The 72,089-nt window shown below is 45.6% G+C and overlaps 1 protein-coding gene across 2 annotated transcripts; it reads left to right on the top strand.

The window, feature by feature from the left end:
- Window positions 1-46,771: 46,771 nt before the first annotated feature.
- On the top strand, window positions 46,772-69,673 carry LOC143806063 (G-patch domain and KOW motifs-containing protein-like). Of its 2 annotated transcripts, XM_077286001.1 has the most exons (8): window positions 46,772-47,120; window positions 50,229-50,380; window positions 52,331-52,464; window positions 61,337-61,443; window positions 62,320-62,527; window positions 62,610-62,742; window positions 68,570-68,657; window positions 69,466-69,673. In XM_077286001.1, the coding sequence occupies exons 1-7, from the start codon at window positions 46,969-46,971 to the stop codon at window positions 68,626-68,628; spliced, it is 945 nt and encodes a 314-aa protein (XP_077142116.1). In that variant the 5' UTR covers window positions 46,772-46,968; the 3' UTR covers window positions 68,629-68,657; window positions 69,466-69,673. The 2 variants fall into 2 exon arrangements, with proteins under 2 accessions (XP_077142116.1, XP_077142117.1); XM_077286002.1 differs by lacking the exon at window positions 68,570-68,657 and having other exon boundaries at window positions 46,962-47,120.
- Window positions 69,674-72,089: the final 2,416 nt, after the last annotated feature.

Genomic DNA, 72,089 nt, shown 5'->3' with positions numbered 1-72,089 from the left:
GTGTGCAAAAGTAAGTGCGCCCCCGGCCCCGTGTGCAAAAGTAAGTGCGCCCCCGGCCCCGTGTGCGAAAGTAAGTGCGCCCCCGGCCCCGTGTGCGAAAGTAAGTGCGCCCCCGGCCCCGTGTGCGAAAGTAAGTGCGCCCCCGGCCCCGTGTGTGAAAGTAAGTGCGCCCCCGGCCCCGTGTGCAAAAGTAAGTGCGCCCCCGGCCCCGTGTGCAAAAGTAAGTGCGCCCCCGGCCCCGTGTGCAAAAGTAAGTGCGCCCCCGGCCCCGTGTGCAAAAGTAAGTGCGCCCCCGGCCCCGTGTGCAAAAGTAAGTGCGCCCCCGGCCCCGTGTGCAAAAGTAAGTGCGCCCCCGGCCCCGTGTGCAAAAGTAAGTGCGCCCCCGGCCCCGTGTGCAAAAGTAAGTGCGCCCCCGGCCACGTGTGCAAAAGTAAGTGCGCCCCGGTCCCGGGTGTGCAAAAGTAAGTGCGCCCCGGTCCCGGGTGTGGAAAAGTAAGTGCGTCCCGGTCCCGGGTGTGGAAAAGTAAGTGCGCCCCGGTCCCGGGTGTGGAAAAGTAAGTGCCCCCCTGGTCCCGGGTGTGGAAAAGTAAGTGGCCCCCCTGGTCCCGTGTGTGAAAAGTGCTGCTGTAAAGCTGGCAGCGCTGTTCAAGCACCATGTATTTCCTTCAGGAAATGCCCATCTAGTTATTATTCTTCTCCGCGTTTTCCGCAATTAATGCGGCCCGAACCGATCGGCGCAGAGACCCCGTTCAGGCGGCGTTTCGAAGGCCTCGGTGGCGACAGGTGTGCTATGACTTTTATAGTCGATCCGATATGTAGTTTTTTTTTTAAATCGCATTTAAAAAAAAAAATTCCCATAGGAAATAATGGCGAACTTTCCATTACCCCCAACTTGACCTTCCAAAGATGGCAGCTATGCAAATGTACGGTGTCCATTTTAGGACATGATCATTTATCAAAGTCAAACATCAGAATAAAGTGATTATGACACCTTCTCGTCCCGTGTGTGAAAAGTAAGTGCCCCCCCGGCCCCGTGTGTGAAAAGTAAGTGCCCCCCCGGCCCCGTGTGTGAAAAATAAGTGCCCCCCGGCCCCGTGTGTGAAAAGTAAGTGCCCCCCCCGGCCCCGTGTGTGAAAAGTAAGTGCCCCCCCGGCCCGGTGTGTGAAAATTAAGTGCCCCCCGGCCCCGTGTGTGAAAAGTAAGTGCCCCCGGCCCCGTGTGTGAAAAGTAAGTGCCCCCCCGGCCCCGTGTGTGAAAAGTAAGTGCCCCCCGGCCCCGTGTGTGAAAAGTAAGTGCCCCCCCGGCCCCGTGTGTGAAAAGTAAGTGCCCCCCCGGCCCCGTGTGTGAAAAGTAAGTGCCCCCCCGGCCCCGTGTGTGAAAAGTAAGTGCCCCCCGGCCCCGTGTGTGAAAAGTAAGTGCCCCCCCCCGGCCCCGTGTGTGAAAAGTAAGTGCCCCCCCCGGCCCTGTGTGTGAAAAGTAAGTGCCCCCCGGCCCCGTGTGTGAAAAGTAAGTGCCCCCCCCCCGGCCCCGTGTGTGAAAAGTAAGTGACCCACAACTCTGACCTGTATATAGGAGTCTGTATATAGGGGGATGTCTGTATATAGCAGTGGTGTCTGTATTTAGAGGGATGTCTGTATATAGGAGTGGTGTCTGTATATAGGGGGATGTCTGTATATAGGAGTGGTGTCTGTGTATAGGGGGATGTCTGTATATAGGAGTGGTGTCTCTATATAGGGGGATGTCTGAATATAGGAGATATGTCTGTATATAGAGGGATGTCTGTATATAGGAGTGGTGTCTGTATATAGAGGGATGCCTGTATATAGGAGTGGTGTCTGTATACAGAGGGATGTCTGTTTATAGGAGTGGTGTCTGTATACAGAGGGATGTCTGTATATAGGAGTAATGTCTGTATGTAGAGGGATGTCTGTATATAGGAGTGGTGTCTGTATATAGGGGGATGTCTGTATATAGGAGTGGTGTCTGTATATAGAGGGATGTCTGTATATAGGAGAGATGTCTGTATATAGAGGGATGTCTGTATATAGGAGTGGTGTCTGTATATAGAGGGATGTCTGTACATAGGAGTGGTGTATGTATATAGAGGGATGTCTGTATATAGGAGTGGTGTCTGTATACAGAGGGATGTCTGTATATAGGAGTGGTGTCTGTATATAGAGGGATGTCTGTATATAGAAGTGGTGTCTGTATATAGAGGGATGTCTGTATATAGCAGTGGTGTCTGTATATAGAGGGATGTCTGTATATAGGAGAGATGTCTGTAGAGGGATGACTGTATATAGGAGTGGTGTCTGTATATAGAGGGATGTCTGTATATAGGAGTGGTGTCTGTATATAGAGGGATGTCTGTATATAGGAGTGGTGTCTGTATACAGTGGGATATCTGTATATACGAGTGGTGTCTGTATACAGAGGGATGTCTGTATATAGGAGTGGTGTCTGTATATAGGGGGATGTCTGTATATAGGAGTGGTGTCTGTATATAGAGGGATGTCTGTATATAGGAGTGGTGTCTGTATATAGAGGGATGTCTGTATATAGGAGTGGTGTCTGTATATAGAGGGTTGTCTGTATATAGGAGTGGTGTCTGTATATAGAGGGATGTCTGTATATAGGAGTGGTGTCTATATAGAGGGATGTTTGAATATAGGAGATATGTCTGTATATAGAGGGATGTCTGTATACAGGAGTGGTGTCTGTATATATAGGGATGTCTGTATATAGGAGTGTTGTCTGTATATAGAGTGATGTCTGTATATAGGAGTGGTGTCTGTATACAGAGGGATGTCTGTATATAGGAGTGGTGTCTGTATATAGGGGGATGTCTGTATATAGCAGTGGTGTCTGTATATAGGGGGATGTCTGCATATAGGAGTGGTGTATGTATATAGATGGATGTCTCTATATAGGAGTGGTGTCTGTATATAGAGGGATGTCTGTATATAGGAGTGGTGCCTGTATATAGAGGGATGTCTGTATATAGGAGTGGTGTCTGTATATAGAGGGATGTCTGTATGTAGGAGTGGTGTCTGTATATAGGGGGATGTCTGTATATAGGAGTGGTGTCTGTATATAGAGGGATGTCTGTATATAGGAGTGGTGTCTCTATATTGGGGGATATCTGAATATAGGAGATATGTCTGTATATAGAGGGATGTCTGTATATAGGAGTGGTGTCTGTATATAGAGGGATGTCTGTATATAGGAGTGGTGTCTGTATATAGAGGGATGTCTGTATATAGGAGTGGTGTCTGTATACAGAGGGATGTCTGTATAAAGGAGTGGTGTCTGTATATAGGGGGATGTCTGTATATAGGAGTGGTGTTTGTATATAGGGGGATGTCTGTATATAGGAGTGGTGTCTGTATATAGAGGGATGTCTGTGTATAGGAGTGGTGTCTGTATATAGAGGGATGTCTGTATATAAGAGTGGTGTCTGTATATAGAGGGATGTCTGTATATAGGACTGGTGTCTGTATATAGAGGGATGTCTGTATATAGGAGTGGTGTCTGTATATAGAGGGATGTCTGTATATAGGAGTGGTGTCTGTATATAGGGGGATGTCTGTATATAGGAGTGGTGTCTGTATATAGAGGGATGTCTGTATATAGGAGAGATGTCTGTATATAGAGGGATGTCTGTATATAGGAGTGGTGTCTGTATATAGAGGGATGTCTGTATATAGGAGTGATGTCTGTATATAGAGGGATGTCTGTATATAGGAGTGGTGTCTGTATATAGAGGGATGTCTGTATATAGGAGAGATGTCTGTATATAGAGGGATGTCTGTATATAGGAGTGGTGTCTGTATACAGAGGGATGTCTGTATATAGGAGAGATGTCTGTATATAGAGGGATGTCTGTATTTAGGAGTGGTGTCTGTATATAGAGGGATGTCTGTAAATAGGAGTGGTGTCTGTATACAGAGGGATGTCTGTATATAGGAGTGGTGTCTGTATATAGGGGGATGTCCGTATATAGCTGTGGTGTCTGTATATAGGGGGATGTCTGTATATAGGAGTGGTGTCTGTATATAGAGGGATGTCTGTATATAGGAGAGATGTCTGTATATAGAGGGATGTCTGTATACAGGAGTGGTGTCTGTATATAGAGGGATGTCTGTATATAGGAGTGGTGTCTGTATAAAGGGGGATGTCTGAATATAGGAGAGATGTCTGTATATAGAGGGATGTCTGTATATAGGAGTGGTGTCTGTATATAGGGGGATGTCTGTATATAGGAGTGGTGTCTGTATATAGGGGGATGTCTGTATATAGGAGAGATGTCTGTATATAGGGGGATGTTTGTATATAGGAGAGATGTCTGAATATAGGATTGGTGTCTGTATATAGAGGGATGTCTGTATATCGGAGTGGTGTCTGTATATCAAGGGATGTCTGTATATAGGAGTGGTGTCTGTATATAGAGGGATGTCTGTATATAGGAGTGGTGTCTGTATATAGGGGGAGGTCTGTATATAGGAGTGGTGTCTGTATATAGAGGGATGTCTGTATATAGGAGTGGTGTCTCTTTATAGAGGGATGTCTGAATATAGGAGATATGTCTGTATATAGAGGGATGTCTGTATATAGGAGTGGTGTCTGTATATAGAGGGATGTCTGTATATAGGAGTGGTGTCTGTATGTAGAGGGATGTCTGTATATAGAAGTGGTGTCTGTATATAGGGGGATGTCTGTATATAGGAGTGGTGTCTGTATATAGAGGGATGTCTGTATATAGGTGAGATGTCTGTATATAGAGGGATGTCTGTATATAGGAGTGGTGTCTGTATATAGAGGGATGTCTGTATATAGGAGAGATGTCTGTAGAGGGATGACTGTATATAGGAGTGGTGTCTGTATATAGAGGGATGTCTGTATATAGGAGTGGTGTCTGTATATAGAGGGATGTCTGTATATAGGAGTGGTGTCTGTATACAGTGGGATATCTGTATATACGAGTGGTGTCTGTATACAGAGGGATGTCTGTATATAGGAGTGGTGTCTGTATATAGGGGGATGTCTGTATATAGGAGTGGTGTCTGTATATAGAGGGATGTCTGTATATAGGAGTGGTGTCTGTATATAGAGGGATGTCTGTATATAGGAGTGGTGTCTGTATATAGAGGGTTGTCTGTATATAGGAGTGGTGTCTGTATATAGAGGGATGTCTGTATATAGGAGTGGTGTCTATATAGGGGGATGTTTGAATATAGGAGATATGTCTGTATATAGAGGGATGTCTGTATACAGGAGTGGTGTCTGTATACATAGGAATGTCTGTATATAGGAGTGGTGTCTGTATATAGAGTCATGTCTGTATATAGGAGTGGTGTCTGTATACAGAGGGATGTCTGTATATAGGAGTGGTGTCTGTATATAGGGGGATGTCTGTATATAGGAGTGGTGTCTGTATATAGGGGGATGTCTGCATATAGGAGTGGTGTATGTATATAGATGGATGTCTCTATATAGGAGTGGTGTCTGTATATAGAGGGATGTGTGTATATAAGAGTGGTGTCTGTATATAGAGGGATGTCTGTATATAGGAGTGGTGCCTGTATATAGAGGGATGTCTGTATATAGGAGTGGTGTCTGTATATAGAGGGATGTCTGTATATAGGAGTGGTGTCTGTATATAGGGGGATGTCTGTATATAGGAGTGGTGTCTGTATATAGAGGGATGTCTGTATATAGGAGTGGTGTCTCTGTATAGGGGGATATCTGAATATAGGAGATATGTCTGTATATAGAGGGATGTCTGTATATAGGAGTGGTGTCTGTATATAGAGGGATGTCTGTATATAGGAGTGGTGTCTGTATATAGAGGGATGTCTGTATATAGGAGTGGTGTCAGGTATACAGAGGGATGTCTGTATAAAGGAGTGGTGTCTGTATATAGGGGGATGTCTGTATATAGGAGTGGTGTCTGTATATAGGGGGATGTCTGTATATAGGAGTGGTGTCTGTATTTAGAGGGATGTCTGTGTATAGTAGTGGTGTCTGTATATAGAGGGATGTCTGTATATAAGAGTGGTGTCTGTATATAGAGGGATGTCTGTATATAGGACTGGTGTCTGTATATAGAGGGATGTCTGTATATAGGAGTGGTGTCTGTATATAGAGGGATGTCTGTATATAGGAGTGGTGTCTGTATATAGGGGGATGTCTGTATATAGGAGTGGTGTCTGTATATAGAGGGATGTCTGTATATAGGAGAGATGTCTGTATATAGAGGGATGTCTGTATATAGGAGTGGTGTCTGTATATAGAGGGATGTCTGTATATAGGAGTGATGTCTGTATATAGAGGGATGTCTGTATATAGGAGTGGTGTCTGTATATAGAGGGATGTCTGTATATAGGAGAGATGTCTGTATATAGAGGGATGTCTGTATATAGGAGTGGTGTCTGTATACAGAGGGATGTCTGTATATAGGAGAGATGTCTGTATATAGAGGGATGTCTGTATTTAGGAGTGGTGTCTGTATATAGAGGGATGTCTGTATATAGGAGTGGTGTCTGTATACAGAGGGATGTCTGTATATAAGAGTGGTGTCTGTATATAGGGGGATGTCCGTATATAGCTGTGGTGTCTGTATATAGGGGGATGTCTGTATATAGGAGTGGTGTCTGTATATAGAGGGATGTCTGTATATAGGAGAGATGTCTGTATATAGAGGGATGTCTGTATACGGGAGTGGTGTCTGTATATAGAGGGATGTCTGTATATAGGAGTGGTGTCTGTATAAAGGGGGATGTCTGAATATAGGAGAGATGTCTGTATATAGAGGGATGTCTGTATATAGGAGTGGTGTCTGTATATAGGGGGATGTCTGTATATAGGAGTGGTGTCTGTATATAGGGGGATGTCTGTATATAGGAGAGATGTCTGTATATAGAGGGATGTCTGTATATAGGAGTGGTGTCTGTATATAGAGGGATGTCTGTATATAAGTGTGGTGTCTGTATATAGAGGGATGTCTGTATATAGGAGTGGTGTCTGTATATAGAGGAATGTCTGTATATAGGAGAGATGTCTGTACATAGAGGGATGTCTGTATATAGGAGTGGTGTCTGTTTATAGAGGGATGTCTGTATATAGGAGAGATGTCTGTATATAGAGGGATGTCTGTATATAGGAGTGGTGTCTGTATATAGAGGGATGTCTGTATATAGGAGTGGTGTCTGTATACAGAGGGATGTCTGTATATAGGAGTGGTGTCTGTTCATAGGGGGATGTCCGTATATAGCTGTGGTGTCTGTATATAGGGGGATGTCTGTATATAGGAGTGGTGTCTGTATATAGAGGGATGTCTGTATATAGGAGTGGTGTCTGTATATAGAGGGATGTCTGTATATAGGAGTGGTGTCTCTAAATAGGGGGATATCTGAATATAGGAGATATGTCTGTATATAGAGGGATGTCTGTATATAGGAGTGGTGTCTGTATATAGAGGGATGTCTGTATATAGGAGTGGTGTCTGTATATAGAGGGATGTCTGTATATAGGAGTGGTGTCTGTATACAGAGGGATGTCTGTATATAGGAGTGGTGTCTGTATATAGGGGGATGTCTGTATATAGGAGTGGTGTCTGTATATAGGGGGATGTCTGTATATAGGAGTGGTGTCTGTATATAGAGGGATGTCTGTATATAGGAGTGGTGTCTGTATATAGAGGGATGTCTGTATATAAGAGTGGTGTCTGTATATAGAGGGATGTCTGTATATAGGACTGGTGTCTGTATATAGAGGGATGTCTGTATATAGGAGTGGTGTCTGTATATAGAGGGATGTCTGTATATAGGAGTGTTGTCTGTATATAGGGGGATGTCTGTATATTGGAGTGGTGTCTGTATATAGAGGGATGTCTGTATATAGGAGAGATGTCTGTATATAGAGGGATGTCTGTATATAGGAGTGGTGTCTGTATATAGAGGGATGTCTGTATATAGGAGTGATGTCTGTATATAGAGGGATGTCTGTATATAGGAGTGGTGTCTGTATATAGAGGGATGTCTGTATATAGGAGAGATGTCTGTATATAGAGGGATGTCTGTATATAGGAGTGGTGTCTGTTTATAGAGGGATGTCTGTATATAGGAGAGATGTCTGTTTATAGAGGGATGTCTGTATATAGGAGTGGTGTCTGTATAAAGGGGGATGTCTGAATATAGGAGAGATGTCTGTATATAGAGGGATGTCTGTATATAGGAGTGGTGTCTGTATATAGGGGGATGTCTGTATATAGGAGTGGTGTCTGTATATAGGGGGATGTCTGTATATAGGAGAGATGTCTGTATATAGGGGGATGTTTGTATATAGGAGAGATGTCTGAATATAGGATTGGTGTCTGTATATAGAGGGATGTCTGTATATCGTAGTGGTGTCTGTATATCAAGGGATGTCTGTATATAGGAGTGGTGTCTGTATATAGAGGGATGTCTGTATATAGGAGTGGTGTCTGTATATAGAGGGATGTCTGTATTTAGGAGTGGTGTCTGTATATAGAGGGATGTCTGTAAATAGGAGTGGTGTCTGTATACAGAGGGATGTCTGTATATAGGAGTGGTGTCTGTATATAGGGGGATGTCCGTATATAGCTGTGGTGTCTGTATATAGGGGGATGTCTGTATATAGGAGTGGTGTCTGTATATAGAGGGATGTCTGTATATAGGAGAGATGTCTGTATATAGAGGGATGTCTGTATACAGGAGTGGTGTCTGTATATAGAGGGATGTCTGTATATAGGAGTGGTGTCTTTATAAAGGGGGATGTCTGAATATAGGAGAGATGTCTGTATATAGAGGGATGTCTGTATATAGGAGTGGTGTCTGTATATAGGGGGATGTCTGTATATAGGAGTGGTGTCTGTATATAGGGGGATGTCTGTATATAGGAGAGATGTCTGTATATAGGGGGATGTTTGTATATAGGAGAGATGTCTGAATATAGGATTGTTGTCTGTATATAGAGGGATGTCTGTATATCGGAGTGGTGTCTGTATATCAAGGGATGTCTGTATATAGGAGTGGTGTCTGTATATAGAGGGATGTCTGTATATAGGAGTGGTGTCTGTATATAGGGGGATGTCTGTATATAGGAGTGGTGTCTGTATATAGAGGGATGTCTGTATATAGGAGTGGTGTCTCTTTATAGAGGGATGTCTGAATATAGGAGATATGTCTGTATATAGAGGGATGTCTGTATATAGGAGTGGTGTCTGTATATAGAGGGATGTCTGTATATAGGAGTGGTGTCTGTATATAGAGGGATGTCTGTATATAGAAGTGGTGTCTGTATATAGGGGGATGTCTGTATATAGGAGTGGTGTCTGTATATAGAGGGATGTCTGTATATAGGTGAGATGTCTGTATATAGAGGGATGTCTGTATATAGGAGTGGTGTCTGTATATAGAGGGATGTCTGTATATAGGAGAGATGTCTGTAGAGGGATGACTGTATATAGGAGTGGTGTCTGTATATAGAGGGATGTCTGTATATAGGAGTGGTGTCTGTATATAGAGGGATGTCTGTATATAGGAGTGGTGTCTGTATACAGTGGGATATCTGTATATACGAGTGGTGTCTGTATACAAAGGGATGTCTGTATATAGGAGTGGTGTCTGTATATAGGGGGATGTCTGTATATAGGAGTGGTGTCTGTATATAGAGGGATGTCTGTATATAGGAGTGGTGTCTGTATATAGAGGGATGTCTGTATATAGGAGTGGTGTCTGTATATAGAGGGTTGTCTGTATATAGGAGTGGTGTCTGTATATAGAGGGATGTCTGTATATAGGAGTGGTGTCTATATAGGGGGATGTTTGAATATAGGAGATATGTCTGTATATAGAGGGATGTCTGTATACAGGAGTGGTGTCTGTATATATAGGGATGTCTGTATATAGGAGTGGTGTCTGTATATAGAGTGATGTCTGTATATAGGAGTGGTGTCTGTATACAGAGGGATGTCTGTATATAGGAGTGGTGTCTTTATATAGGGGGATGTCTGTATATAGGAGTGGTGTCTGTATATAGGGGGATGTCTGCATATAGGAGTGGTGTATGTATATAGATGGATGTCTCTATATAGGAGTGGTGTCTGTATATAGAGGGATGTGTGTATATAAGAGTGGTGTCTGTATATAGAGGGATGTCTGTATATAGGAGTGGTGCCTGTATATAGAGGGATGTCTGTATATAGGAGTGGTGTCTGTATATAGAGGGATGTCTGTATATAGGAGTAGTGTCTGTATATAGGGGGATGTCTGTATATAGGAGTGGTGTCTGTATATAGAGGGATGTCTGTATATAGGAGTGGTGTCTCTATATAGGGGGATATCTGAATATAGGAGATATGTCTGTATATAGAGGGATGTCTGTATATAGGAGTGGTGTCTGTATATAGAGGAATGTCTGTATATAGGAGTGGTGTCTGTATATAGAGGGATGTCTGTATATAGGAGTGGTGTCAGGTATACAGAGGGATGTCTGTATAAAGGAGTGGTGTCTGTATATAGGGGGATGTCTGTATATAGGAGTGGTGTCTGTATATAGGGGGATGTCTGTATATAGGAGTGGTGTCTGTATTTAGAGGGATGTCTGTGTATAGTAGTGGTGTCTGTATATAGAGGGATGTCTGTATATAAGAGTGGTGTCTGTATATAGAGGGATGTCTGTATATAGGACTGGTGTCTGTATATAGAGGGATGTCTGTATATAGGAGTGGTGTCTGTATATAGAGGGATGTCTGTATATAGGAGTGGTGTCTGTATATAGGGGGATGTCTGTATATAGGAGTGGTGTCTGTATATAGAGGGATGTCTGTATATAGGAGAGATGTCTGTATATAGAGGGATGTCTGTATATAGGAGTGGTGTCTGTATATAGAGGGATGTCTGTATATAGGAGTGATGTCTGTATATAGAGGGATGTCTGTATATAGGAGTGGTGTCTGTATATAGAGGGATGTCTGTATATAGGAGAGATGTCTGTATATAGAGGGATGTCTGTATATAGGAGTGGTGTCTGTATATAGAGGGATGTCTGTATATAGGAGTGGTGTCTGTATACAGAGGGATGTCTGTATATAGGAGTGGTGTCTGTATATAGGGGGATGTTTGTATATAGCTGTGGTGTCTGTATATAGGGGGATGTCTGTATATAGGAGTGGTGTCTGTATATAGAGGGATGTCTGTATATAGGAGAGATATCTGTATATAGAGGGATGTCTGTATACAGGAGTGGTGTCTGTATATAGAGGGATGTCTGTATATAGGAGTGGTGTCTGTATAAAGGGGGATGTCTGAATATAGGAGAGATGTCTGTATATAGAGGGATGTCTGTATATAGGAGTGGTGTCTGTATATAGGGGGATGTCTGTATATAGGAGTGGTGTCTGTATATGGGGGATGTCTGTATATAGGAGAGATGTCTGTAAATAGGGGGATGTTTGTATATAGGAGAGATGTCTGTATATAGGATTGGTGTCTGTATATAGAGGGATGTCTGTATATCGGAGTGGTGTCTGTATATCAAGGGATGTCTGTATATAGGAGTGGTGTCTGTATATAGAGGGATGTCTGTATATAGGAGTGGTGTCTGTATATAGGGGGATGTCTGTATATAGGAGTGGTGTCTGTATATAGAGGGATGTCTGTATATAGGAGTGGTGTCTCTATATATGGGGATGTCTGAATATAGGAGATATGTCTGTATATAGAGGGATGTCTGTATATAGGAGTGGTGTCTGTATATAGAGGGATGTCTGTATATAGGAGTGGTGTCTGTATACAGAGGGATGTCTATATAGGAGTGGTGTCTGTATATAGGGGGAAGTCTGTATATAGGAGTGGTGTATGTATATAGGGGGATGTCTGTATATAGGAGGGGTGTCTGTATATAGAGGGATGCCTGTATATAGGAGTGGTGTCTGTATATAGAGGGATGTCTGTATATAAGTGTGGTGTCTGTATATAGAGGGATGTCTGTATATAGGAGTTGTGTCTGTATATAGAGGGATGTCTGTATATAGGAGAGATGTCTGTATATAGAGGGATGTCTGTATATAGGAGTGGTGTCTGTATATAGAGGGATGTCTGTATATAGGAGAGATGTCTGTATATAGAGGGATGTCTGTATATAGGAGTGGTGTCTGTATATAGAGGGATGTCTGTATATAGGAGTGGTGTCTGTATACAGAGGGATGTCTGTATATAGGAGTGGTGTCTGTATATAGGGGGATGTCCGTATATAGCTGTGGTGTCTGTATATAGGGGGATGTCTGTATATAGGAGTGGTGTCTGTATATAGAGGGATGTCTGTATATAGGAGAGATGTCTGTATATAGAGGGATGTCTGTATACAGGAGTGGTGTCTGTATATAGAGGGATGTCTGTATATAGGAGTGGTGTCTGTATATAGAGGGATGTCTGTATATAAGAGTGGTGTCTGTATATAGAGGGATGTCTGTATATAGGACTGGTGTCTGTATATAGAGGGATGTCTGTATATAGGAGTGGTGTCTGTATATAGAGGGATGTCTGTATATAGGAGTGGTGTCTGTATATAGGGGGATGTCTGTATATAGGAGTGGTGTCTGTATATAGAGGGATGTCTGTATATAGGAGAGATGTCTGTATATAGAGGGATGTCTGTATATAGGAGTGGTGTCTGTATATAGAGGGATGTCTGTATATAGGAGTGATGTCTGTATATAGAGGGATGTCTGTATATAGGAGTGGTGTCTGTATATAGAGGGATGTCTGTATATAGGAGAGATATCTGTATATAGAGGGATGTCTGTATATAGGAGTGGTGTCTGTATATAGAGGGATGTCTGTATATAGGAGTGGTGTCTGTATACAGAGGGATGTCTGTATATAGGAGTGGTGTCTGTATATAGGGGGATGTTTGTATATAGCTGTGGTGTCTGTATATAGGGGGATGTCTGTATATAGGAGTGGTGTCTGTATATAGAGGGATGTCTGTATATAGGAGAGATATCTGTATATAGAGGGATGTCTGTATACAGGAGTGGTGTCTGTATATAGAGGGATGTCTGTATATAGGAGTGGTGTCTGTATAAAGGGGGATGTCTGAATATAGGAGAGATGTCTGTATATAGAGGGATGTCTGTATATAGGAGTGGTGTCTGTATATAGGGGGATGTCTGTATATAGGAGTGGTGTCTGTATATAGGGGGATGTCTGTATATAGGAGAGATGTCTGTATATAGGGGGATGTTTGTATATAGGAGAGATGTCTGTATATAGGATTGGTGTCTGTATATAGAGGGATGTCTGTATATCGGAGTGGTGTCTGTATATCAAGGGATGTCTGTATATAGGAGTGGTGTCTGTATATAGAGGGATGTCTGTATATAGGAGTGGTGTCTGTATATAGGGGGATGTCTGTATATAGGAGTGGTGTCTGTATATAGAGGGATGTCTGTATATAGGAGTGGTGTCTCTATATATGGGGATGTCTGAATATAGGAGATATGTCTGTATATAGAGGGATGTCTGTATATAGGAGTGGTGTCTGTATATAGAGGGATGTCTGTATATAGGAGTGGTGTCTGTATACAGAGGGATGTCTATATAGGAGTGGTGTCTGTATATAGGGGGAAGTCTGTATATAGGAGTGGTGTATGTATATAGGGGGATGTCTGTATATAGGAGGGGTGTCTGTATATAGAGGGATGCCTGTATATAGGAGTGGTGTCTGTATATAGAGGGATGTCTGTATATAAGTGTGGTGTCTGTATATAGAGGGATGTCTGTATATAGGAGTTGTGTCTGTATATAGAGGGATGTCTGTATATAGGAGAGATGTCTGTATATAGAGGGATGTCTGTATATAGGAGTGGTGTCTGTATATAGAGGGATGTCTGTATATAGGAGAGATGTCTGTATATAGAGGGATGTCTGTATATAGGAGTGGTGTCTGTATATAGAGGGATGTCTGTATATAGGAGTGGTGTCTGTATACAGAGGGATGTCTGTATATAGGAGTGGTGTCTGTATATAGGGGGATGTCCGTATATAGCTGTGGTGTCTGTATATAGGGGGATGTCTGTATATAGGAGTGGTGTCTGTATATAGAGGGATGTCTGTATATAGGAGAGATGTCTGTATATAGAGGGATGTCTGTATACAGGAGTGGTGTCTGTATATAGAGGGATGTCTGTATATAGGAGTGGTGTCTGTATAAAGGGGGATGTCTGAATATAGGAGAGATGTCTGTATATAGAGGGATGTCTGTATATAGGAGTGGTGTCTGTATATAGGGGGATGTCTGTATATAGGAGTGGTGTCTGTACATAGGGGGATGTCTGTATATAGGAGAGATGTCTGTATATAGGGGGATGTTTGTATATAGGAGAGATGTCTTTATATAGGATTGGTGTCTGTATATAGAGGGATGTCTGTATATCGAAGTGGTGTCTGTATATCAAGGGATGTCTGTATATAGGATTGGTGTCTGTATATAGGGGGATGTCTGTATATAGGAGTGGTGTCTGTATATAGAGGGATGTCTGTATATAGGAGTGGTGTCTCTATATAGGGGGATGTCTGAATATAAGAGATATGTCTGTATATAGAGGGATGTCTGTATATAGGAGTGGTGTCTGTATATAGAGGGATGTCTGTATATAGGAGTGGTGTCTGTATATAGAGGGATGTCTGTATATAGGAGTGGTGTCTGTATACACAGGGATGTCTATATAGGAGTGGTGTCTGAATATAGGGGGATGTCTGTATATGAGTGGTGTCTGTATATAGGGGGATGTCTGTATATAGGAGAGATGTCTGTATATAGAGGGATGTGTTATGACCCCAATGGCGAGGGTCTCAGAGGAACGTGGAAGTCTGCAGAATACAAAAATCCAGCTCATGGGGCAGTGGTAACTGGGTTGACCATATATCTACTCCTAACGCCAACACTAGAAGTAGCCGGGGATCATTCCTACGTTGATTCTAGATGACACGCGCCAGCCGGAGAATCTAACTACCCCTAGTAGAGGAAAACAAGACCTTTCTTGCCTCCAGAGAATGGGACCCCAAAGCAGGATAGAAGCCCCCCACAAATAATAACGGTGAGGTAAGAGGAAATGACAAACACAGAAATGAACCAGGTTTAGCACAGAGAGGCCCGCTTACTGATAGCAGAATAAAGAAAGGTAACTTATATGGTCAACAAAAACCCTATCAAAATCCACACTGGAAATTCAAGAACCCCCGAACCGTCTAACGGTCCGGGGGGAGAACACCAGCCCCCTAGAGCTTCCAGCAAAGGTCAGGATACAGATTTGGAACAAGCTGGACAAAAATACAAAACCAAAACAAATAGCAAAAAGCAGACTTAGCTGATATAACCGGAACCAGGATCAGTAGACAAGAGCACAGCAGATTAGCTCTGATAACTACGTTGCCAGGCATTGAACTGAAGGTCCAGGGAGCTTATATAGCAACACCCCTAACTAACGACCCAGGTGCGGATAAAAGGAATGACAGAAAAACCAGAGTCAAAAAACTAGTAACCACTAGAGGGAGCAAAAAGCAAATTCACAACAGTACCCCCCCCTTAGTGAGGGGTCACCGAACCCTCACCACGACCACCAGGGCGATCAGGATGAGCGGCATGAAAGGCACGAACTATATCGGCCGCATGAACATCGGAGGCGACCACCCAGGAATTATCCTCCTGACCATAGCCCTTCCACTTGACCAGGTACTGAAGCCTCCGCCTGGAGAGGCGAGAATCCAAGATCTTCTCCACCACGTACTCCAACTCGCCCTCAACTAACACCGGAGCAGGAGGCTCAGCAGAAGGAACTACAGGCACAATGTACCGCCGCAACAAGGACCTATGAAATACATTGTGAATAGCAAACGACACAGGAAGATCCAGACGAAAAGATACAGGATTAAGGATTTCCAATATCTTGTAAGGACCAATAAAACGAGGTTTAAATTTGGGAGAGGAGACCTTCATAGGAACAAAGCGGGAAGAAAGCCATACCAAATCCCCAACGCGTAGTCGGGGACCCACACCGCGGCGGCGGTTGGCAAAGCGCTGAGCCCTCTCCTGTGACAACTTCAAGTTGTCCACCACATGATTCCAGATCCGCTGCAACCTATCCACCACAGAATCCACCCCAGGACAGTCAGAAGGCTCCACATGACCCGAAGAAAAGCGAGGATGGAAACCAGAGTTGCAGAAAAAAGGCGAAACCAAGGTGGCGGAACTAGCCCGATTATTAAGGGCAAACTCAGCCAACGGCAAGAATGTCACCCAATCGTCCTGATCAGCAGAGACAAAACACCTCAAATAAGCCTCCAAAGTCTGATTGGTTCGCTCCGTCTGTCCATTAGTCTGAGGGGATTCTCAGGGATGCCGTGCAAACGAACCACGTTCTGGAAAAACACAGGAACCAGATCGGAAGAGGAAGGCAGCTTAGGCAAAGGAACCAAATGGACCATCTTGGAGAAGCGATCACATATCACCCAGATAACAGACATGCCCTGAGATAGCGGAAGATCAGAAATGAAATCCATGGAGATATGTGTCCAAGGTCTCTTCGGGACAGGCAAGGGCAAGAGCAAACCGCTGGCACGAGAACAGCAAGGCTTAGCTCGAGCACAAGTCCCACAGGACTGCACAAATGACCGCACATCCCTTGACAAGGAAGGCCACCAAAAGGACCTGGCCACCAGATCTCTGGTGCCAAAAATTCCCGGGTGACCTGCCAACACCGAGGAATGAACCTCGGAAATGACTCTGCTGGTCCACTTATCCGGGACAAACAGTCTGTCAGGTGGACAAGACTCAGGCCTATCAGCCTGAAATCTCTGCAACACACGTCGCAGATCCGGAGAAATAGCTGACAAGATAACTCCATCCTTAAGAATACCAACAGGATCAGCGACTCCAGGAGCATCAGGCACAAAGCTCCTAGAAAGAGCATCGGCCTTCACATTCTTTGAACCTGGTAAATACGAGACAACAAAATCAAAGCGGGAGAAAAACAATGACCAGCGGGCCTGTCTCGGATTAAGGCGTTTAGCAGACTCGAGATACATCAGATTTTTGTGATCAGTCAAGACCACCACACGATGCTTAGCACCCTCGAGCCAATGACGCCACTCCTCAAATGCCCATTTCATGGCCAACAACTCCCGATTGCCCACATCATAATTTCGCTCGGCAGGCGAAAACTTCCTAGAGAAAAAGGCACAAGGTTTCATAACAGAGCAACCAGGGCCTCTCTGCGACAAAACGGCCCCTGCTCCAATCTCTGAAGCATCCACCTCAACCTGAAAGGGAAGTGAGACATCGGGCTGGCACAAAACAGGCGCCGAAGTAAACCGGCGTTTCAACTCCTGGAAAGCCTCCACGGCAGCAGGAGCCCAGTTAGCTACATCGGAGCCCTTCTTGGTCATATCCGTCAAAGGTTTCACAATGCTAGAAAAATTAGCGATAAAACGACGGTAGAAGTTAGCGAAACCCAAGAACTTCTGAAGACTCTTAACTGACGAGGGCTGAGTCCAATCAAGAATAGCTCGGACCTTGACTGGGTCCATCTCCACAGCAGAAGGGGAAAAAATGAACCCCAAAAAGGGAACCTTCTGTACACCAAAGAGACACTTTGAGCCCTTGACAAACAAAGAATTTTCACGCAGAATTTTAAAGACCAACCTGACCTGCTCCACATGCGAGTCCCAATTATCAGAAAAAAACAAAATATCATCCAGATAAACAATCAAAAATTTATCCAGATACTTCCGGAAAATGTCATGCATAAAGGACTGAAAAACTGAAGGCGCATTGGAGAGCCCAAAAGGCATCACCAAGTACTCAAAATGACCTTCGGGCGTATTGAATGCGGTTTTCCATTCATCACCTTGCTTAATGCGCACAAGGTTGTACGCACCACGAAGGTCTATCTTGGTGAACCACTTGGCACCTTTAATCCGGGCAAACAAGTCAGACAACAGCGGTAAAGGATATTGAAATTTGACAGTGATCTTATTTAAAAGCCGATAATCAATACAAGGTCTCAAAGATCCGTCCTTTTTTGCCACAAAAAAGAATCCCGCACCAAGAGGGGAAGAAGACGGACGAATATGTCCTTTCTCCAGAGACTCCTTGATATATGAACGCATAGCGGTATGTTCAGGTACCGACAGATTAAACAGTCTTCCCTTAGGAAATTTACTGCCTGGGATCAAATCTATAGCACAGTCACAGTCCCTATGAGGAGGCAATGCACTGGACCTGGACTCGCTAAAGACATCCTGATAATCAGACAAATACTCCGGAACTTCCGAAGGCGTAGAAGAAGCAATAGACACAGGCAGGGAATCCCCATGAATACCACGACAGCCCCAACTTGACACTGACATAGCCTTCCAGTCCAGGACGGGATTATGGGTCTGTAACCATGGCAGCCCTAAAACTACCAAATCATGCATTTTATGTAAAACCAGGAAACGTATCACCTCGCGGTGTTCAGGAGTCATGCACATGGTAACCTGTGTCCAATACTGCGGTTTATTTGCTGCCAATGGCGTAGCATCAATACCCCTAAGAGGAATAGGATTTTCTAATGGTTCAAGAGTAAAACCACAGTGCTTAGCAAATGACAGATCCATAAGACTCAGGGCAGCACCTGAATCTACAAACGCCATGACAGGATAAGACGACAGTGAGCAAATCAAAGTTACAGACAGAATAAATTTAGGTTGCAAATTACCAACGGTGACAGGACTAACAACCTTAGCTATACGTTTAGAGCATGCTGAGATAACATGTGTAGAATCACCACAGTAGTAGCACAAGCCATTCCGGCGTCTATGAATTTTCTGCTCATTTCTAGTCAGGATTCTATCACATTGCATTAAATTAGGTGTCTGTTCAGACAACACCATGAGGGAGTTTGCGGTTTTGCGCTCCCGCAACCGCCGGTCAATTTGAATAGCCAGTGCCATAGTATCATTCAGACCTGTGGGAATGGGAAAACCCACCATAACATTCTTAATGGCATCAGAAAGGCCATTTCTAAAATTAGCGGCCAGTGCACACTCGTTCCAATGTGTCAGCACGGACCATTTCCGAAATTTTTGGCAATACACTTCAGCCTCGTCCTGCCCCTGAGACATAGCCAGCAAGGCCTTTTCTGCCTGAATCTCAAGATTGGGTTCCTCATAAAGTAAACCGAGCGCCAGAAAAAACGCATCAATATCAGCCAATGCCGGATCTCCCGGCGCCAGCGAAAAAGCCCAATCTTGAGGGTCGCCCCGTAAGAACGAAATAACAATTTTTACTTGCTGAGCGGAGTCTCCAGATGAACAGGGTCTCAGGGACAAAAACAATTTACAATTATTCTTGAAATTCCTAAACTTAAACCTGTCTCCGGAAAACAGTTCAGGAATCGGTATCTTAGGTTCTGACCTAGGATTTCTGATAACATAGTCTTGTATGCCCTGCACACGAGTAGCCAGCTGGTCCACACTTGTAATCAAGGTCTGGACATTCATGTCTGCAGCAAGCATAGCCACTCTGAGGTAAAGGGGAAGGAGAAAGAAAAAAAAAAAAAAAAAAAAAAAAAAACTCAGAATCTTCTTTCTTATAATCCCTCTTCTGCAATGCATTAAACATTTAATACTGGCCTGGCAAACTGTTATGACCCCAATGGCGAGGGTCTCAGAGGAACGTGGAAGTCTGCAGAAGTAGCCGGGAATCATTCCTACGTTGATTCTAGATGACACGCGCCAGCCGGAGAATCTAACTACCCCTAGTAGAGGAAAACAAGACCTTTCTTGCCTCCAGAGAATGGGACCCCAAAGCAGGATAGAAGCCCCCCACAAATAATAACGGTGAGGTAAGAGGAAATGACAAACACAGAAATGAACCAGGTTTAGCACAGAGAGGCCCGCTTACTGATAGCAGAATAAAGAAAGGTAACTTATATGGTCAACAAAAACCCTATCAAAATCCACACTTGAAATTCAAGAACCCCCGAACCGTCTAACGGTCCGGGGGGAGAACACCAGCCCCCTAGAGCTTCCAGCAAAGGTCAGGATACAGATTTGGAACAAGCTGGACAAAAATACAAAACCAAAACAAATAGCAAAAAGCAGACTTAGCTGATATAACCGGAACCAGGATCAGTAGACAAGAGCACAGCAGATTAGCTCTGATAACTACGTTGCCAGGCATTGAACTGAAGGTCCAGGGAGCTTATATAGCAACACCCCTAACTAACGACCCAGGTGCGGATAAAAGGAATGACAGAAAAACCAGAGTCAAAAAACTAGTAACCACTAGAGGGAGCAAAAAGCAAATTCACAACAGTACCCCCCCCTTAGTGAGGGGTCACCGAACCCTCACCACGACCACCAGGGCGATCAGGATGAGCGGCATGAAAGGCACGAACTATATCGGCCGCATGAACATCGGAGGCGACCACCCAGGAATTATCCTCCTGACCATAGCCCTTCCACTTGACCAGGTACTGAAGCCTCCGCCTGGAGAGGCGAGAATCCAAGATCTTCTCCACCACGTACTCCAACTCGCCCTCAACTAACACCGGAGCAGGAGGCTCAGCAGAAGGAACTACAGGCACAATGTACCGCCGCAACAAGGACCTATGAAATACATTGTGAATAGCAAACGACACAGGAAGATCCAGACGAAAAGATACAGGATTAAGGATTTCCAATATCTTGTAAGGACCAATAAAACGAGGTTTAAATTTGGGAGAGGAGACCTTCATAGGAACAAAGCGGGAAGAAAGCCATACCAAATCCCCAACGCGTAGTCGGGGACCCACACCGCGGCGGCGGTTGGCAAAGCGCTGAGCCCTCTCCTGTGACAACTTCAAGTTGTCCACCACATGATTCCAGATCCGCTGCAACCTATCCACCACAGAATCCACCCCAGGACAGTCAGAAGGCTCCACATGACCCGAAGAAAAGCGAGGATGGAAACCAGAGTTGCAGAAAAAAGGCGAAACCAAGGTGGCGGAACTAGCCCGATTATTAAGGGCAAACTCAGCCAACGGCAAGAATGTCACCCAATCGTCCTGATCAGCAGAGACAAAACACCTCAAATAAGCCTCCAAAGTCTGATTGGTTCGCTCCGTCTGTCCATTAGTCTGAGGATGGAAAGCAGACGAAAACGACAAATCAATGCCCATCCTACTACAAAAGGATCGCCAGAACCTGGAAACGAACTGGGATCCTCTGTCTGACACAATATTCTCAGGGATGCCGTGCAAACGAACCACGTTCTGGAAAAACACAGGAACCAGATCGGAAGAGGAAGGCAGCTTAGGCAAAGGAACCAAATGGACCATCTTGGAGAAGCGATCACATATCACCCAGATAACAGACATGCCCTGAGATAGCGGAAGACCAGAAATGAAATCCATGGAGATATGTGTCCAAGGTCTCTTCGGGACAGGCAAGGGCAAGAGCAAACCGCTGGCACGAGAACAGCAAGGCTTAGCTCGAGCACAAGTCCCACAGGACTGCACAAATGACCGCACATCCCTTGACAAGGAAGGCCACCAAAAGGACCTGGCCACCAGATCTCTGGTGCCAAAAATTCCCGGGTGACCTGCCAACACCGAGGAATGAACCTCGGAAATGACTCTGCTGGTCCACTTATCCGGGACAAACAGTCTGTCAGGTGGACAAGACTCAGGCCTATCAGCCTGAAATCTCTGCAACACACGTCGCAGATCCGGAGAAATAGCTGACAAGATAACTCCATCCTTAAGAATACCAACAGGATCAGCGACTCCAGGAGCATCAGGCACAAAGCTCCTAGAAAGAGCATCGGCCTTCACATTCTTTGAACCTGGTAAATACGAGACAACAAAATCAAAGCGGGAGAAAAACAATGACCAGCGGGCCTGTCTCGGATTAAGGCGTTTAGCAGACTCGAGATACATCAGATTTTTGTGATCAGTCAAGACCACCACACGATGCTTAGCACCCTCGAGCCAATGACGCCACTCCTCAAATGCCCATTTCATGGCCAACAACTCCCGATTGCCCACATCATAATTTCGCTCGGCAGGCGAAAACTTCCTAGAGAAAAAGGCACAAGGTTTCATAACAGAGCAACCAGGGCCTCTCTGCGACAAAACGGCCCCTGCTCCAATCTCTGAAGCATCCACCTCAACCTGAAAGGGAAGTGAGACATCGGGCTGGCACAAAACAGGCGCCGAAGTAAACCGGCGTTTCAACTCCTGGAAAGCCTCCACGGCAGCAGGAGCCCAGTTAGCTACATCGGAGCCCTTCTTGGTCATATCCGTCAAAGGTTTCACAATGCTAGAAAAATTAGCGATAAAACGACGGTAGAAGTTAGCGAAACCCAAGAACTTCTGAAGACTCTTAACTGACGAGGGCTGAGTCCAATCAAGAATAGCTCGGACCTTGACTGGGTCCATCTCCACAGCAGAAGGGGAAAAAATGAACCCCAAAAAGGGAACCTTCTGTACACCAAAGAGACACTTTGAGCCCTTGACAAACAAAGAATTTTCACGCAGAATTTTAAAGACCAACCTGACCTGCTCCACATGCGAGTCCCAATTATCAGAAAAAAACAAAATATCATCCAGATAAACAATCAAAAATTTATCCAGATACTTCCGGAAAATGTCATGCATAAAGGACTGAAAAACTGAAGGCGCATTGGAGAGCCCAAAAGGCATCACCAAGTACTCAAAATGACCTTCGGGCGTATTGAATGCGGTTTTCCATTCATCACCTTGCTTAATGCGCACAAGGTTGTACGCACCACGAAGGTCTATCTTGGTGAACCACTTGGCACCTTTAATCCGGGCAAACAAGTCAGACAACAGCGGTAAAGGATATTGAAATTTGACAGTGATCTTATTTAAAAGCCGATAATCAATACAAGGTCTCAAAGATCCGTCCTTTTTTGCCACAAAAAAGAATCCCGCACCAAGAGGGGAAGAAGACGGACGAATATGTCCTTTCTCCAGAGACTCCTTGATATATGAACGCATAGCGGTATGTTCAGGTACCGACAGATTAAACAGTCTTCCCTTAGGAAATTTACTGCCTGGGATCAAATCTATAGCACAGTCACAGTCCCTATGAGGAGGCAATGCACTGGACCTGGACTCGCTAAAGACATCCTGATAATCAGACAAATACTCCGGAACTTCCGAAGGCGTAGAAGAAGCAATAGACACAGGCAGGGAATCCCCATGAATACCACGACAGCCCCAACTTGACACTGACATAGCCTTCCAGTCCAGGACGGGATTATGGGTCTGTAACCATGGCAGCCCTAAAACTACCAAATCATGCATTTTATGTAAAACCAGGAAACGTATCACCTCGCGGTGTTCAGGAGTCATGCACATGGTAACCTGTGTCCAATACTGCGGTTTATTTGCTGCCAATGGCGTAGCATCAATACCCCTAAGAGGAATAGGATTTTCTAATGGTTCAAGAGTAAAACCACAGTGCTTAGCAAATGACAGATCCATAAGACTCAGGGCAGCACCTGAATCTACAAACGCCATGACAGGATAAGACGACAGTGAGCAAATCAAAGTTACAGACAGAATAAATTTAGGTTGCAAATTACCAACGGTGACAGGACTAACAACCTTAGCTATACGTTTAGAGCATGCTGAGATAACATGTGTAGAATCACCACAGTAGTAGCACAAGCCATTCCGGCGTCTATGAATTTTCTGCTCATTTCTAGTCAGGATTCTATCACATTGCATTAAATTAGGTGTCTGTTCAGACAACACCATGAGGGAGTTTGCGGTTTTGCGCTCCCGCAACCGCCGGTCAATTTGAATAGCCAGTGCCATAGTATCATTCAGACCTGTGGGAATGGGAAAACCCACCATAACATTCTTAATGGCATCAGAAAGGCCATTTCTAAAATTAGCGGCCAGTGCACACTCGTTCCAATGTGTCAGCACGGACCATTTCCGAAATTTTTGGCAATACACTTCAGCCTCGTCCTGCCCCTGAGACATAGCCAGCAAGGCCTTTTCTGCCTGAATCTCAAGATTGGGTTCCTCATAAAGTAAACCGAGCGCCAGAAAAAACGCATCAATATCAGCCAATGCCGGATCTCCCGGCGCCAGCGAAAAAGCCCAATCTTGAGGGTCGCCCCGTAAGAACGAAATAACAATTTTTACTTGCTGAGCGGAGTCTCCAGATGAACAGGGTCTCAGGGACAAAAACAATTTACAATTATTCTTGAAATTCCTAAACTTAAACCTGTCTCCGGAAAACAGTTCAGGAATCGGTATCTTAGGTTCTGACCTAGGATTTCTGATAACATAGTCTTGTATGCCCTGCACACGAGTAGCCAGCTGGTCCACACTTGTAATCAAGGTCTGGACATTCATGTCTGCAGCAAGCATAGCCACTCTGAGGTAAAGGGGAAGGAGAAAGAAAAAAAAAAAAAAACTCAGAATCTTCTTTCTTATAATCCCTCTTCTGCAATGCATTAAACATTTAATACTGGCCTGGCAAACTGTTATGACCCCAATGGCGAGGGTCTCAGAGGAACGTGGAAGTCTGCAGAAGTAGCCGGGAATCATTCCTACGTTGATTCTAGATGACACGCGCCAGCCGGAGAATCTAACTACCCCTAGTAGAGGAAAACAAGACCTTTCTTGCCTCCAGAGAATGGGACCCCAAAGCAGGATAGAAGCCCCCCACAAATAATAACGGTGAGGTAAGAGGAAATGACAAACACAGAAATGAACCAGGTTTAGCACAGAGAGGCCCGCTTACTGATAGCAGAATAAAGAAAGATAACTTATATGGTCAACAAAAACCCTATCAAAATCCACACTTGAAATTCAAGAACCCCCGAACCGTCTAACGGTCCGGGGGGAGAACACCAGCCCCCTAGAGCTTCCAGCAAAGGTCAGGATACAGATTTGGAACAAGCTGGACAAAAATACAAAACCAAAACAAATAGCAAAAAACAGACTTAGCTGATATAACCGGAACCAGGATCAGTAGACAAGAGCACAGCAGATTAGCTCTGATAACTACGTTGCCAGGCATTGAACTGAAGGTCCAGGGAGCTTATATAGCAACACCCCTAACTAACGACCCAGGTGCGGATAAAAGGAATGACAGAAAAACCAGAGTCAAAAAACTAGTAACCACTAGAGGGAGCAAAAAGCAAATTCACAACAGGGATGTCTGTATATAAGAGTGGATGTCTGTATATAGGACTGGTGTCTGTATATAGAGGGATGTCTGTATATAGGAGTGGTGTCTGTATATAGAGGGATGTCTGTATATAGGAGTGGTGTCTGTATATAGGGGGATGTCTGTATATAGGAGTGGTGTCTGTATAAAGGGGGATGTCTGAATATAGGAGAGATGTCTGTATATAGAGGGATGTCTGTATATAGGAATGGTGTCTGTATATAGGGGGATGTCTGTATATAGGAGTGGTGTCTGTATATAGGGGGATGTCTGTATATAGGAGAGATGTCTGTATATAGAGGGATGTTTGTATATAGGAGAGATGTCTGTATATAGGATTGGTGTCTGTATATAGAGGGATGTCTGTATATCGGAGTGGTGTCTGTATATCAAGGGATGTCTGTATATAGGAGTGGTGTCTGTATATAGAGGGATGTCTGTATATAGGAGTGGTGTCTGTATATAGAGGGATGTCTGTATATAGGAGTGATGTCTGTATATAGAGGGATGTCTGTATATAGGAGTGGTGTCTGTATATAGAGGGATGTCTGTATATAAGAGTGGTGTCTGTATATAGAGGGATGTCTGTAAATAGGACTGGTGTCTGTATATAGAGGGATGTCTGTATATAGGAGTGGTGTCTGTATATAGAGGGATGTCTGTATATAGGAGTGGTGTCTGTATGTAGGGGGATGTCTGTATATAGGAGTGGTGTCTGTATATAGAGGGATGTCTGTATATAGGAGAGATGTCTGTATATAGAGGGATGTCTGTATATAGGAGTGGTGTCTGTATATAGAGGGATGTCTGTATATAGGAGTGATGTCTGTATATAGAGGCATGTCTGTATATAGGAGTGGTGTCTGTATATAGAGGGATGTCTGTATATAGGAGAGATGTCTGTATATAGAGGGATGTCTGTATATAGGAGTGGTGTCTGTATACAGAGGGATGTCTGTATATAGGAGAGATGTCTGTATATAGAGGGATGTCTGTATTTAGGAGTGGTGTCTGTATATAGAGGGATGTCTGTATATAGGAGTGGTGTCTGTATACAGAGGGATGTCTGTATATAGGAGTGGTGTCTGTATATAGGGGGATGTCCGTATATAGCTGTGGTGTCTGTATATAGGGGGATGTCTGTATATAGGAGTGGTGTCTGTATATAGAGGGATGTCTGTATATAGGAGAGATGTCTGTATATAGAGGGATGTCTGTATACAGGAGTGGTGTCTGTATATAGAGGGATGTCTGTATATAGGAGTGGTGTCTGTATAAAGGGGGATGTCTGAATATAGGAGAGATGTCTGTATATAGAGGGATGTCTGTATATAGGAGTGGTGTCTGTATATAGGGGGATGTCTGTATATAGGAGTGGTGTCTGTATATAGGGGGATGTCTGTATATAGGAGAGATGTCTGTATATAGGGGGATGTTTGTATATAGGAGAGATGTCTGTATATAGGATTGGTGTCTGTATATAGAGGGATGTCTGTATATCGGAGTGGTGTCTGTATATCAAGGGATGTCTGTATATAGGAGTGGTGTTTGTATATAGAGGGATGTCTGTATATAGGAGTGGTGTCTGTATATAGGGGGATGTCTGTATATAGGAGTGGTGTCTGTATATAGAGGGATGTCTGTATATAGGAGTGGTGTCTCTATATAGGGGGATGTCTGAATATAGGAGATATGTCTGTATATAGAGGGATGTCTGTATATAGGAGTGGTGTCTGTATATAGAGGGATGTCTGTATATAGGAGTGGTGTCTGTATACAGAGGGATGTCTATATAGGAGTGGTGTCTGTATATAGGGGGATGTCTGTATATAGGAGTGGTGTGTGTATATAGGGGGATGTCTGTATATAGGAGTGGTGTCTGTATATAGAGGGATGTCTGTATATAGGAGTGGTGTCTGTATATAGAGGGATGTCTGTATATAAGTGTGGTGTCTGTATATAGAGGGATGTCTGTATATAGGAGTGGTGTCTGTATATAGAGGAATGTCTGTATATAGGAGAGATGTCTGTACATAGAGGGATGTCTGTATATAGGAGTGGTGTCTGTTTATAGAGGGATGTCTGTATATAGGAGAGATGTCTGTATATAGAGGGATGTCTGTATATAGGAGTGGTGTCTGTATATAGAGGGATGTCTGTATATAGGAGTGGTGTCTGTATACAGAGGGATGTCTGTATATAGGAGTGGTGTCTGTATATAGGGGGATGTCCGTATATAGCTGTGGTGTCTGTATATAGGGGGATGTCTGTATATAGGAGTGGTGTCTGTATATAGAGGGATGTCTGTATATAGGATTGGTGTCTGTATATAGGGGGATGTCTGTATATAGGAGTGGTGTCTGTATATAGAGGGATGTCTGTATATAGGAGTGGTGTCTCTATATAGGGGGATATCTGAATATAGGAGATATGTCTGTATATAGAGGGATGTCTGTATATAGGAGTGGTGTCTATATATAGAGGGATGTCTGTATATAGGAGTGGTGTCTGTATATAGAGGGATGTCTGTATATAGGAGTGGTGTCTGTATACAGAGGGATGTCTGTATATAGGAGTGGTGTCTGTATATAGGGGGATGTCTGTATATAGGAGTGGTGTCTGTATATAGGGGGATGTCTGTATATAGGAGTGGTGTCTGTATATAGAGGGATGTCTGTATATAGGAGTGGTGTCTGTATATAGAGGGATGTCTGTATATAAGAGTGGTGTCTGTATATAGAGGGATGTCTGTATATAGGACTGGTGTCTGTATATAGAGGGATGTCTGTATATAGGAGTGGTGTCTGTATATAGAGGGATGTCTGTATATAGGAGTGTTGTCTGTATATAGGGGGATGTCTGTATATAGGAGTGGTGTCTGTATATAGAGGGATGTCTGTATATAGGAGAGATGTCTGTATATAGAGGGATGTCTGTATATAGGAGTGGTGTCTGTATATAGAGGGATGTCTGTATATAGGAGAGATGTCTGTATATAGAGGGATGTCTGTATATAGGAGTGGTGTCTGTATATAGAGGGATGTCTGTATATAGGAGTGATGTCTGTATATAGAGGCATGTCTGTATATAGGAGTGGTGTCTGTATATAGAGGGATGTCTGTATATAGGAGAGATGTCTGTATATAGAGGGATGTCTGTATATAGGAGTGGTGTCTGTATACAGAGGGATGTCTGTATATAGGAGAGATGTCTGTATATAGAGGGATGTCTGTATTTAGGAGTGGTGTCTGTATATAGAGGGATGTCTGTATATAGGAGTGGTGTCTGTATACAGAGGGATGTCTGTATATAGGAGTGGTGTCTGTATATAGGGGGATGTCCGTATATAGCTGTGGTGTCTGTATATAGGGGGATGTCTGTATATAGGAGTGGTGTCTGTATTTAGAGGGATGTCTGTATATAGGAGAGATGTCTGTATATAGAGGGATGTCTGTATACAGGAGTGGTGTCTGTATATAGAGGGATGTCTGTATATAGGAGTGGTGTCTGTATAAAGGGGGATGTCTGAATATAGGAGAGATGTCTGTATATAGAGGGATGTCTGTATATAGGAGTGGTGTCTGTATATAGGGGGATGTCTGTATATAGGAGTGGTGTCTGTATATAGGGGGATGTCTGTATATAGGAGAGATGTCTGTATATAGGGGGATGTTTGTATATAGGAGAGATATCTGTATATAGGATTGGTGTCTGTATATAGAGGGATGTCTGTATATCGGAGTGGTGTCTGTATATCAAGGGATGTCTGTATATAAGAGTGGTGTCTGTATATAGAGGGATGTCTGTATATAGGAGTGGTGTCTGTATATAGGGGGATGTCTGTATATAGGAGTGGTGTCTGTATATAGAGGGATGTCTGTATATAGGAGTGGTGTCTCTATATAGAGGGATGTCTGAATATAGGAGATATGTCTGTATATAGAGGGATGTCTGTATATAGGAGTGGTGTCTGTATATAGAGGGATGTCTGTATATAGGAGTGGTGTCTGTATATAGAGGGATGTCTGTATATAGGAGTGGTGTCTGTATACAGAGGGATGTCTATATAGGAGTGGTGTCTGTATATAGGGGGATGTCTGTATATAGGAGTGGTGTCTGTATATAGGGGGATGTCTGTATATAGGAGTGGTGTCTGTATATAGAGGGATGTCTGTATATAGGAGTGGTGTCTGTATATAGAGGGATGTCTGTATATAAGAGTGGTGTCTGTATACAGAGGGATGTCTGTATATAGGAGTGGTGTCTGTATATAGAGGGATGTCTGTATATAGGAGTGGTGTCTGTATATAGAGGGATGTCTGTATAAAGGAGTGGTGTCTGTATATAGGGGGATGTCTGTATATAGGAGAGATGTCTGTATATAGAGGGATGTCTGTATATAGGAGTGGTGTCTGTATATAGAGGGATGTCTGTATATAGGAGTGGTTTCTGTATACAGAGGGATGTCTGTATATAGGAGTGGTGTCTGTATATAGGGGGATGTTCGTATATAGCTGTGGTGTCTGTATATAGGGGGATGTCTGTATATAGGAGTGGTGTCTGTATATAGAGGGATGTCTGTATATAGGAGATATGTCTGTATATAGAGGGATGTCTGTATACAGGAGTGGTGTCTGTATATAGAGGGATGTCTGTATATAGGAGTGGTGTCTGTATAAAGGGGGATGTCTGAATATAGGAGAGATGTCTGTATATAGAGGGATGTCTGTATATAGGAGTGGTGTCTGTATATAGGGGGATGTCTGTATATAGGAGTGGTGTCTGTATATAGGGGGATGTCTGTATATAGGAGAGATGTCTGTATATAGGGGGATGTTTGTATATAGGAGAGATGTCTGTATATAGGATTGGTGTCTGTATATAGAGGGATGTCTGTATATCGGAGTGGTGTCTGTATATCAAGGGATGTCTGTATATAGGAGTGGTGTTTGTATATAGAGGGATGTCTGTATATAGGAGTGGTGTCTGTATATAGGGGGATGTCTGTATATAGGAGTGGTGTCTGTATATAGAGGGATGTCTGTATATAGGAGTGGTGTCTCTATATAGGGGGATGTCTGAATATAGGAGATATGTCTGTATATAGAGGGATGTCTGTATATAGGAGTGGTGTCTGTATATAGAGGGATGTCTGTATATAGGAGTGGTGTCTGTATACAGAGGGATGTCTATATAGGAGTGGTGTCTGTATATAGGGGGATGTCTGTATATAGGAGTGGTGTGTGTATATAGGGGGATGTCTGTATATAGGAGTGGTGTCTGTATATAGAGGGATGTCTGTATATAGGAGTGGTGTCTGTATATAGAGGGATGTCTGTATATAAGTGTGGTGTCTGTATATAGAGGGATGTCTGTATATAGGAGTGGTGTCTGTATATAGAGGAATGTCTGTATATAGGAGAGATGTCTGTACATAGAGGGATGTCTGTATATAGGAGTGGTGTCTGTTTATAGAGGGATGTCTGTATATAGGAGAGATGTCTGTATATAGAGGGATGTCTGTATATAGGAGTGGTGTCTGTATATAGAGGGATGTCTGTATATAGGAGTGGTGTCTGTATACAGAGGGATGTCTGTATATAGGAGTGGTGTCTGTATATAGGGGGATGTCCGTATATAGCTGTGGTGTCTGTATATAGGGGGATGTCTGTATATAGGAGTGGTGTCTGTATATAGAGGGATGTCTGTATATAGGATTGGTGTCTGTATATAGGGGGATGTCTGTGTATAGGAGTGGTGTCTGTATATAGAGGGATGTCTGTATATAGGAGTGGTGTCTCTATATAGGGGGATATCTGAATATAGGAGATATGTCTGTATATAGAGGGATGTCTGTATATAGGAGTGGTGTCTATATATAGAGGGATGTCTGTATATAGGAGTGGTGTCTGTATATAGAGGGATGTCTGTATATAGGAGTGGTGTCTGTATACAGAGGGATGTCTGTATATAGGAGTGGTGTCTGTATATAGGGGGATGTCTGTATATAGGAGTGGTGTCTGTATATAGGGGGATGTCTGTATATAGGAGTGGTGTCTGTATATAGAGGGATGTCTGTATATAGGAGTGGTGTCTGTATATAGAGGGATGTCTGTATATAAGAGTGGTGTCTGTATATAGAGGGATGTCTGTATATAGGACTGGTGTCTGTATATAGAGGGATGTCTGTATATAGGAGTGGTGTCTGTATATAGAGGGATGTCTGTATATAGGAGTGTTGTCTGTATATAGGGGGATGTCTGTATATAGGAGTGGTGTCTGTATATAGAGGGATGTCTGTATATAGGAGAGATGTCTGTATATAGAGGGATGTCTGTATATAGGAGTGGTGTCTGTATATAGAGGGATGTCTGTATATAGGAGTGATGTCTGTATATAGAGGGATGTCTGTATATAGGAGTGGTGACTGTATATAGAGGGATGTCTGTATATAGGAGAGATGTCTGTATATAGAGGGATGTCTGTATATAGGAGTGGTGTCTGTTTATAGAGGGATGTCTGTATATAGGAGAGATGTCTGTTTATAGAGGGATGTCTGTATATAGGAGTGGTGTCTGTATATAGAGGGATGTCTGTATATAGGAGTGGTGTCTGTATACAGAGGGATGTCTGTATATAAAAGTGGTGTCTGTATATAGGGGGATGTTCGTATATAGCAGTGGTGTCTGTATATAGGGGGATGTCTGTATATAGGAGTGGTGTCTGTATATAGAGGAATGTCTGTATATAGGAGAGATGTCTGTATATAGAGGGATGTCTGTATACAGGAGTGGTGTCTGTATATAGAGGGATGTCTGTATATAGGAGTGATGTCTGTATAAAGGGGGATGTCTGAATATAGGAGAGATGTCTGTATATAGAGGGATGTCTGTATATAGGAGTGGTGTCTGTATATAGGGGGATGTCTGTATATAGGAGTGGTGTCTGTATATAGGGGGATGTCTGTATATAGGAGAGATGTCTGTATATAGGGGGATGTTTGTATATAGGAGAGATGTCTGTATATAGGATTGGTGTCTGTATATAGAGGGATGTCTGTATGTCGAAGTGGTGTCTGTATATCAAGGGATGTCTCTATATAGGATTGGTGTCTGTATATAGAGGGATGTCTGTATATAGGAGTGGTGTCTGTATATAGGGGATGTCTGTATATAGGAGTGGTGTCTGTATATAGAGGGATGTCTGTATATAAGAGTGGTGTCTCTATATAGGGGGATGTCTGAATATAGGAGATATGTCTGTATATAGAGGGATGTCTGTATATAAGAGTGGTGTCTGTATATAGAGGGATGTCTGTATATAGGAGTGGAGTCTGTATATAGAGGGATGTCTGTATATAGGAGTGGTGTCTGTATACAGAGGGATGTCTATATAGGAGTGGTGTCTGTATATAGGGGGATGTCTGTATATAGGAGTGGTGTCTGTATATAGAGGGATGTCTGTATATAGGAGTGGTGTCTGTATATAGAGGGATGTCTGTATATAAGTGTGGTGTCTGTATATAGAGGGATGTCTGTATATAGGAGTGGTGTCTGTATATAGAGGGATGTCTGTATATAGGAGTGGTGTCTGTATATAGAGGGATGTCTGTATATAGGAGTGGTGTCTGTATATAGAGGGATGTCTGTATATAGGAGTGGTGTCTGTATATAGAGGGATGTCTGTATATAGGAGTGATGTCAGTATATAGAGGGATGTCTGTATATAGAGGGATGTCTGTATATAGGAGTGGTGTCTGTATATAGAGGGATATCTGTATATAGGAGAGATGTCTGTATATAGAGGGATGTCTGTATATAGGAGTGGTGTCTGTATATAGAGGGATGTCTGTATATAGGAGTGGTGTCTGTATACAGAGGGATGTCTGTATATAGAAGTGGTGTCTGTATATAGGGGGATGTCCGTATATAGCTGTGGTGTCTGTATGTAGGGGGATGTCTGTATATAGGAGTGGTGTCTTTATATAGAGGGATGTCTGTATATAGGAGAGATGTCTGTATATAGAGGGATGTCTGTATATAGGAGTGGTGTCTGTATATAGAGGGATGTCTGTATATAGGAGTGGTGTCTGTATATAGAGGGATGTCTGTATATAGGATTGGTGTCTGTATATATAGGGATGTCTGCATATAGGAGTGGTGTCTGTATTTAGGGGGATGTCTGTATATAGGAGTGGTGTCTTTATATAGAGGGATGTCTGTATATAGGAGAGTTGTCTGTATATAGAGGGATGTCTGTATATAGGAGTGGTGTCTGTATGTAGAGGGATGTCTGTATATAGGAGAGATGTCTGTATATAGAGGGATGTCTGTATATAGGAGTGGTGTCTGTATATAGAGGGATGTCTGTATATATGAGTGGTGTCTGTATACAGAGGGATGTCTGTATATAGGAGTGGTGTCTGTATATAGGGGGATGCCCGTATATAGCTGTGGTGTCTGTATATAGAGGGATGTCTGTATATAGGAGAGATGTCTGTATATAGAGGGATGTCTGTATACAGGAGTGTTGTCTGTATATAGAGGGATGTCTGTATATAGGAGTGGTGTCTGTATAAAGGGGGATGTCTGAATATAGGAGAGATGTCTGTATATAGAGGGCTGTCTGTATATAGGAGTGGTGTCTGTATATAGGGGGATGTCTGTATATAGGAGTGGTGTCTGTATATAGGGGGATGTCTGTATATAGGAGTGGTGTATCTATATAGGGGGATGTCTGAATATAGGAGATATGTCTGTATATAGAGGGATGTCTGTATATAGGAGTGGTGTCTGTATATAGAGGGATGTCTGTATATATCTAACTACATCTTATCCTGTCATGGCGTTTGTAGATTCAGGTGCTGCCCTGAGTCTTATGGATCTGTCATTTGCTAAGCACTGTGGTTTTATTCTTGAACCATTAGAAAATCCTATTCCTCTTAGGGGTATTGATGCTACGCCATTGGCAGCAAATAAACCGCAGTATTGGACACAGGTTACCATGTGCATGACTCCTGAACACCGCGAGGTGATACGTTTTCTTGTTTTACATAAAATGCATGATTTAGTTGTTTTAGGGCTGCCATGGTTACAGACCCATAATCCCGTCCTGGACTGGAAGGCTATGTCAGTGTCAAGTTGGGGCTGTCATGGTATTCATGGGGATTCCCTGCCTGTGTCTATTGCTTCTTCTACGCCTTCGGAAGTCCCGGAGTATTTGTCTGATTATCAGGATGTCTTTAGCGAGTCCAGGTCCAGTGCATTGCCTCCTCATAGGGACTGTGACTGTGCTATAGATTTGATCCCAGGCAGTAAATTTCCTAAGGGAAGACTGTTTAATCTGTCGGTACCTGAACATACCGCTATGCGTTCGTATATCAAGGAGTCTCTGGAGAAAGGACATATTCGTCCTTCTTCTTCCCCTCTTGGGGCGGGATTCTTTTTTGTGGCTAAAAAGGACGGATCTTTGAGGCCTTGTATTGATTATCGGCTTTTAAATAAGATCACTGTCAAATTTCAGTATCCTTTGCCGCTGTTGTCTGACTTGTTTGCCCGGATTAAAGGTGCCAAGTGGTTCACCAAGATAGACCTTCGTGGTGCGTACAACCTTGTGCGCATTAAGCAAGGTGATGAATGGAAAACCGCATTCAATACGCCCGAAGGTCATTTTGAGTACTTGGTGATGCCTTTTGGGCTCTCCAATGCGCCTTCAGTTTTTCAGTCCTTTATGCATGACATTTTCCGGAAGTATCTGGATAAATTTTTGATAGTTTATCTGGATGATATTTTGGTTTTTTCTGATAATTGGGACTCGCATGTGGAGCAGGTCAGGTTGGTCTTTAAAATTTTGCGTGAAAATTCTTTGTTTGTCAAGGGCTCAAAGTGTCTCTTTGGTGTACAGAAGGTTCCCTTTTTGGGGTTCATTTTTTCCCCTTCTGCTGTGGAGATGGACCCAGTCAAGGTCCGAGCTATTCTTGATTGGACTCAGCCCTCGTCAGTTAAGAGTCTTCAGAAGTTCTTGGGTTTTGCTAACTTCTACCGTCGTTTTATCGCTAATTTTTCTAGCATTGTGAAACCTTTGACGGATATGACCAAGAAGGGCTCCGATGTAGCTAACTGGGCTCCTGCTGCCGTGGAGGCTTTCCAGGAGTTGAAACGCCGGTTTACTTCGGCGCCTGTTTTGTGCCAGCCCAATGTCTCACTTCCCTTTCAGGTTGAGGTGGATGCTTCAGAGATTGGAGCAGGGGCCGTTTTGTCGCAGAGAGGCCCTGGTTGCTCTGTTATGAAACCTTGTGCCTTTTTCTCTAGGAAATTTTCGCCTGCCGAGCGAAATTATGATGTGGGCAATCGGGAGTTGTTGGCCATGAAATGGGCATTTGAGGAGTGGCGTCATTGGCTCGAGGGTGCTAAGCATCGTGTGGTGGTCTTGACTGATCACAAAAATCTGATGTATCTCGAGTCTGCTAAACGCCTTAATCCGAGACAGGCCCGCTGGTCATTGTTTTTCTCCCGCTTTGATTTTGTTGTCTCGTATTTACCAGGTTCAAAGAATGTGAAGGCCGATGCTCTTTCTAGGAGCTTTGTGCCTGATGCTCCTGGAGTCGCTGATCCTGTTGGTATTCTTAAGGATGGAGTTATCTTGTCAGCTATTTCTCCGGATCTGCGACGTGTGTTGCAGAGATTTCAGGCTGATAGACCTGAGTCTTGTCCACCTGACAGACTGTTTGTCCCGGATAAGTGGACCAGCAGAGTCATTTCCGAGGTTAATTCCTCGGTGTTGGCAGGTCACCCGGGAATTTTTGGCACCAGAGATCTGGTGGCCAGGTCCTTTTGGTGGCCTTCCTTGTCAAGGGATGTGCGGTCATTTGTGCAGTCCTGTGGGACTTGTGCTCGAGCTAAGCCTTGCTGTTCTCGTGCCAGCGGGTTGCTCTTGCCCTTGCCTGTCCCGAAGAGACCTTGGACACATATCTCCATGGATTTCATTTCTGATCTTCCGGTGTCTCAGGGCATGTCTGTCATCTGGGTGATATGTGATCGCTTCTCCAAGATGGTCCATTTGGTTCCTTTGCCTAAGCTGCCTTCCTCTTCCGATCTGGTTCCTGTGTTTTTCCAGAACGTGGTTCGTTTGCACGGCATCCCTGAGAATATTGTGTCAGACAGAGGATCCCAGTTCGTTTCTAGGTTCTGGCGATCCTTTTGTAGTAGGATGGGCATTGATTTGTCGTTTTCGTCTGCTTTCCATCCTCAGACTAATGGACAGACGGAGCGAACTAATCAGACTTTGGAGGCTTATTTGAGGTGCTTTGTCTCTGCTGATCAGGACGATTGGGTGACATTCTTGCCGTTGGCTGAGTTTGCCCTTAATAATCGGGCTAGTTCCGCCACCTTGGTTTCGCCTTTTTTCTGCAACTCTGGTTTCCATCCTCGCTTTTCTTCGGGTCATGTGGAGCCTTCTGACTGTCCTGGGGTGGATTCTGTGGTGGATAGGTTGCAGCGGATCTGGAATCATGTGGTGGACAACTTGAAGTTGTCACAGGAGAGGGCTCAGCGCTTTGCCAACCGCCGCCGCGGTGTGGGTCCCCGACTACGCGTTGGGGATTTGGTGTGGCTTTCTTCTCGCTTTGTTCCTATGAAGGTCTCCTCTCCAAAATTTAAACCTCGCTTCATTGGTCCTTACAGGATATTGGAAATCCTTAATCCTGTATCTTTTCGTCTGGATCTTCCTGTGTCGTTTGCTATTCACAATGTATTTCATAGGTCCTTGTTGCGGCGGTACGTTGTGCCTGTAGTTCCTTCTGCTGAGCCGCCTGCTCCGGTGTTGGTTGAGGGCGAGTTGGAGTACGTGGTGGAGAAGATCTTGGATTCTCGCCTCTCCAGGCGGAGGCTTCAGTACCTGGTCAAGTGGAAGGGCTATGGTCAGGAGGATAATTCCTGGGTGGTCGCCTCTGATGTTCACGCGGCCGATTTAGTTCGTGCCTTTCATGCCGCTCATCCTGATCGCCCTGGTGGTCGTGGTGAGGGTTCGGTGACCCCTCACTAAGGGGGGGGTACTGTTGTGAATTTGCTTTTTGGCTCCCTCTAGTGGTTACTAGTTTTTTGACTCTGGTTTTTCTGTCATTCCTTTTATCCGCACCTGGGTCGTTAGTTAGGGGTGTTGCTATATAAGCTCCCTGGACCTTCAGTTCTTTGCCTGGCAACGTAGTTATCAGAGCTAATCTGCTGTGCTCTTGTCTACTGATCCTGGTTCCGGTTATATCAGCTAAGTCTGCTATTTTGCTTTTTGCTATTTGTTTTGTTTTGTATTTTTGTCCAGCTTGTTCCAAATCTGTATCCTGATCTTTGCTGGAAGCTCTAGGGGGCTGGTGTTCTCCCCCCGGACCGTTAGACGGTTCGGGGGTTCTTGAATTTCCAGTGTGGATTTTGATAGGGTTTTTGTTGACCATATAAGTTACCTTTCTTTATTCTGCTATTAGTAAGCGGGCCTCTCTGTGCTAAACCTGGTTAATTTCTGTGTTTGTCATTTCCTCTTACCTCACCGTTATTATTTGTGGGGGGCTTCTATCCTGCTTTGGGGTCCCTTTCTCTGGAGGCAAAAGAGGTCTTTGTTTTCTTCTACTAGGGGTAGTTAGATTCTCCGGCTGGCGCGTGTCATCTAGAATCAACGTAGGAATGATCCCCGGCTACTTCTAGTGTTGGTGTTAGGAGTAGATATTTGGTCAACCCAGTTACCACTGCCCTATGAGCTGGAGTTTTGTATCTTGCAGACTTCCACGTTCCTCTGAGACCCTCGCCATTGGGGTCATAACAGTTAGGGTTAGGGCTAGGGTTAGGGCTAGGGTTAGGGTTAGGGCTAGGGTTAGGGCTAGGGTTAGGGTTAGGGTTGGGGCTAAATTTAGGGTTAGGGTTAGGGCTAGGGTTAGGGTTAGGGTTGGGGCTAAATTTAGGGTTAGGGTTAGGGCTAGGGTTAGGGTTACGCTACTTTCACACTAGCGTTTATTGGCTTCCGTCGCAATGCGTCGTTGGAGAAAAAACGCATCCTGCAAAAGTGCTTGCAGGATGCGTTTTTTCTCCATTGGCTTGCATTAGCGACGCATTGCGACACGTCGCATCCGTCGTGCGACGGATGCGTCGTGCTTTGGCGGACCGTCGGCACAAAAAAAGCTACATGTAACTTTTTTGTGCGACGTGTCCGCCATTTCCGACCGCGCATGCACGGCCGGAACTCCGCCCCCGCCTCCCCGCACCTCACAATGGGGCAGCGGATGCGTTGAAAAAACAGCATCCGCTGCACCCATTGTGCGGCGCTTACAACGCTAGCGTCTGTACGTCGGCCCGACACACTGCGATGGGCCGAGTACGACGCTAGTGTGAAAGTAGCCTTAGGCTTCTTTCACACTTGCGTCGGTACGGGGCGGTCGCAATGCGTCGGCCCGACGTACCGACGCACGTTGTGAAAATTGTGCACAACGTGGGCAGCGGATGCAGTTTTTCAACGCATCCGCTGCCCAGTCTATGTCCTGGGGAGGAGGGGGCAGAGTTAAGGCCACGCATGCGCGGAAATGGCGGACGCGACGTACAAAAAAAGGTTACATTGAACTATTTTTGTGACGACGGGGCTAAAGTTATGGTTAGGGTTGGGGCTAAAGTTAGGGTTAGGGTTGGGGCTAAAGTTAGGGTTAGAGTTGGGATTAGGGTAAGGGTTTGGATTAGGGTTGGGATTAGGTTACGTTTGGGATTAGGGTTACGTTTGGGATTAGGGTTAGGGTTGGGATTAGGGTTGGGATTAGGGTTAGGGGTGTGTTGGATTTAGGGTTTTGATTAGGGTTATGGTTAGGGTTGAGATTAGGGCTGTTTTGGGGTTAGGGTTGTGATTATCGTTAGGGTTGTGATTAGGATTATGGATCGGGTTGAGATTAGGGTTAGGGGTGTGTTGGAGTTAGGGTTGGAGTTATAATTTGGGGGTTTCCACTGTTTAGGTACATCAGGGGGTCTCCAAACACGACAGCCAATTTTGCGCTAAAGAAGTCAAATGGTGCTCCCTCCCTTCTGAGCTTTGCCGTGCGCCCAAACAGTGGTTTACCCCCACATATGGGGCATCAGCGTACTCGGGATAAATTGGACAACAACTTTTGGGGTCCAATTTCTCCTGTTACCCTTGTGAAAATAAAAACTTGGGGGCTAAAAATCTTTTTTGTGGGAAAAAAAATATTTTTTTATTTTTGCTACTCTGCATTATAAACTTCTGTGAAGCACTTGAGCATTCAAAGTTCTCACTGCATATCTAGATAAGTTCCTTAGGGGGTCTAGTTTCCAAAATGTGGTCACTTGTGGGGGGTTTCTACTGTTTAGGTACATCAGGGGCTCTGCAAACACAACATAACACCCACAGACAATTCTATCAAAGTCTGAATTCCAAAATGGCGCTCCTTCTCTTCCGAGCTCTGCCGTGTGCCAAAACAGTGGTTTACCCCCACATATGGGGTACCAGCATACTCAGGACAAATTGGAGAACAAATATTGGCATCCAATTTCTCTTGTTACCCTTGTGAAAATAAAAACTTGGGGGCTAAAAAATCTTTTTTTGTGGAAAAAAAAAATATTTTCTATTTTCACTACTCTGCATTATAAACTTCTGTGAAGCACTTGGGCATTCAAAGTTCTCACCACATATCTAGATAAGTTCCTTGGGGGGTCTAGTTTTCAAAATTTGGTCACTTGTGGGGGGTTTCTACTGTTTAGGTACATCAGTGGCTCTGCAAACGCAACATAACGCCCGCAGACCATTCTATCAAAGCCTGCATTTCAAAATGGCGCTCCTTCCCTTCCGAGCTCTGCCGTGCGCCCAAACAGTGGTTTACCCCCACATATTGGGTACCAGCATACTCAGGACAAATTGGACAACAACTTTTGGGGTCCAATTTCTCTTGTTACCCTTGTGAAAATAAAAATTTGGGGGCTAAAAAAATCTTTTTTGTGGGAAAAAAAATATTTTTTATTTTCACTACTCTGCATTATAAACTTCTGTGAAGCACTTGGGCATTCAAAGTTCTCACCACATATCTAGATAAGTTCCTTAGGGGGTCTATTTTCCAAAATGGGGTCACTTGTTGGGGATTTCTACTGTTTAGGTACATTAGGGGTCTGCAAACGCAACATAACGCCCGCAGACAATTCTATCAAAGTCTGCATTCCAAAATGGCGCTCCTTCCCTTCCGAGCTCTGCCGTGCGCCCAAACAGTGGTTTACCCCCACATATGGGGTACCAGCATACTCAGGACAAATTGGAGAACAACTTTTGGGGTCCAATTTCTCTTGTTACCCTTGTGAAAATAAAAACTTGGGGGCTAAAAAATCTTTATTGTTAAAAAAAATATATTTTTTATTTTTACGACTCTGCATTATAAACTTCTGTGATGCACTTGGGCATTCAAAGTTCTCACTACACATCTAGATAAATTCCATGGGGGGTCTAGTTTCCAAAATGGGGTCACTTTTGGGGGGTTTCTACTGTTTAGGCACATCAGGGGCTCTCCAAACGCGACATGGCGTCCGATCTCAATTTCAGTCAATTTTGCATTGAAAAGTCAAATGGCGCTCCTTTGCTTCCGAGCTCAGCCATGCGCCCAAACAGTGGTTTACCCCCACATATGGGGTGTCAGCGTACTCAAGACAAATTGTACAACAACTTCTGGGGTCCATTTTCTCCTGTTACCCTTGGTAAAATAAAAATTTGGAGGCAAAAAATCATTTTTGTAGAAAAAATGCGATTTTTTTATTTTCACGGCTCTACGTTATAAACTTCTGTGAAGCACCTGGGGGTTCAAAGTGCTCACCACACATCTAGATAAGTTCCTTAAGGGGTCTAGTTTCCAAAATGGTATCACTTGTGGGGGGTTTCCACTGTTTAGGCACATCAGGGGCTCTCCAAACGCGACATGGCATCCGATCTCAATTCCAGCCAATTCTGCATTGAAAAAGTCAAACGGTGCTCCTTCACTTCCAAGCTCTGCGGTGCGCCCAAACAGTGGTTTACCTCCACATATGGGGTATCGACGTACTCAGGAGAAATTGCACAACAACTTTTGTGGTCCAATTTCTCTTGTTACCCTTGTGAAAATAAAAACTTGGGGGCTAAAAAATCTTTATTGTTAAAAAAAATATATTTTTTATTTTTACGACTCTGCATTATAAACTTCTGTGATGCACTTGGGCATTCAAAGTTCTCACTACACATCTAGATAAATTCCATGGGGGGTCTAGTTTCCAAAATGGGGTCACTTTTGGGGGGTTTCTACTGTTTAGGCACATCAGGGGCTCTCCAAACGCGACATGGCGTCCGATCTCAATTTCAGTCAATTTTGCATTGAAAAGTCAAATGGCGCTCCTTTGCTTCCGAGCTCAGCCATGCGCCCAAACAGTGGTTTACCCCCACATATGGGGTGTCGGCGTACTCAAGACAAATTGTACAACAACTTCTGGGGTCTATTTTCTCCTGTTACCCTTGGTAAAATAAAAATTTGGAGGCAAAAAAATCATTTTTGTAGAAAAAATGCGATTTTTTTATTTTCACGGCTCTACGTTATAAACTTCTGTGAAGCACCTGGGGGTTCAAAGTGCTCACCACACATCTAGATAAGTTCCTTAAGGGGTCTAGTTTCCAAAATGGTGTCATTTGTGGGGGGTCTCCACTGTTTAGGCACATCAGCGGCTCTCCAAACGTGACATGGCGTCCGATCTCAATTCCAGCCAATTCTACATTGAAAAAGTAAAACGACACTCCTTCTCTTCCAAGCTCTGCGGTGCGCCCAAACAGTGGTTTACCCCCACATATGGGGTATCGACGTACTCAGGAGAAATTGCACAACATCTTTTGTGGTCTAATTTCTCCTGTTACCCTTGTTGAAATAAAAATTTGGGGGCAAAAAGATCATTTTTGTAGAAAAAATGCGATTTTTTTATTTTCACGGCTCTACGTTATAAACTTCTGTGAAGCACTTGGGGGTTCAAAGTGCTCACCACACATCTAGATAAGTTCCTTAAGGGGTCTAGTTTCCAAAATGGTATCACTTGTGGGGGGTTTCCACTGTTTAGGCACATCAGTGGCTCTCCAAACGCGACATGGCATCCGATCTCAATTCCAGCCAATTCTGCATTGAAAAAGTCAAACGGTGCTCCTTCACTTCCAAGCTCTGCGGTGCGCCCAAACAGTGGTTTACCTCTACATATGGGGTATCGACGTACTCAGGAGAAATTGCACAACAACTTTTGTGGTCTAATTTCTCCTGTTACCCTTGTGAAAATAAGAATTTGTGGGCGAAAAAATCATTTTTGTGAAAACAAATGCGATTTTTTATTTTCACGGCTCTACGTTATAAACTTCTGTGAAGCACTTGGGGGTTCAAAGTGCTCACCACACATCTAGATAAGTTCCTTAAGGGGTCTAGTTTCCAAAATGGTGTAACTTGTGGGGGGTTTCCACTGTTTAGGCACATTAGGGGCTCTCCAAACGCGACATGGCGTCCGATCTCAATTCCAGCCAATTCTGCATTGAAACAGTCAAACGGTGCTCCTTCACTTCCAAGCTCTGCGGTGCGCCCAAACAGTGGTTTACCTCCACATATGGTGTATCGGCGTACTCAGGAAAAATTGCACAACAAAATTTGTGGTTAAATTTCTGTTTTTACACTTGTGAAAATCAAAAAAAATGGTTCTGAAGTAAAATGTTTGCAGAAAAAAGTTAAATGTTCATTTTTTTCTTCCACATTGTTTCAGTTCCTGTGAAGTACGTAAAGGGTTAATAAACTTCTTGAATGTGGTTTTGAGCAGCTTGAGGGGTGCAGTTTTTAGAATGGTGTCACACTTGGTTATTTTCTATCATATAGACCCCTCAAAATGACTTCAAAGGTGATGTGGTCCCTAAAAAAAACATGGTGTTGTAAAAATGAGAAATTGCTGGTCAACTTTTAACCCTTATAACTCCCTAACAAACAGCATTAATTAGATACCAATGAGCATGCCGAGCGTTAGCTGGCTAGAAACTGCTAGTGTGTATATATATATATATATATATATATATATATATATATATATATATATACCTGTATAATAGACTCACAGATCAGCTGCCACTATACACAATCCCACTATCTGCTTCTTTACACAGGCAGACATGCCTTACTGCTGACTCCACATTACGATACGATACGATACACTTTATTGATCCCGTGGGAAATTATGGTATCACAGCAGCACAACTTACATCATAAGAATCATAAAATGAATTACTTAATTGACATGACAGTTTAGTCGCACACAGCTCTGCTATGCACAGATTACACTCACACTTCTGCTCTGCTTAATGTATTGCCAGTTTTTCAAACAAAGGTTTAAATGGATGTAATGTTCATTCAGGCAGGCCCTTCCTCCTGACTGCCAGACTCCTAGCCCACGGCTAGGACCAGAGAGGTCTCTCTGCTGCTGCAGCGCCTCCTTTTCCTGAGCTGCTCCCGACCTCTCACCACATCAAGGGGGCTTCAGCAGACGGAGCAGCCCCTCTGGCAAATACCAGAAGTGCCAGGTGGCCAGTCTGGCCTTGGGTAGAGGCGATCCAGAGTTGGCCACAACCCATCTCGAAGAAGCAGGTCAGGGCCTTTCCAGGCTTCTTTGGCTATTACTGGAGGTTTGTCCCTAACATCGCCTTGATAGCAGCCTGTCTGACAGACCTCCTGAAGGGTACAAAGTTGGCAATAGCTAAGTGGTCACCGATGGCTGAGGGGGCATTTCAGGAACTAACGTTAGCCCTCTGTAGGCAGGCAGTGCTAATAGTGCAAACTTTTCAAAGGAGTTCATTGTCCAAATGGATGTGATGGATTTCGGGCTGCGTGCAGTCTTGCCAGAGAAGGTTAACGAGGAGGAGACCCTGTGATGTACCTAAGTCAGAACCTGTCCACCTGCAACAAGAGTTACTCCGTAGTGGAGAAAGAATGTTTAGTCATCAAGTGGACAGTGGACGCTCTTAGATACTACTTGCTGGGAACGAAATTTAGATTAGTGTCTGACCATGCCCTGAATGATGGATGCGAGAGAAGGAGAACACTGCCCTGGTGACACAGTGGTTCCTAGTCCTTCAGGACTTTAGCTTTCATGTAGAACATAGACCTGGGAAACAGCACAGGAATGCTGATGCCCTGTTAATAATAATATTTATTTTTATATAGCGCTAACATATTCCTCAGCGCTTTACAGTTTGCACACATTATTGTCCCTGATGGGGCTCAATCTAGATTACCTATCAGTATGTCTTTGGAATGTGGGAGAAAACCGGAGAACCCTGACGAAACACACGCAAACACGGGGAGAACATACAAACTCCTTGCAGATGTTGTCCAAGGTGGTATTAGAAACCAGGACTCCAGCGCTGCAAGGCTGCAGTGCTAACCAATGAGCCACCATGCTGCCGTTAAGAGTTCATTGTATGACGGTAGAAGGTGCCCAACTTTCCCGGCTTTTGGAAGAGGGGGGTATGTAAGGTGTCAGCTGGACAGGAGATATGTGTCACCGAGGTGGTTAACCTTGGGATGTGAGACAGGAAGAGCAAGCTCCAGCACCGTTAGTGCTGATAATTTTTTTTAATAGGCCCGGATTTTGGGTTCAGGTTTTAGGAACGGCCACAAGAGCTGGATGGGACTGGCCGTTCCCATATTTTCACCTCTAGGATTGGAGGGGTTATTTAAGGCAGTTTAGCTACCTCATTTACTGTCTGGGAATAGAGGTGGAAACGCCTCTGTTGTGTTGATCAGTTGCAGTTAAGACTGATTAAGCATGGAGACTGTTGTGAATGGGTGATCTGATCACATACATCTCGTAGACTGTTTTATTCTATGTTAGGGTACTGTCACACAGTGCAATTTTGATCGCTACGACGGCACGATTCGTGACGTCGCAGCGTCGTATGATTATCGCTCCAGCGTCGTAGACTGCGGTCACACTGTGCAATCACGGCGCTGGAGCGATGCCGAAGTCCCCGGGTAACCAGGGTAAACATCGGGTTACTAAGCGCAGAGCCGCGCTTAGTAACCCAATGTTTACCCTGGTTACCAGCGTAAACGTAAAAAAAACAAACAGTACATACTTACATTCCGGTGTCTGTCCCCCGGCGTTCTGCTTCTCTCCACTGTGTAAGCACCATAGCCGGAAAGCACAGCGGTGACGTCAGACGTCACCGCTGTGCTCGCTTTCCGGCTGGCCGGCGCTCACAGTGCAGAGAAGCTGAGACGCCGGAGGACAGACACCGGAATGTGAGTATGTACTGTTTGGTTTTTTTACGTTTTCGCTTGTAACCAGGGTAAACATCGGGTTACTAAGCGCGGCCCTGCGCTTAGTTACCCGATGTTTACCCTGGTTACAAGCGAACACATCGCTGGATCGCTGTCACACACAACGATCCAGCGATGTCAGCGGGTGATCAAGCGACGAAAGAAAGTTCCATACGATCTGCTACGACGTACGATTCACAGCGGGGTCCCTGATCGCTGCTGCGTGTCAGACACTGCGATATCGTATGGATATCGCTAGAACGTCACGGATCGTACCGTCGTAGCGATGAAAATGGCACTGTGTGACAGTACCCTTAGACCATTTTGCAGGTGAAAGGCTGTTTGTGTTGATTTGAAGGTTGATTAAGTTAAATTCATCTTCCTATATGACTAAGAGCTTTGCTGCCTGTGCCCACCTCAACCAAAGAGTGGGATCCTTACAAGGTATATAGACTTAATAAATACATGTAGTATTGCAGTGTATTGTAAAGTTACCGCTGACCTAAGAAGCCCAACCCCAAGACTTATAGGTGTACACACACGGCAGACACAGGGGGCTTCGGTAGTCCCTCCAGCTGCCATGACAGTCCCATCTGCACCATACAATCATGTTCTAGGGGGCAATTAAAAAAGGGACACCTCCCTCCATTTTCAACCTCTTAAAAGCCGCTGTCAATCAAGAACGTGGCATATAAGTGGTTAAACTACTGCGACCTGGCGCCGGCTGTACGACGCGGCTCCAGGGACCGCGCCATACGGATATGTAACAAATGGCGCCAATATTAACCGAGGCAGAGTGGCCCCCAGGTGCCTTAGGCCTCAGCCACTCTTGGTGTACTGGGTGCTGACTTCACACTGCCTCAGCCTTATGGGAAATGCCAATGCCTCCCTGTATGGCCGCCTGGCTGAGGCACTGCCGCAGTGACCCTTCTTTAGCTCTTGGGGACAGTGTAACCTCTGACTTCTCTGCACATTAATAATATGACTTATAATAACAAAGAGATTCCGTCTGACTGTGGAATTTTGTATAGTTTATTGCAAAAATAAAAAACATGACTGAAAGCAACAAATCAGAGCTCAGCTTTCATTCTGTAAACTGCTTTGGAAAAATGAAAGGCGAGTCCTGATTGGCTTGTCCTCCTACAATGCTTGTTTACATGAATAAGACTCCCAGTAAGGAAGCTGCCATTATAGTATAATGTACGTCGGCGCTACCAGCTGCTGCTGGTCACACTCCAACTCTCAGCTAAAGTGAGAATTAAAGACGTCTAGCGTGACCTGCTGGGAGTCGTAGTTTTCTGACAGCTCGGCTGACTGAGCTGCGCCTCATCAAAGAACTACGTTACCCGGCATGCCGCGCGATACACGGGCGCTTAAGTTCCCAACATGCAATGCGAGGTGAATGGGGAAATAATGATGGCGGACTCCGGTTCTTCTCAGGCTCCGGTATCTTTCGGGTTCAGTCGCGTCTCCAGACCGAAGCTTGTCACTAGCGGCCTTAAGGAGGCGGAAGATGGGGAGGAGAAGGAGCTGCTGAGGTGAGAGCAGTGGGCAGTCAGCCTTACCAGTCAGGAGGCTGGGAGTAGTAGTCCTCAGTATTGTCGCCTTCTATCCCTGCCCGTCCTGTAAGTCTGAGTGCACACAGCGGATATTTCTCAGGGATCCGTCAGATTATTTTTGTTCTGGAAGAATCCCATCAGATTTACCGTGTGGAAATACCGTCCCCGTTACTGCCCTGCAGCGTCCTGTCATCATGTGACCGCTGCAGACAATCACTGGCCCCAGTGACGGACGGGGATGTCATCGCTGCAGGACGGGTGTAGGGTCACCATACATGGGGGGGATCGGGCTGGGCCCTCTGTCTTACACGGCAGCGATCAGAGCAGGCTCCTGTCACTGCTGTTAATTTAAATGGCGCGGTGAATCGGTAACCGTAGCGTCTAAATGGGGCGTCCTTCGCTGTTTGCGGAGGGCTGATGGGTTGTCATAGCAGCTGAGGGTCTTCAGAAGGTTCCCACCACAGGCCGGGGTCCACAGACGTGCCAAGATGGCGGTGATGGGGCCTTCAGCAAGTCCTCAGCTGCTATGGCAATCGCAGGGTCAACTCTCATAAGGGAAAAAAAAATAGACTGGAATAAAAAGACATATTTGATGTCTCACCGTCCATAATCACTGAAAATATAAAACTGATGAATCTGGACGATAAAGAAAAAATCTAAACCCCTGAATTACAGCAGCAATTGTACTACAAAACAATCCACATGTTGTATCTAACCAAAAAATGGTATCAATAAAATCCACATCTCGCCAAAAAACGAGTCCTGTTGTGTCCCCATTGATAAATAAAATAATAAATTAATAATAAAAAAATAATAAATATATTGGTTGTTGAAAATAGCGACACAAATTAAAAAAAACTTCTATTTTTTTTTTTAAATTCTTTCTTTATAAAATTTAGATTTTTTTTTTTTTTTTTTTTTTTTACCAATAAGATAATGGAATAAAACTAACTACTCATGTCTGATATCGCACTGACACGGAGAATCATGTTGTCAGGTAATTTTTACCACAAAACAAACACCTTTTTTTCCCACTATTTTAACAGAATTTATTTTTTCACTATTTTTCAGTACATTATAGGATAATATTAATGTAATTCGTAAGTATAAATCATCCCACAGAAAATCATCAACAGAAAAAAAGTCTCTTGGAAATGCAGCTGTAATGCAGCGCTGCCCTCTTATGTTTGGTCACCGCTTGTCTTCTGCGCTCTCGCTGCGCCGTCTGTCTCTTGGGGCCTGATAACGTGTCATCTGCAGTCGCCAAACACTGTCCAGCGCGCTCACATGGCAGATCACTGGGGACATGACATCATCCGACCCCCGGTGATGTCACTCTGGCACACAAGGAGCGAGGAACGCAGAAGCAGCAAGGTTAGGTGATGTGTAAGGAAGAGACGCCGCTGTCAGCAGAGTTTAGTGATGGAGAATTCATGTTCTCTATTTTTTCCATTCGTTTTGGAAAATGTTCCTGTTACTCATCAGTATACGCCGCAGGCTATTAGCGCGTGAGCCGACTTGTGCGCACCTCCTGGGATTGATGGTGATGAGACCAGAGGTGTATTACAGATGCGTCACAGCAGGAAACTATCACTCAGGCCCCACTATTACCTATCCTAAGGATGGTCGACATCTTCTGGATCAGTGGGGGTCCGACTGCTTATCCCGAGAATGTGACCCTGACATAATTTTCTTATTTTCTATGGGACTGCCAGAGATAGCAGAATACACTGACATGCATAATTAACGGAGTTAGTGTGATCAGTCAATTCAGAACCGAATTCTCAGGTTCAGTGGGGGTCCCAGCTTTTAGGCCCCTACTGGTCTGCAAGTGGTTGCCTATCTTTGGAAAAGACAATAACTTTTAAAGGGAATCTGTCACCAGGTTTTTGCCACCTAAGTAGCATAATATAGGGACACAGACCTTGATTCTAGTGATGTGTCACTTACAAAGCTGTGTGCTGTAGTTTTGATTAATCTTTCTGATAAAAACTGTAATTTGATCTCTAGAGGACTAGTAAACTTGTGGCAATGTAGTCCTCCATATTCATGAGCTCTGTATAACCCCACCACTGATTGGCAGCTTCCCATGTGTACACTGTTGTCAGAGGTGTGGGCAGAGTTATACAGGGCTCAGATTCGCAGCTCTGCTAGATCTACTGCAGATAAAATTATGAATTTATCAAAACAGCAGCACACAGCCCAGTAAGTGACACACAGCTGGAATCAGTGTCTCTGCCCCTACATCATGCTGCTCTCAGATGGGATAGAAATGATTGCTGATGGATTTCCTTTTAAAGGATTATTCCCCAACCATCAAATTAGGCCCTATATTCATCCGTAGCGATTCTCAAGATTGGGTATCTGTGACTCTTGAAACCGAGGCTGTACCGATGTGGAGGTGTGCGGTCTCTGCTTTATTCACTGTTAATGGGATGGCAGAAATAGCTGAACACCGACAGACAAATAGTCAATGAATGGAGCAAAGGTTGAGTGTGTGCATCTGCGCCATACAAGATGCGGCAGTAGGGTCCTAGTCTCTGGGTTACAGTGCCCTGATGGGGGTCTCAAAGGTCAGACCCCAGTGATCAGCAAGGTTTTCCCTGTCCTATGCATAGGGGATGGTTCTTTTTGGCAATGTTTATTTTTATCTTTTTAATCACTTATATAGTGCCACTAATTACACGGCGCTTCACACACATTTTCGCCACTGTGCCCATTGGGGCTCACAATCTAAATGTCCTATCAGTATGTCTAAACATTCACACCTGAGTGTGACTATAATGATCCTCTACTTGTGGCCAGTAGCCCCTCGCGCCTCAGTCATGGAGCCCTCCAGTCTCTAAACCGTTCCTGCTACCTTGCTTTATTCTTCTGTGTGTACTGATTAGATGGGCACTAGAGAAGAAGCTTTTGTTCATTCTGATCTCATTGCTCATGGGTGGGATGCGTGAAATACAGTGCTGGAGCAGCAGAGCAGTAGAAGAGCTCTAGGAAGGACTCTGTGCTTTTTTTTTTTTTTTTGTATTGACTGTTTAGATCGTGGAAGAAAATATTTTTAAGCATTAATATTTTTGCTCTTTGTAGCACTAAACCTGTCCAGGAGGCCAAATCTCTCATGATCCCACTGATACAGAAGAACATGTGGTCCCAGCAGAGTAAAGAGAGAAATGAAAATGGCGGCACACAGACGGAGCTGGACCCGGTGCTCTCGCAGGCCGTACAGGAGCTTATTGACGGTACAGTCTCATTACTGATTGCATCCATTCACTCTTCTAGTGTCAGATTGAATCAGAGAGTATGCAAACCCCTGCAAAATAGAATAGGGCATGGCAGCAATTTTAAAGGGGCTGTCCAGGCTTGGTGTTAAAGTCTGCAGTCACTTTATGTGAATCCTCACAGCATGCAGTGTGCGCACTGTCATGATTCTCTGGCACTGGGAGCAGGTGGTCATATGACTGCAGATATGTGATTTACATACTTCCGGAAACATTTTGGGTTGACTTGGCAGGCCTTGTTCCATTCTCTTGCATTGAGCAGGGCTGCACACATCTAGTCTGCTCGTGACCACATGTATGCATATCACATATTTGCAATCACGCACCCACCAACATCCGGCACCGGAGAATCATGACAGTGTGCACAGAGCGTGCTGTGAAGATTCACAAGTCTGCAGTCACACAGTGACAGTTTCCTGAAGCTTGGCTGTAAGCCCGTCTGTTGCTTATGAGCTGTGTAGTTTGTAAATGTGAACATTGGACGTACTTAAAGGGAGGTTTCATACTAACCAGCCATTTTATACTGAAGCTTGTCCAACATGGTGTAGCCTTAGAAAATCCTAGCGAGGAGCTTCCCCTGACCATACAGTCCCTCATATCGACCATTCCAGCAACCTGCCGGGCATCGTCTGCCAGCGAGAGCTTATCTTACCGGTGGCACCATGGCTCATAGAGGGCGTTTCTGAGTGGGGCATCGTTTTCCCCATAACATCCATGGGGAGGAACATGAGGTGCCCCCAGATCCATTATTGGACTCTCCACTCCTTGCTGCTTACAAATGCAATACTATTAATGACACCAATGGCATTTCGGCAGATTTTCATACAAAACATGATTAGACTGATATCTAGCTCAAAATATCAAATTATTTTTTATTTAAGTGGTAAAAAAAAATAAAACTGAAACTTGGTAAAAAAAAAATCTTTTTCCCGCTTGTCACCATTTTCCAAGAGTTTTAACGTTTTCAATTTTCGGGATAATGAGCTGTGAGGACTTGGTTTTTTTTTGTTTTTTTTAGCCCTGAGCCGATGTTTTATTGATATAATATTTGGGTAGATACAATTTTTTGATCACCTTTTATTGCATTTTATTTTTGTGTTATTGCGATTGCCGAAAAAAACGCTATTCTGGCATTTTGATTTTTTTTCTCGCTACATGGTTTAACGAGCGAATTAATGTATTTTATATTTTGATAGATCAGACTTTTATTAACGCAGGGAAACCGCGTGTTTTTTTTTTTTTTTTTTAATGTGGGGGGAAAAGGGGGTGATTTGAATTTTTTTTTTTTTTTTTTTTTGCCCATATTGTGTAAAACTTTTTTTTTTCTTTTATAACTTTCCACTGTATTTGTTAGTCGCTTTAGGGGACTTGAACCTGCTATCATCTGATCATTTGCACTACACGGCAGCGCTATAGTACTATTGTTTACAGTGTAAATCGCATTCTCCTATGAATGATGGCTACAGGAGCTCCGTGATTACTGGCATGGGGGTCTTCAGATTAACAGTGGCATTTAACAGATTAACAGCCACGGCCGGAGGTCCGCTTCAGCAATGACTATTAGAGGCAGATGGCGGAATATCACAACCATCATCTAACGGGAAACATTTGGGATCAGCTGCAAGGAGACAACTTACGGTGGACATAGTACATCTTATGTCCTTAAGGATGAGACTTCTGCCCGGTAATGTAGAATTTTGGCTAATACAGGTCTTGGTGAATGCTCAGGAGGAAGGGGACGGGTCCATAGCATATCCTCCCTAAGACCACCCAATTGTGCAGTCAGAGCAGATAACTCTTGATGCTTTGATTTGTTCCCACCACCTTACATTTAAAAAAAATATATATATATATTAATATATATATTATATATCTTTTTTTTTTTTTTTTTTTTTTTTTAATCTTGTAAAGAGTCCCGGAAAAAAGATCAGGATGATTCTGATGGGAGCAACCAAACGATCAGCATCCCCCTACTAGTGCAAAACAAAGTACCCGATGGCTACGAAGACAGAGACAAAGTAAACGTGAGCCTGCGGCCGGAGTCTGTAAGTCGTCTCTCCCCCTTCTTGTCTGTTTATAGGGAATCTGTCTCTGTTGCTTTGCAGAGATGGAGCCTGTGTGTCACAGCCCGGGCCCGACCATATAGACGAGCTGTAGCTGCTGGTTGTAGTAGTCGGTCAGAAGGAGGGGAGGTGAGTATTGTCTGAGGCCCTGGCAGAGGCTGTTGCTCTCCTCCATGACGCTTCCGTTCATCTAAGTAGCATGGTATGTGCTATAGCAGCGGAGCTTGATCTCGCCTCAATAAATCGCAACAGCGAAGTACAAGAAGCTCAGTGGCCGGACATGTATATTATGTTTTTTTTCAGTTTATATCTCCGGCCACTGAACTCAAAGGTCCTCTGCTATAACACCTGTCATCACTACTTAGATAAAGCGACAGAGGGGAGTAACATCACATGCATGGGATACCCCTGCCCGCGCCACCAGCAGAGAATATCACCTTACCTTCCCTTCTATGCCATTAATGCAAACCATCAGCGAAATCTCCTCCACATGGTCGGGCACAGACCATTACACCAGATACGGCGGGCGCACCATCATCAATTTATCTCAGCACAGTAACTTTTATTTTTTTTTTTTAAAAGCATCCAATTGTGGAAATGTTTAATTTTCTATCATCTATCGATTAGACAGCACTTTTGTTTGTGAGACTATCCCTTTAATTATAATGGCCTGGCTTCTCTTACGCATAAGGATTGGTGATAAGCGAACGTTCTTGAATAAGGCTGTATCCGAGCATGCTCGTGTGCTAACCGAGTGACTTCGGCGTGCTCGGAAAATACGCTAGCGTCTCCGCGGCTGCATGTCTCATGACTGTTCGACAGCCATAACACATGCAGGGATAACCTAACAAGAAAAAAATCCGTTCATGTGTTGTACCTGTTGAACACCCGTGAGACATGCAGCAACGTATTACCTGAGCACACTGAAGACACTGTTAGCATCCGAGCATGCTCAGATAACACCCTTTCTCCTTCGCCTCATTGGGGGACACAGGACAGTGGGTGTATGCTGCTGCCGCTAGGAGGCTGACACTATGTAAATATATAAACATTAACTCCTCCTCTGCAGTATACATCCACACTGGCTCCAGCTAAAGCAGTTCATTCTTAGTGTCTGTAGGAGGCCCATGGGTCTGCTATTCAGAACACAATTTTTTTTTTTTTTTTTTATTCTATTCACCTTTTTTAATATTTTTCCTTTTAAAGGATTACAGAGGCGACAGATCCTTTCAGGGTTCCATCTCCCCCAACCAACAACAGGCGGGAACGTGGAGTGTCGCCTTCACGTACCCCCTCCTGCACCATTCGCATCCCTGAGCTATTCTAGGGGCGACTGGTCTTTTCAGGGCACTGATCTTCCCGCACCAACAACAGACAGGAACATGGAGTGTCGCCTCCAGGTACCCCTTTCTACAGCCAGGCTTACTAATGCTGGACTAACAGCCCTGACCCATCCTGGGGGAGTTAACCCCTAGGATGTCCAGAGGCACCCACTGCATCACCACTGATAGAACAGCAGTGATGGAAGGAGGCGGACGGTCCCTCTCCACATTCCTAACAAAGAAATGGTTCCTGCATCGTCAACGCTGCAGCACCCGACCTGCAGGCAGAGCAGTCGAGCAGACAGGATGGGTAAGCGCCCAGATCGGGCCCGGCAAGGGGGGGTTCCTTTAGCGCGCTCGGTTTCCCCCGGGTGCGTCCCTGCCGGCGCCGGAAATGTAGCCCCCGGTTTTAGCGTTTGCTAGGCCGCAACCCGGAAGCTCGCGTTACGCCGGTCCTCTTGGCGCTTCTCGCTCACATTGAGACTGCCTTTCCTGCTCCCGGCAGCCATCTTTTCCTTTCCGGCTGCCTCTCAGCCTCACAAACATCCCAGCAGCTATTGCCAGCCGGATTGATAACACCGGGAGGTTCTTACAGGACCTGGGTAAGAGTTGTGCGCGGTGATTAGCCACCAACACTCTCTATTGGGGAATTGAGTCAGGACATACTGAGGTACACATGTCATTCTCCAAGACATTTAAGAGGGCACCAAGACGCATACAGTGTTTTTTACCTCATGTACCACCTGTCAGACAGGGACAGAGTACTCCACTCTGCCAGGCCTGTGATCCCGAATGCGCTCAGGAGCCCCCCGCCGCTACCGAACCCAGTGTACCTAGCCCCTCTGGGTGGGCTTCGTCACTGTCGCAGTCCATGGCTTTACTAGCTAAAGCGACCGAGTCCCTCCAAGACCCTTCATCGGGTCGGGGCATCTGCCTGTCTTAGAGTTCCTCCACCACACGGGAACTGTCAGCCTGTAGGGGCCGTTCTCAGTCAAAAGATATACAGGCATCTATAAAACGGACCCGTAGCACGTCTCCCGGGCCCTCTCGCACCTCACCAGGGGTTCGCAGCAATCAGGACTCTGAGTACAAGTCTGACGGGCCCCTCGACCTCGATTTGCCGGATTATCAGGCAATGGAGGATAGTCTCATAGAGGCTGTCAACCAGACTTTGAAGGTTGACGAGGACTTTATCTCCATCCTGGATCACGAGGTGTCCTTCAAAAGGACCAAACGTCCTCATAGGGTGTTTGCCAATCACCGAGTTTCAGGACATGGCTTTTTACGGCTTATAGAGAGGCTGGACAAACGTTTCTCAGGTCAGAAGCCTCTTGACGCAAGATACCCTTTTTCACTGGATCTGCGTAAGCAGTGGACAGAATCCCCCTCCGGTTGATCAACCTGTATCCCGTCTGGCTTCCAAAACCCTTTTATCCTTACCAGACGGATCTTCGATTAAAGATCCCGAGGACCTGGCGATGGGATATATACCAGAATGGCAAGCCAGGGGGATTCGGTATGCCTGTCAAACTTTAGAGCGGCGGGAGTTGAAACCCTTTTCCCAGCTGCAGTCGGAGTATGGTCTTAGAGCATCTGGGGGCTCCAGTATGCACAAGTACGGTATGCGTTTGTGGCTCAAAATGAAGGGGATTGTTTCCGAATTCAAAGCGACTTAGTATTGGACTACATCTGTGGAGTGGGGACAACGAGGTGTGTTATCTCATCTCTGTATAAGAAGTTACTCCATACTCACTTATTGGGATATCCGATTGGCGCGAGGGCTAAATGGGAAAGAGAGTTGGGTCGCTTAGAGGATGAAACGTGGGAGGCTGTACTAGAATGGATACCGAAATTATCACTAAATGAGCCATATAGACTTTCCCAGCTTTATATTGTACACAGAGTGTATAGATCCCCAGATGTCCTGTGCAGAGCTAAGTTAAGATCAGACTCGGAATGCCCTAGATGTAGGAATGATAGTGCTGGAATGTTTCATATCTTGTGGAGGTGTCCGAGATGGCCTGTTTTTTTGTTTTTGGTTGGTGGTTATAAGTCGGATAGAAGGGGCATATAGATGTGTGATTCCAAGAGAACCTTTGGTGTGCGTGTTGGGGTATGTGGATGAGATAGTTGTGGATAATAAGCTGAAAATAGCAATCGCTAAACTACTATACATGGCTCGGAAGGTCATAGCCAGAAATTGGATCAAAGAGGAGCCTCCCTCGAGGGGAGAATATATTAAATATGTGAAGCAGGTCATTACCCTGGAGAAGGGTGTATATCAGAAAAGAGGGAAGATGGTCCTGTACGATAAATTATGGATGCCTTTTGCTGGAACTAGGTTAGGGGAAGTTACGGGAAGCAAGGCTTGAAGAGGGTTCGCTTATATACCAATGGTTTATATGTTCAAAATAAGTCAGTGTATACGGATAATATATATAATACTACAAGACATGTTAAGAGAAAAGCGTGAGCTGTCTAAAAAAGGGAAAGGAGGGGTGGATAAGGAGGGGTCAAGAGTGGAGAAAATGAAAATTTGTCTTAATGTGAAATGTTTTATTTTAATTTTATACTTAATAAAAAATATTTGAGTGAAAAAAGATCCCAAGGACCATCTGATAGAGAATCTTGCCCATTTGGTTTTTGAAGCCTCGGGCTCAGCCCTCTCTCCCTCTTTCGCAGCGACGTGGGTAGCCAAAACAATGGTCTCCTGGACAGATACTCTGAGCAGATCCATACAGGGTAGTAATCTTCCCCCAGAAGCAGCGGTTCTGGCAATCAGATCGCTTTAGCCAGAGACTATTTGGTACACGCTTCTCTGGATGTGGCTAACTGCTTTGCGCTTGCGGCCTCAAATGCCATCTCTATGAGGCGGACACTGGCTCAGGGAATGGCGAGCGGACCCTGCGTCCAAAGAGTCCCTAACCTCTCTGTCTTACCAGAGCGGTTGTTTGTTCAGAGAGAAGCTGGATCGGCTTATCTCTAACGACACATGTGGAAACAGTAAGGTCCCCAGGTTTCGTGTAAGACCAATCAGTCGTGGAAGAGCCGACTAAGAAGTCCAGATCTAAGGGATCCCGGTCCCATAGATTCTCACCTAATTGACTCGTGGCATTATCCGGTCGACACCAGCCGAGTAGGCGGCCATCTACTCCGGTTTAGTCATGCCTGGCTTCCTGTCGTTCACAGCGAATGAGTCAGGGACCTGGTATCCTCCGTGACAAATAGAATTTTCTTCCCGCCCCCCCCCAGCAAGGTTCTTCCCCTCTCGTCCACCCAAAAGCGAAGGCGCGGACACGATCCCTTTTCGGGCCATCGATTTGTTTGTCAAGATGGGATCATTATTTCGATACCAGAAAAGCAGAGGTTCGAGGGGTTTGACTCGAACCTATTTGTGGTCCTGAGGAGGGGTAGAACAGAGGCCCATCCTGGACCTAAAACTCCTCAACAAATTTGTCAGGATCCGGCAGTTCAGGATGAAGTCCCTCCCCTCTATCATCTCCTCGATGGAGAAGGGGAGTTCCTAGCATCCATCGACAGTTCACTGCCTGGCCTTTCGGCCCCACCACCACACCCAGAGTGTTCTCGAAGGTCATGGCGGCCATCATGTCCATTTTGCACTCTCGGATCATGGTCGTATTGCCTTTCCTAGACGACCTTCTAATCAAGGGACTGTCCTTCCAGGCCTGCGTGGAGTGCGTGCGTTTCACTATGGATACTCTTTCTCACCTGGGCTGGATAATAAGCTTAAGCAAGTTTTCCCCTGTTCCAGCTCAGATATCCTTTTTAGGCATGACCCTGGACACTTTCTGAGGGTTGGTGAATCCCCCCGAGACGAGGTCTTAGCCCTTCAACAGGGAGCCCGGGCACCTTGTCGTCCTTATCCTCACTCTCTTTGCTTCAGCATGGGGATCCTGGGCAAGATGATGGCAGCAATGGAAGCTATTCCCTTTGTCCAGCTACACTTTCGTCCTCTGCAGCATGCGCTGCTGGCAGCCTGGGACAGCAACCTATTCTCCCTCGACCGACGGTGCCGTTTTTCTCTGCGGGACAAGCAGAATCGCGCCTCCCCTCCCGATCAACGTCCTGGAGATTCGGGCGATCTGGTTGTCCCTGCAGCATTTACATCGTCTTCTGGCAGGTTGCCCCATCCGAGTTCATCATCCGCTGGGCAGAGAGAAACCACTCAGTCATCTTGGCAGTTCACATCCCAGATGTGGAAAACTGGGCGGCAGACTTCCTCAGCCATCAGTGCCTCGCTTCGGGAGAGTGGTCATTTCATCTGAAGGTCTTCCAACAGATTTGTCATTACTGGGGGACTCCGGTCGTGGATCTGATGGCATCAAGACTAAACGCCAAGGTGCTAGAATTCATAGCTCGGTCCCGGGATCCAAAAGCCATCAGGATGGATGCCTTGGTTCTTCTGTCGGTTTCATTTTCCGTACGTGTTTCCCTCACTTCCGTTACCCACGAGGGTCATAAGTAAGATCAAGCTGGAGGGGGTCACAGTGATCCTGGTTGCTCTGGACTGGCCACACAGGGCGTGGTATGCAGAGTTGGTGCAACTTGTCGTCGACGTTCCCTGGCGATTACCGGATCGTCCGGACTTGCTCTCCCAGGGCCCGATTTGCCACCAGAACTCAGGTGCCATGTGTTTAACGGCATGGCCGTTGAATCCTGGGTCCTGAGCTAAGCTGGGTTCTCCAGAGGTAGTGTCCACCATGATTAGCGCTCGGAAGCCTGTATCTGTGCGCATCTTTCAGCGCACCTGGAAAACTCTTTTCGCATGGTGTAGAGACTGCGGTCGTCCTCCTCTATCTTCTCCATTCCCACCTTTTGGAGTTTCTTATTCAAAATTTTTAGTGTTTTATAATACAATACACAAATAAAACAAACATATCAACAGGTTCAAATGAACACACCATGGCATAGTAACTACCGAAATAGAGAATTGTTTAGTTACATGAAAACAAACAACTCCATACGGTATCAACAGTAGTTTGCAAATGACTATTGACAACCTGTTAAACCTAAATAACAAGAAGAAGAGAAGAAATGTTTATAAGGACCATGAGGACAAATCACTAAGGCAGACGGAGTATGTACTATGATACCGGGATAAGGTAGCAATTATCTTATCCTCATCGATGTACCAAAATATGCTAAGAAGGATTCCCAATAAAACCATTTTGCAGCCACTTGTGTATGGTCCATATTGGGGTTTCTTCAGTCTGTCTGGACTCGGGTATAGCGCTTAGTTCCCTCAGGTTGGTTTCCGCCTTATCTATTTTGTTCCAGTGCAGGATCGCTTCCAAGCCGCAGGTGAGGTCTTTCATTCAGGGGGTCTCCCACATGTTGCCTCCTTATATAGAAAGCCTTTGGATGTCTGGGACCTCAACTTGGTCCTCCCTACAGGAGTCTCCTTTCGAACCTCTGCGGGACGTTTCGCTAACCCACCTTTCATGGAAGGGCGCTTTCCTTGTTGCGGTGACGTCAATCAGGTGGGTTTCAGAGCTGGCCCACTCTGTCCTGTTGAGCTCCTTTTCTAATTTTCCACCAGGACAAGGTGGTCCATCCTTCTTAGCCAAGGTGGTCTCCTCTTTTCACCTTAAGGTACCTTCACACGAAACGACATCGCTAGCGATCCGTGACGTTGCAGCGTCCTGGCTAGCGATATCGTTTCGTTTGACACGCAGCAGCGATCAGGATCCTGCTGTGATGTCGCTGGTCGCTGAATAAAGTCCAGAACTTTATTTGGTCGTCCGATTGCTGTGTATCGTTGTGTTTGAAAGCAAAAGCAACGATACCAGCGATGTTTTACACTGGTAACCAGGGTAAACATCGGGTTACCAAGCGCAGGGCCGCGCTTAGTAACCCGATGTTTACCCTGGTTAGCAGCGTTAAAGTAAAAAAACAAACAGTACATGCTCACCTGCGCGTCCTCCAGCGTCTGCTTCCTGACACTGACTGAGCGCCGGCCCGAAAGTGAAAGCACAGCGGTGACGTCACCGCTGTGCTGTTAGGGCCGGAGCTCAGTCAGTGTCAGGAAGCAGACGCTGGGGGACGCGCAGGTGAGTATGCACTGTTTGGTTTTTTTTACTTTTACGCTGGTAACCAGGGTAAACATCGGGTTACTAAGCGCGGCCCTGCGCTTAGCAACCCGATGGTTACCCGGGGACCTCGGCATCGTTGGTCGCTGGAGAGCGGTCTGTGTGACAGCTCTCCAGCGATCAAACAGCGACGCTGCAGCGATCGGCATCGTTGTCGCTATCGCTGCAGCGTCGCTTCGTGTGAAGGTACCTTTAGTGAGGATATTGTCCTGCCCTTGTTTTACCCGACACCGGTACATCGGGTGGAGAGGGCTCTTCACACTCTGGATTTGGTGAGGGCTCTCAGGAGCTACATCTCAAGGACAGCGTCCTTATGTAAGTCGAACGCTTTATTCATTCTTCCTGAGGGTCACAGGAAGGGACTCGCCACTTCAAAATCCACAATAGCCAGGTGGATACACTTGGCTCTTCAAGAGTCATACCGTCTCAGGGGCAAGCCTATCCCAGTGGGGATTAAGGGTATGTGCACACGTCAGGATTTCTTCAGAATTTTTTGCGGATTTCCCATGAAATTGGAGTGTCAGGAAAAAAACACAAAAATTCCGCCAAAAAAAAAAAAAAAACATGCATGCGGATTTCTGGCAGAAATGTCCGGATTTTGTCAGGAAAATTTCTGCAAGAAATCCTGACGTGTGCACATACACTAAGGCGCACTCCACTTGGTCGGTGGGTGCTTCTTGGGCCATTCTGCACCAGATGTCGGTGGAACAGGTCTGCACATATTCTCTAACGCTGCAACGTTCAGGCTTCTGCAGATGCGGGCTTGGGCAGGCGTATCTTTCAGGCTGTGGTAGTGCATGTATAGACAGTTGATACATGGGGTTTGAATTCCCCACCCAGGGACTGCTTTAGGACATCCCATGGTCCTGTGTCCCCAAATGAGGCGAAGGAGAAACATGGATTTTTGTGTAGTCCCCATAAAATCCTTTTCTACAAGCCACTCATTGGGGGACACAGCACCCCCCCATCCTGTTGGCCTGATGGCTGTGTTTGTTCTTCACTGAACTGGTTGGGGCTGGAGCCAGTGGGAGGTGTATACTGCAGAGGAGGAGGAGCTAATATTTGATATATTCACTTAGTGTCGGCCTCCTAGTGGCAGCAGCATAACACCCATGGTCCTGTGTCCCCCCCCCCCCCCCAAATGAGTGGCTCGGAGAAAAGGATTTTACGGTGAGTACTCAACAATCCATGGATCCCAGCACGCTCGCTGATCAATAATAAGGATATATACTGACTGCAATCTGTTGTAAGCACATTGTAGTAATTGCTGTTGTGGTTACTAGTGTCTCTGGTGGTCCGTGCCCTTCTTAACCCGTAATAACCAGATCCTGTGACTCCTTCCCTCTGCAGTGCTGGACAATGACGTGGCTCCGGTGCAGCAATACGTTAAGCCATCCTGAAATCATGTTTTTTTTTCAACAGGCGGGGGCTGCAGACTATGAAGTGGTCGCTGTGGAGCAATATGGCATGGCAATGATGAGAGGAATGGGCTGGAAAGGGGGAGAAGGCGTCGGAAAGACAATTAAACAGTGCGTATGATATATGGCCAGCAAATATTATTGGACTATCCTAATCATAGAACATGGATTTTTGTCCCATAAAAGATCATTAAAACATAAAACGTCTCGAAAAGCAGCATTTGATTGCGGACTGACTTCTTATTTGCTTTGGTACTGTTCTGGTTGCTGTACATGGTGTATACACCAGCCACTTTTGGACCGGGTGTCAGACCCACACGTATCTGATACTGAAGACCTATCCTTAGCATAAGTCATCAGTATAAAAGTCCAGGACAGTTCCTTTAGTAATTGCTGGAAGGGAATTATGTCTCGTTAGCCATGGTCACTTTGGGGGACAATTTGCCATCTTTTTGGATTAATATGGCTTTACAGAAAGCAGTATTGTAAAGGCTTGGGCTACTTTCACACTAGCGTCGTACGACGCATGACGAATTGCGTCGTTGCGACGTACCGACGCAAGCAGTGAAAGCGCCGCACAACGGGGGCAGCGGATGCTGTTTTTCAACGCATCCGCTGCCCCATTGTGAGGTGCGGGGAGGAGGGGGCGGAGTTCCGGCCGCACATGTGCGGTCGGAAATGGCGGACACGGCGCACCAAAAAAAGTTACATGCAATTTTTTTGGTGCCGACGCAACCGTCGCACGACGGTTGTGACGTGTGGCAATGCGTCGCTAATGTTAGTCTATGGACAAAGAATGCATCCTGCAAACAATTTTGCAGGATGCGTTTTTTAGCCACAACGACGCATTGCGACGTGCAGTGCACGACACAAGTGTGAAAGTAGCCTAAGTAGATGTTTGTCTCAACCAACCACTGCATAAGAAAAAGTAAATCTCCCAAAAAATATAATTGAGTCAATCTCTATCATTGTTTCCTTTCCACATAGGGATTTGAAGCCTTTAGAGCAAAAGCGCTGTCCCAATGGGCTAGGACTCGGAGCCGACCGGTCTGCTATCAATGATCTGGAGCCCCAGAAGACACATAGACCCTTGAAACAAGGAGACAAACCAGAAGATGAAGAAGAAGCAAAAGGCCTTGGCCCGGGCAGCGCAGTGTTAATACAGAGCGGTACCCACAAGGAGCTGTATGGGAAGGTGCGGTTAGTGATTGTCCTTGTATATGGAAACACGTCGTGTCCTCATTACCCCCGATCACCATTATCTGGTCTCTGTGTAGGTGGAGGGCCTGGATGCCGACAACTGTAGAGCAATGGTGAAGCTGGCGATCGGTGGAGAAGTCGTCACCGTCTCCAAGTTTACGTTACGATTGGTCAGCAGAGCAGAATACAACAAATACGCGAAGGATCTCAGTAAGTACGAGACGTGATTATTCTCCAGCCATTCGCGATGATCGGAAGCGACATAAGACAGACGCGCCCTGTGACGCCCTTTCTGATTTATTGCACCGCGCTGCACCCACACAATATAAGCTCACGTGACGGGCGTACCACCGCTGTATGATCCCAGTCCGCAGCCTCACTTGGCTCTTATCTCCACCAATGTCCGGGATCAGATCTTTTAAAGTAAATTTCAGCTTCTCCGACTCTTTGCAGTTCTTTAGCCTGCAGAAAGGACTACCGTATTTTCCGGCGTATAAGACGACCCCCCAACTTTTCCAGTTAAAATATAAAATCTTCTTAAAAGTCGGGGGTCTTCTTATACGCCGTATGTCATCTTATAGGGCCGGTGACTAAAGTGCCTTTTGGGTGGGAGTGGTCCCGATGACGACGAGGGGGCGTCTCACAGGAAAGTGTGAGTGGACTATCCCCCATTACCTCATCGTAGCGCTGAAGCGTGGGGTCTCTGCTGGGAGCGGCGGCTCCTCTTTGTGCCGCGTGAGTGCTGTGCTGTGGGGCGGCGGCTCCTCTTCTGCAGTGTGGGGCCTCTGTGCGGCGGCGTATCTTCATGCAGTCAGTCGGGACTCCTCCGGCATCTTCTTAAAGCCCGGAGGCCCCGCCGGCAGCTACACTGCTGCGATGCGGTGGCCTCCGGGAAAATGGCCGCTGGGGGCGGCGCATGCTCAGATTCAGATCTCGTCCCAAGATCTCGGGAGACGAGATCTGAATCTGAGCAGCGGCCATTTTCCCGGAGGCAGCTCCATTGCTGCGATGCGGTGGCCTCCGGGAAAATGGCCGCTGGGGGCGGCGCATGCTCAGATTCAGATCTCGTCCCGAGATCTCGGGAGACGAGATCTGAATCTGAGCAGCGGCCATTTTCCCGGAGGCAGCTCCATTGCTGCGATGTGGTGGCCTCCGGGAAAATGGCCGCTGGGGGCGGCGCATGCTCAGATTCAGATCTCGTCCCGAGATCTCGGGAGACGAGATCTGAATCTGAGCAGCGGCCATTTTCCCGGAGGCAGCTCCATTGCTGCGATGCGGTGGCCTCCGGGAAAATGGCCGCTGGGGGCGGCGCATGCTCAGATTCGGATCTCGTCCCGAGATCTCGGGAGACGAGATCTGAATCTGAGCAGCGGCCATTTTCCCGGAGGCCACCGCATCGCAGCAGTGTAGCTGCCGGCGGGGCCTCCGGGCTTTAAGGAGATGCCGGAGGAGCCCCGACTGACTGCATGAAGACACGCCGCCGCACAGAGGCCCCACACTGCAGAAGAGGAGCCGCCGCCCCACAGCACAGCACCCATGCGGCACAAAGAGGAGCAGCAGCCGCCGCTCCCAGCACAGAGACCCCACGCTGCAGCACTTTCCTGTGAGACGCCCCCTCGTCGTCATCAGGACCACTCCCCCACCCACCCACCATATACACCCGGTGTACAAGACGATACCCGGCGTATAAGACGACCCCCGACTTTTAAGAAGATTTTCAGGGGTTAAAAAGTCGTCTTATACGCCGGAAAATACGGTAATTATTTGGTTACCATGATATGTGCTTGCACAAGGGTTACTGATTGACTGGTTTGGCCAGGTTTATAGTCCTGCCGTCACTTTACACTTATCCTAGGAAAGTCTGTGACCTGAGCTCTGGTGGGAGATGACTGGTCGTACATCCTTCTCGTGTATTCATTCGGGGTAAGGAGGGAGCAGCTTGTTTCTAAAATAATGTAGTTTAGGTTAATTACAGCTAGTGCCCCTGATTGTCGTGTGGTCGCTCCAGACCCAAGTCCTGTGTTCGACGTTCAACATGGGATGTAGTTCCTTGAGCCTGTCATAGCTGTTGTGTAGTGGAGGAGGCTGGTTTTGGCAGTGGCAGATCGAACTATTCCGTGCTAATCAATGGGTCTGTAAAAAAATCTAAAACAGCACAGGAATGATACTGATAATAATAATAATAATAATTTTTATTTATATAGCGCCAACATATTCCGCAGCGCTTTACAACTTATAGAGGGGACTTGTACAGACAATAGACTTTACAGCATAACAGAAATCACAGTTCAAAATAGATACCAGGAGGAATGAGGGCCCTGCTCGCAAGCTTACAAACTATAAGGAAAAGGGGAGACACGAGAGGTGGATGGTAACAATTGCTTTAGTTATTTGGACCAGCCATAGTGTAAGGCTCGGGTGTTCATGTAAAGCTGCATGAACCAGTTAACAGCCTAAGTATGTAGCAGTACAGACACAGAGGGCTATTAACTGCATAAAGTGTATGAGAACATGATGCAAGGAACCTGATTATGTGTTTTGTTTTTTTTTCTATTTTTAATAGGCCACACAGGGATAGTTAGGTTAATGCGTTGAGGCGGTAGGCCAGTCTGAACAAATGCGTTTTTAGGGCACGCTTAAAACTGTGGGGATTGGGGATTAATCGTATTAACCTAGGTAGTGCATTCCAAAGAATCGGCGCAGCACGTGTAAAGTCTTGGAGACGGGAGTGGGAGGTTCTGATTATTGAGGATGCTAACCTGAGGTCATTAGCGGAGCGGATGGCACGGGTAGGGTGGTAGACTGAGACCAGAGAGGAGATGTAGGGTGGTGCTGAGCCATGGAGTGCTTTGTGGATGAGGGTAGTAGTTTTGTACTGGATTCTGGAGTGGATGGGTAGCCAGTGTAATGACTGGCACAAGGTAGAGGCATCGGTGTAACGGTTGGTGAGGAATATGATCCTGGCAGCAGCATTCAGGACAGATTGGAGCGGGGAGAGTGTGGTAAGAGGGAGGCCGATTAGTAGAGAGTTACAATAGTCCAGACGGGAATGAATAAGAGAAACAGTAAGAGTTTTTGCAGAGTCGAAAGTAAGAAAAGGGCGAATTCTAGAAATGTTTTTGAGATGCAGATAAGAGCGAGCCAGTGATCGGATGTGGGGGGTGAATGAAAGCTCGGAATCAAGGATGACCCCAAGGCAGCGGGCATGTTGCTTTGGAGTAATGATTGAACCGCACACGGAGATGGCAATGTCAGGCAAAGGTAGGTTAGTAGAGGGAGAGAACACGAGGAGTTCAGTTTTTGACAGGTTCAGTTTCAGATAGAGGGAGGACATGATGTTAGAGACAGCGGTAAGACAATCACTGGTGTTTTCTAAGAAGGTCGGAGTGAAAGCAGGAGAAGAGGTGTATATTTGGGTGTCATCAGCATAGAGATGGTACTGGAAACCATCATTAGAGACTTTAATGAGGGCAGTTTCAGTAGAGTGTAAAGAGCGGAAGCCAGATTGAAGAGGGTCGAGAAGAGAGTTATCTGAGAGATAGCGGGTAAGACTGGAGTGGACCAGGCGTTCCAGGAGTTTAGAGATGAAGGGAAGATTAGAGACAGGTCTATAATTGGCGGCACAGTTTTGGTCGAGGGAGGGTTTTTTAAGTAATGGATGTATAATGGCATGCTTAAATGAGGAGGGAAAAATACCGGAAGTGAGGTAAAGGTTGAATATTTTTGTTAGGCGAGAGGTGACAGCCAGGGAAAGGGACTGGAGGAGATGTGACGGAATGGGGTCACTGGTGCAAGTGGTCGGGCGAGAAGATGCAAGGAGCCTGCTTACTTCTTCTTCCGTAACTGGTTCAAAGTCAGAGAGTGAACTAGATGCAGTGGGGGAGGGAGGACAGTGCCTGGTATGAAGAGATTGGGAGATGATTTCCTGTCGAATGTGGTCAATTTTTTCTTTGAAGTAATTGGCCAGATCGTCAGTGCGGAGATCTGTGGTTGGGGCCTGCTCTCTTGGGTTGAGTAGGGACTGGAAGGTGTCAAAGAGACGTTTAGGGTTATTGGACAGTGAGGTGATGAGGGTGTTGAAATAGGTTTGTTTGGAGAGGTGAAGGGCAGAGTTGTATGTTTTTAGCATGAACTTATAATGGATGAAATCTTCGGGTAGATTAGATTTTCTCCACAGACGTTCGGCGCACCTGGAGCATCGCTGCAGGAAGCGTGTTTGCAGCGTGTGCCACGGTTGTCGCCGTCTGTGTCGAGTTGCTCTATGTATAGGAGGTGCAGCTTCATCCAGGGCACTTTGCAGGGTTTCATTGTAATGTTTCAGAGCAGAATCAGGACATGAGATGGAGGAGATTGGGGCCAATTAGGAATGCAAGTTCTTCATAAGTTTCTGGGTGTTAATGGCCTGTATGTTTCTATAAGTGTGGAAAGTGGGGGTGACCTGAGCGGGATGGCAGTTCTTGATAGAGAATGAAAGAAGGTTGTGGTCAGAGAGCGGGAGAGGGGTGTTTGTGAAATCATCCACTGAGCAGAGTCGGGAGAAGACCAAGTCAAGGGAGTTTCCATCTTCATGCGTTGGAGAGTTAGTATGCTGCAAGAGGCCGAAAGAGGAGGTTAGAGATAAAAGGTGAGAAGCAGACGGGGAAAGGGGAGAAGCAGTGGGGATGTTGAAATCACCCATGATAAGGGTGGGGGTGTCACAGGAGAGAAAGTGTGGAAGCCAGGTGGCAAAGTGATCCAGGAACTGATGAGAGGGGCCAGGAGGACGATACACCACCGCCAAAAAAATATTGTGTGCCGGATCTAATGTTTGGTCTGTGTCTCCATTTCTACTGATAGTAGAAATGGAGACACAGACCAAACATTAGATCCGGCACACAATATTTTTTTTTTTTTCCAGTGGGTCTCAACTGTCTGTCATTAGACAAATGTGACTAATGTCATGTGAGCTGTAATCTGCAAGAGATAAGTGTGATTTTTATATATATATATATATATATATATAATCACTTATTTTACATATACTGTACACACACAGGCGTGCTTCAATACACTAGACCAGTGGTGGCAAACCTATGGCACGGACAGGGGGCACTCTGAGCCCTCTCTGTGGGTATGCGTGCCGCCACCACAGCACTCCCAACATCTAGGAGTGTAACGATCGCAGTCACAAAGGGTACGACCGGGCCCATGCTAAGAGGGGCCCGCCAACGCCAAATTCATATGGATGTGCGTCCAAGTACGCACAGTCCGGGGCAGAAACCCTCCAGGTCCCTATGCTGACATACACGCCGCCGGCCAATCAAAGGCCGACAGCAGATGTCCGCTTACCAGCGGCATGTAGTGCATGAGGTCACTGCCATGCACCACCCGTGCAGCACACCAAAGTCGGCTGCCGGTTACAGAACAGGATGCCACACAGCGTGGGAGCCAGGAAGGTGAGAATAAGAACAGAAGGGGCTCAGGATGGGGACATTATACCAGGATGGAAGGGGGGAGTTGTTATACCAGGATGGATGGAGTGGGCAGGTGGCGTTATACCAGGATGGATGGGGGGTGGCGTTATGCCAGGATGTGGTGGGGGGGAAGCTTTATACCAGGATGTGCTAGTAAGGGGAGCTTTATACCAGGATGGGGGAATGTTCTACCAGAATGCAGACAAACACCTCAGTATTCAGGTTAAATTGCTGTGTTGGCACTACGTGATTTATCTGACTTTATCCCAAAGTCAGTTTTGGGCTTCAGTTTGGGCACTGTCTCTGGAAGCGTCGCTATCACTACCTTACACCTTGTGTATGAACGATGCCTGGAACATTAACCTTGAAAATCCAAGCACATGACCATTAAATCCTGCCAGCCCTTTCCGATGTGTGGGGCAGTCTCAGAAATGTCTGTAGAAGATGTTTTGAGCCCCACGACCTTGGTGTGTTGGACAGAAACTGGACATATCCTGGAAGGTAAACACAAGCCCCCAAAACAGCGTCCAGGGATTACCCCTCTGGTGCCGAATCCACAGTCATATTTTCTCTCCGTCCCACAGATATAAAGCAGGACATGCTGGAGACTGTGATCCCCAAAGAGGAGAGGGAGAACATGTGATGGTGGTGCTGGGAAAACATCGCGGCCAGGCAAGTAGACAAGTCTCAGAATATATCCTGCTGCATTCAGGGAGACGCCAACTGGAGCTACAGCCGCAGCTTCGGGGGGGATCTCTCTGGTTTCACTGAGCACATAATAATGCATGCATTTAACCCTTTAAACTTAAACCGACATCCGTATATAAACTTTACAACGTATTTGTCCATTTGCCAATAGGGGGAGCCACTTTATACCTCCTAATGATGGGTACATAAGGAAAGAGGGCGGAGGCCAGCACCTACACAGCAGGATAGACCTTCACATTTTGACAAATTTCCCCCCCCCCCCCCCCCCAGATGCTGTGTGCGTGCGGCCCGAATCATGACAGACGCTGTGTGCGTGCCGCCGGTGTGTTTTAACATGAAATAATGTAGAGATTCATGAAGAACAAACTCTGAAAAACTGTCCGGGACATGGCTGGTTAATGTGAGGCTGTTCCCCCGGAGCTTCGGGCTTCCTTTCAGGACCACCCATGAGGACCCTTCCAGTGTCAGTGATGGCCTCCATCATGCTTCCAGACTACACTCAGCGTCCAGGGTTCTCGTTGTGCTTTGTGTTTCTGTGGCTGCAGCCGTGTTTGACATCTGACTCTTACATGCAAATGATGCCGCACACAAATCCGGTGTCGGACACCGACCGCAGCAGCTGCGGAGATGTACAGCTCAGATTGTGCTCTGCCCAGAGGTCGGTTGTGACCGGAGGCTCTGCAACACTACAACTCCCATCATGTCCTGCCGGCTGGAGACAGAAGGGGTCGTGTATCTTCTGACTCACCATACTTTTCCCTTTCTTTCCTAGGTGGGGAAGATACTCCATAGAGAGCGGCAGAAAAGCCAGGCGCTGGTGCAGCTGGAGGGGGACATCGATGCCACCTTCAGCTACGACGTCATATGTCACTACACCGCCATGCGAGAGGACTGACCGCTGCCTCAACCAATGATGACACGACATTTTGTGCATTTGTCTTTTTTAATTAGTACCAGTAAATAAACAGTTTTTTGCACAATTTCTGCAGCCTTAATATGAGATTATAGTCTCCCTTAAAGGCACGTGTCACAGACTATCCCTTTAACCTGGGCCTTGCATCTGCTCCTGGGTATAGAGATCTCCATACATTTATATTGTCATCTGCATCAGGCGCGATTCTCACACGTAAAGGCACGTGTCACAGACTATCCCTTTAACCTGGGCCTTGCATCTGCTCCTGGGTATAGAGATCTCCATACATTTATATTGTCATCTGCATCAGGCGCGATTCTCACACGTATTCTCCCATCCATTTTTCCTGGTACAATTAACCCTTACGAGACCGGGGTAAAAAAAAAACACCCTTGCATAAACATTAAAAAGAAATACGGGACAATGTCCTAAAAATAAAACCTCCCCTCCCCCATCAGACCAGCATAGACCTCCGGTGGTCCTGCTTTTGGGTTTATTTTGACACTGTCAGCATTTGTGACCACTGCAGCCAATCGGTTGCAATCACTCTCCTGCACGCTGCTCTCGTCTGCCGATACAGGGGTCCGCACACAGCAGCTGGCCACTCTGCGCCGGTCTCTTCACTGAATGATGTGTGTGATCACAAGCTTCTCCAGCAATCGCCTACGGACCGGACAGAAGGCCGAGCAAGGAAGAAAGTATTCTTCAGGAAGATGGAGGACAAAACTGCAGAAAATGCAAATGGAGCAGATCATCATTGGTAGATTTCAGCTCTGCAGCCGGCAGAATTGTGAATGCAGCTCTGGAGAATATTGTACATTAAGATCAATGCAAGATCAGTAACCTATTTACAAAGTCAGGGTCATTAGTAGTTGGAGAACCTACGTCTGTGTCTACACATGGTGACAGAGGGCGACTATCCGAACAGCATTACGATACTTTTTTTTTTTGGGGGGGGGGGGGGGGTAGAATAAACAACTTGACAGCGGTGTGGCGCAGTGGTTAGCACTGCAGCCTTGCAGCGCTGGATTCCTGGGTTCAAACCCCACTAAGGACAGCATCTGCAAAGAGTTTGTATGTTCTCTCCGTGTTTGCGTGGGTTTCCTCCGGGCACTCCGGTTTCCTCCCACATTCCAAAGACATACTGATAGGGAATTTAGATTGTGAGCCCCAACGGGGACAGTGATAATGTGTGCAAACTGTAAAGCGCTGCGGAATATGTTAGCGCTATATAAAAATAAAGATTATGTGTTCAGTGATCAGAAATAATCAGTTCTGCAGCTGCCGCCAATTCCCATCTCTAGGAGAGATGTCTCGCCCCCTAGTGGTCTCATCCTGGATAGATGTAATTTTCAGCTCAGTGGTTTACTATCTCCTATATTCCATATATACCTGGTCCTTAAAGGGAATCTGTGGGCAGATTTTTGTTATATAATCTGAGAGCAGCATGATGTAGGGGCAGAGACCCCGATTCCAGCAATATGTCACTTGTTAGGCTGTGTCTTGCTGTTTCAATAAAATCAGTGTTTTTATCAGCGGGAGATTCTCACTACAGGACTATGGTGTCTCCTGCCTCCTGGTCCAACCCCACCGCTGGGGATTGACTTTTTTTTTTTTAAAGCATTTTCTCCATTTTTCTGGAACAATTAAACATGAAGTATGTGACATTTTCACTTTGTCACGTATCGCTCATTCATTTTGTTTTTCCACCTAGGAAAACACCAGATTGCAAGAAAGTCACAGAAATCCATGATTTTACCGTGACCAAAAAGTGGCCACGAATACCTGCCTGGGGGGACAAGATGGCTGTGACTAGAGGGCACAAAGGAGTCTGTAGAGAATAAAAGGGTCTTAAGGGGACAGAGAAGTCTGTAGGAGAACAGGAAGGATTGGGGTAACAGAAATTTGAAGGGGGACTTTAGGGGTCAAATGGGTCCGGCAGTGACTTCCTCTTAAACATCAGCCGATGCCGAGTATTTCTATTTCTGGTAGATTTGCTCATGTGTTACTGCAAAATAGGAGATGAAGAAGAAATGTAACTGCAGCTCTGGATGTGACTGGAGTAGGACATGACAATAAAGCAGAGGTTCTCCAGTTGCTGTTGAAGTGGCCTCTGTTCTGATGAAAGTCCCTTCTGAGAGCCGATCTGAGGATCGAGCCCTGGTCTCCGGCGGCCCTCTGGTGATCGAGCCCTGGTCTCCGGCAGCCCTCTGGTGATCTATCCCTGGTCTCCGGCAGCCCTCTGGCGATCGAGCCCTGGTCTCCGGCAGCCCTCTGGCGATCGAGCCCTGGTCTCCGGCAGCCCTCTGTCGATCGAGCCCTAGTCTCCGGCAGCCCCTCTGACGATCGAGCCCTGGTCTCCGGCAGCCCTCTGTCGATCGAGCCCTGGTCTCCGGCAGCCCTCTGACGATCGAGCCCTGGTCTCCGGCAGCCCTCTGTCGATCGAGCCCTGGTCTCCGGCAGCCCTCTGTCGATCGAGCCCT

The sequence above is a fragment of the Ranitomeya variabilis genome, chromosome 2, assembly GCF_051348905.1.
Source record: "Ranitomeya variabilis isolate aRanVar5 chromosome 2, aRanVar5.hap1, whole genome shotgun sequence".
Taxonomy (NCBI): domain Eukaryota; kingdom Metazoa; phylum Chordata; class Amphibia; order Anura; family Dendrobatidae; genus Ranitomeya; species Ranitomeya variabilis.
Note: the sequence above shows the minus strand (reverse complement) of the source record. Positions and strands in the feature narration are given on the sequence as shown.

Bases quoted from the DNA above. Each gene is read 5' to 3' on its own strand.
- LOC143806063 (XM_077286001.1), top strand. From the start codon at position 46,969: ATGCAATGCGAGGTGAATGGGGAAATAATGATGGCGGACTCCGGTTCT. The intron at 47,121-50,228 runs GTGAGAGCAGTG...TGCTCTTTGTAG, and splicing joins GAGGAGAAGGAGCTGCTGAG to CACTAAACCTGTCCAGGAGG. The intron at 50,381-52,330 runs GTACAGTCTCAT...AATCTTGTAAAG, and splicing joins CGTACAGGAGCTTATTGACG to AGTCCCGGAAAAAAGATCAG.